This window comes from Erpetoichthys calabaricus, chromosome 4 (assembly GCF_900747795.2).
Source record: "Erpetoichthys calabaricus chromosome 4, fErpCal1.3, whole genome shotgun sequence".
NCBI lineage: Eukaryota > Metazoa > Chordata > Cladistia > Polypteriformes > Polypteridae > Erpetoichthys > Erpetoichthys calabaricus.
This window is the reverse complement of record NC_041397.2, coordinates 122,091,390-122,152,337: the sequence shown is the minus strand read 5'-3', so window position 1 is coordinate 122,152,337 and position 60,948 is coordinate 122,091,390. Positions and strand designations below refer to the sequence as shown.

At 38.9% G+C, this 60,948-nt stretch overlaps 1 protein-coding gene across 1 annotated transcript; it reads left to right on the top strand.

Moving 5' to 3' along the window:
• Window positions 1-18,368: 18,368 nt before the first annotated feature.
• On the top strand, window positions 18,369-46,793 carry slc19a2 (solute carrier family 19 member 2). Its single transcript, XM_028799741.2, has 6 exons — window positions 18,369-18,555; window positions 27,906-28,499; window positions 33,426-33,666; window positions 35,668-35,860; window positions 42,693-42,834; window positions 43,208-46,793. Exons 1-6 carry the CDS (start codon window positions 18,415-18,417, stop codon window positions 43,319-43,321), a joined length of 1,425 nt encoding a protein of 474 aa, XP_028655574.1. The 5' UTR covers window positions 18,369-18,414; the 3' UTR covers window positions 43,322-46,793.
• The last annotated feature ends 14,155 nt before the right edge of the window (window positions 46,794-60,948 follow it).

Sequence of the window (60,948 nt, the reverse complement as noted above, 5' to 3'; positions counted from 1 at the left end):
TCTCGGATTTGCGCAAATAAATCGGTACCGCAAGCAAACTATGATACTTAGCATGATGAGAGAAGTCGCAAAATCAACCGGAACATTCAAGCAAATTATAGAAACCTGATCTAAATCCGTTAAGTAGTTCTCCCATGAAAAGCGGACAGACAGACAGAAGGACGTTGTATTTTATATATATAGAGATGAGTTTGTTTCCTATTTTAGTTGCTTCACTCAGCTATTTCATTAGCACTTGCTGTGTCTCCTTAAGAGATTCTGCTTTACCAGATTTGAATCCTCCCTTGTTCCCATTCAGGAGACTTTTTAGCTTCTTATTAATCCAAGGCTTGTTGAAGAATAATCAAAGGAAAAAATAACTACATTTTAATCAACTGGCCAACAAAGGAGTATGTTAATCGTTGTAAGTCTGCTATAAGGCAATAGTCCTTGCTTTTTATCCATTTTCCAAATAATTCTCCAATTGTCTTAAAATTGCACATCACACATCTGAGCACATTCTGGATTGACACAGTGGTTAACACTGCCACATCTATGTTGTGTGTGAGTTTTTGTGGATTTCATAGGTTGCCAAAGGTTCCTTCCACATGATTTAATGTAGGAGTGTTTGTAATTGCACCATGTTGTGGACGGGTATTCATTACTGTTGTGCACCCAGTGCTGTCAAGATAGACTGTGACTTGTCATGTGATGGAGTGGAGCCCTACACTTGCTGGGTTTGGATCCAGCCCCAACAACACTGCTCAGGATTAGGAAAATGGTATGAAATGGTATAAACTTGTATTCAAAATAAATGGACTTAGAAGATTAGAGGATGGTTGCTTTCCTTTGCAATTATATCATAGAAATATATATCATATTTTTACAACAGCCAATTTTTTTGCGTTGCTGCATAGTCACTGAATAATCTGTTCAATACAAGCAAATACAACTTGTCACCTGGTTTTCATTTTCTTCCTTGTACACACAGCTGTAATGACCATTGCACACTGAGTAATGGTTAAGGTATGAGTGATTATTATGTTGGAAACCATAAATGATTCCTAAATGATTACAGGGCAGATGAGCTATTGCAATGCTATAATGCTTCAGCGCTTTGAAACAGTATTTGACATTTAAACATTTTTCATATTTAAGAGTCTTATTGCCTGGGAATTTGGATGTGCAGTATGAGATTAGAAACTTTTGTTAGTTACACATTCATCTTCACATAATTCTAAGTGAACAATAGAATAAAAATGTATAAACTGAAATATTATCCTGAAGTGTTCATCCCCGTGGTCAGTATATTATTCAAACATGTTAGGCAACCTTGACAGCAGGTCTCTGTTAACGTGGCACAATGTGGTGGAGTAATATATGTATTTTGAATTCCAGATGTTACAATTTTTTTTCCTGGCTTCATAAATTTTTCTCAATGCTTTCTGGACTATTTTCTAACATTTAAAAAGATGATGATTCTGAATATTTCATTTTTAAATATGAAATGGCATTATGGGCACAATAAAAATTGTGCAATGCCACTTTGTTTTTGTTACAGCTGCCATTATTTCATGCATGGACCCAATCATGGGTTGCTTGGTAACAGCCCTTGGAAATCATGTTGAGTGACATCGTTGGGGTGACAGTTTATAAATCAGCGACACAGTTCATTAATAATCTAAGTTTGACAAAGTCTCCGTTGTGATTTAATGTGTTTCAGGTTACACATTCTAGGCAACAAATTCACACCAGTGTACCGTCTTCTGACTCAGCAGAAGTGAGTGAAAACTTTTTAATAAACGGAGTCAAGAGATGAAACAAGGTCATAAATATGGGTAGGGCTGATATCAGAGACCTAACCTGATCTTTTGACAAGCCAGACATTTTGGACAAATATCAAAAATCATTAGCCATAAATGAAATTGGAGAAATATTAGGGAAATTTACACATCAAATGAAAATCAATGCAAACTCGGTTAAGTAAGAAATTTATGATCACAATGATGACAAGCAATGCTAGGAAAATTACCTAGGCAATGGCCAATGTGAATGTCAGAAAATGGAGATGCCCATAATAATCCTAAATGGTGTCGTGGGGAGGTCAAAAAAAATTGCATGTTTTGCTGGAATAATATTAGAAAAAAAAACAAACACCAAAATCAAATCCTTAAGCTCAAAAATCCCAGTTTAGTGATACAAAGGTCCAAAATACTCCCTAGAGTAGGCAGAGAATATTAATAAAATATACCAGTCATAACATACTGAGTGAATGAGAGAGGTTGGGAGCAACTTCAGTTTTAATTACATTATAGGGTTTTGATGGTTTTGGCAATGCTCATTTTCACCTCATGCCTTGTCATTTTCGACCTCATGGCAGAACAATTTGTCCATTGCTCTATGAAAAATGGCCTAAGATGTATCAGTTTAGTTGGAAAACAGGGTGAGATAATTATTTAGACTAGATTAGATAAACTTTATTAATCCCATTAGTAAATTCAGATGCATACAAACAGCAGAACCATAAAAAACAAGGATACATATTCACAGGACAAATAAAAGAGGCAATCTATAAATCAATAAATACATAATAAATAGAAATAAACAATTAAATAAATTTATAATGTGCCTATATTTCAAAATAGTATTTCAAAGTGAACTTAACCAGTGCCCTGGGAGGAAGGTTAAATTGCCTTATATTGTGCTGTGTTGAGAGTAAACGGGAAGGTAAACCTCAGCTCCCTGAGGTGCTCCAGTATTACACACCACCATTACTGACACACAGTCCCTCATCCTCACAAACTGCTGTCTGTTGGTCAGGTAGTCTGTAATCCAGGAGACTGTAGGAGATTCAAAGTCTTGAGCTTTTACCTCAGTTGATGAAGCAGGATGGTGTTAAAAGCACCAGTCACTGAGAGTGTAGCAACATCCAGGAGCTTCTCCAGCCCTCTGTCCTTCTCTCCACATACCATTCAGCAGCCTAGTGCTGCTTAATCCATCCTCCACTGTCTACTTTTCCCTTGATTTGGCTCTGTTTCCTTTCTTCATTCCGCTCTGTGTCTCATTTCCTTGTACTGACCTCGCTCCCATCATGCTTACCTGGAGCCTGCCTAATTGCTGCGCTGCTTTCAGCCGGCAACTGCTAATCATTCCTCCTGCCAGCACGTGCACGTCCCACACCAACCCAACCCAAAAAATAGGATGTGCATACACTAAAAAGGATTAAATAATTAAAACTAATTCATACCTCCCTTTGCCTCACAACAGGGTCCAAAACATATTCATGGATTTTTGCATTTGCAGGGGTTCTGCATCCTTAATCCTCGGCAAATCGCAAAGAATACTTGTATTTCTCTGCATTTAGCTTTCCCTGTTGCTCAAAGAGAGAGAGAGAGAGAGAGGGGTTAAGAACACATGCTGATACAGCACATTGCTGCACCCACCACATGATAAACCACCTCAAGATGCCAGATTAGGACCTAAGGGCAGCCATGCAATGGGTGACACCTCAGCACCACACTAGTTCAGATGTAGTTGAACCATGTGAGGTTTTTTATGGTGGCTGGAGTGCCGATTCTGCAGGTTGGAGGGCCTATATGCAGGACTGGGTGAAGATTAACATCATACCCAAGATGGAACAATTGCAGGTTAAGGGCCTTGCTCAAGGGACCAACAAAGTAGAGTCATTTTTGGCGTTTACGGGATTCGAACCAACAACCTTCCAATTGCCAGTGCAAATCATTAGCCTCAGAGCCACCTCTCCACCCAGCAGCCCTGCTGCTCAAAGGCACCCCAATAAGCAGAGATTATCATCTATATGCTGGACAATGGTGATCCTGTGACTGAACATTTTAGTCCAGAAATTTCCATTTTAGTCTCCTCAGACCTCATGCCTTTCTACCACATATGTGAATTACTCTTTAGGTGTTGTTTTGCAAATACTTGTACGAGCAACAATATGGATTTTAGTCAGCCAAATCCAAAAAATGCCCTTTTGGTTGAACATGTTAGAGGCTGTTGATTTTTAACTGCAGCCCCTGATCTCCATAACTAATTCTGAGCCTCAGTTGGTTTCTCTGGGAAAGGACCTTGTTGTCTGATAATGAAATTTAGAAATATATTTTTTCCACTTCTGTTCCACTGTGCACCAGTATGGATGACTTTGAAATAGTTTTGTATCCTTCTTCAGTTACATGTTTCTCTATAATCAGGTTTAGAAAGCTCCTTTGTCTACTTTGAGGCTTATTTTGAGAGTCTATACCTTACTGAGACAGACACATAGAACGATGTTGTTTACACTTAAAGATTCAATAAAAGTAAGTGATAGACTCCATTTCTACTGGAAATTAGTGTATCAACATGTTATTCAGCTTCTTGAAGTAATATTTGCACCTTTGAAAACTTAGGCCTGAAATTACAAAATGGATGACTCATTTTTTACAAGGTAATTTCCATTTTCGAACCACTGCAAATTGTTAAACATTTTTTGACAGTTTCAGTTTCATTCATCATAGTGTGATCAATTAATAAAGACAACAGTCTATTTAAAAAACATTTCAAATTCAGGACAAAAAAATATAGAAAAAATTCTTGTGAGTTTAATACTTTTTCAAGGTCCTCTAAACTGGCTAGTCGAGTCGGAAGCCCATTTTCAGGATGCCCATGTCACTGTGAAATGTATACAACTGCAACCCAAAAGGGCTGCTATCTCCAGTTCGCCTATACCAGTGCATTTAAAACCTTTAGTATTGTTCATTTTTCCTTTGAATTATACTGAAAGGGAATCATTTTGTAGCTGTCAAGACGGTTTAAATGGCACTCTCATGTGATGCCATCACTGACTTATGTGGGATTGGCAGGTGTGACAATAAATGTGGTCATGCATAATTAAACTATCCACTTAACTCAAAGTGACAAGAGTATAACATAAGGTTATGTAAAACTGAATAAAACTACAATTTAGTTTAGAATTCACTTAAACTTGCTTTCGTGATGGACTTTGAATCTGCAATTACTCACTTACCAAAAATTCAGTTTCCTCATCTATGGTTTTTGAAGCCTAAAAGCAGAGTAAAGAATTAACAGTTTATTTAAACTATCTGCAAAAATCAAATTACTCCAAAAATGTTTTGATGACCCTAAATTGGCACTGTTCTTCAGGAAAGTGGGGAGGTGATTAACCACAAAAAGAAAAAAAATCAGGAAGGGTGGGGAGAAAGGAAGAAGGGAGGAAGAGGCAAACTTAATAATTCAAGAAGTCACGCTAAACATTGACTAATTCAGGCTGCCCAGTTATACATGTGGCTGGGATATGGTCACCTAAAGCAGGGTGGACTCATTTGCCCTCAAGTAATACCCGGTTTTGGCAGGCCAATATTGTGCTCGCTGACTGGAAACCTCTTTTTCTAATCTATCCATTTATACTGTTACATCTGAGGTTACACCAGAGATCAGAGTCAAATGGCTTGGAGATGAAATAGACTAACAGGGATCATAACTGGGAAACCAAAATAAGAACCAAACATCAAAGTTGAAAACGAATTCCATAAATCAAAGGTAGCTCATATACAATTCCCTGTAACTCATATTCCTTACGCCTTTGCTATGCTAAACACAAGAAATTGTTGCAAAAGAGGGGCCTAACCATAATGAAATGATACTTTCCAAGGATAATTATTTTATTGTTTATTTTTGGATTATCTAAAATGGTGTATGAAATATAATGTGCATCACCTGTAGCAGAAACTTGAAAATTTGGCTTTTTTAAAATTATGAACTGATTAGCCTAGGTATGCCATCAGGGAATGCGTAATGAATAGTAAGGGACTAGAAGAGGCAACAAGCCAGTGTTTCTTACTGATTGAGAAAACTGAAATGAAAATAAAAAATAAATAAATAAAATAAAACCAGAAAATAGTTACTGTTTCCTTTCTGTAACTACAATTAATTTTGTATGAACACTCATTAGATTTATTTGGTTTATCCCCAATTTTGGATGCTAGACTATGTGTGCTGCCAACTTAAACAAGCTTTGCACAATAACACCAGTCTCAACCCTGACATTGTTTCATGTGCTGAATGTGGTTACCATAAACAACATGTTCCTGATTAAGGAAAAGACCACCACAAAATTGAATCACAGCAGGAAAATAAAACGAGACCAAATAAAAATGTAATTATGTATCATAATGTTATCAGATGCATCTAACACAAAAGTTACCAACTATTCTCTTAAGCTTCTGTTCTTCTTGGGACATAGGAAGAAATGTCGAAACCAGTTACATAACTGTTACTTGTCTCACTGTCCATATGTAATAACATTAGGAATAACAGAACCATCTCTAAATAATGGAGAAGGGCATGAAAATAACATACTGTAGACAAGTACACATTATGTTAGTATGACAGGCAGAACCAAAAAGGTGGGAGTGTGGCCATGCATGTAAAACAGGATTGGAATGCAAATCTTCTTCAATTAGATGGTGAGCCACAGCTTAGTGAGGATGTTTGGATTTGACTAGATAGCATTAGGAATCGAGGCCTCATGTTAGGAGTTGGTTATAGTCCTCCAATACAAAAAATAGTTTCAATTTACATCATTTTAAAAAGGCAAGTTAATAGGAGGATATTAATTAATTACCCAGATATTAACAGGGCTAGCCTTACAAGTATCAGAGCAGAAGAATGGACGTTTTTGGAAGTAATCAATAACTATTTTTAAAGCAGTATGTTAACATTAGGGAGAAGGCTCTTTAGATTAAGTATTTTGTAATAATTATCATTGGATTCAGAAGATAGATGTAATAGAACCACTAAGTGCTACTGACCATAATATAATAGATGTCTCAGTGTTTTAGCAGAATGCACATTCAAACCTAAACAGTTAAGTTTAACTTTAGCAGGGCAGCTTTTGAAAAGATGCAGGCAAAGCTAAAGAAGATAAACTGGGATGGGCTTTTAGGTGTAGAATAGTTGAGGCAATGAGGAGCAGGTTTAAAACTGTTTTAAATGTAATGAAAGAATAGTGTATCCCAGGATTTAGAAGTAGTAGGCAATTAAAGAAAACTCTGTGCGGATAAATAAGGAGCTGAAATAGAAGTTATGAAGGAAAGCACAGGTGTATAAGGTGTACAAGATGAATAACGGCAGCACAAACCATAAGGCGTATGACAGCAGTTAAAAATAATACTTGGAGAGTTAAAAGGCAGTTGAAGAGAAGTATTGTAGAAAAAAACAAAAGATGACACAAAGAGGTTCTTTTACTGTTTTAGTAGCAAAAGAAAGGTCAATGAGGAGGTAAAAGTATTAGGAATGGCAAAGGTGAGCTACAGTACACAGAGAGTGAAATAGTAAATACTGTGAATTTTTCTGAAGTTTATATGCGGGAAGAAGTTGATAAACTCCCACAAGGAAAACAGACTATTAAGGGAGGTACTTAGTGATCTGGAAATCAAATTTTTAATTAGAACCCATTTATTTACTATTAAAGATTTATGTTTCTTTGGGCTTAGTTTTAGTTAACTCATTTGTTATGATTCAGACCCTTTAATTGACTATTTTAATTTTAACACATTGACTGTTGGCATATTTACTACCAGGATGTTGCTGTATAGGTCTACGCATATAAGATAAATACTGAACTAATGTATTAGACAGCAACATTTTATTATTAACAGTAACTCTGTCAAACATGTAAAGAAACTGTGAATTACTTTATTTTCACCAGCAACATGACTAATAATCCATATTTGAATGACAGCCCTTGAAGCATAGCTCCACGCAGAGTGCAGGCTTAGAAGATCAGGTGCCGCAAATATAACATGTTTCTTTGAACTGTCCACACTTGTTGCACACATTTGGCAGTTGGTGTCTTTTTGTACTAAGTGGGCAGAAGAATGTCCATTTAGTGCAGTCATGATAAATCAAATGCCTTATCCATATTACTAACCGAGAATGGTAAACCGGAAGGCATGGACGCAGGTACACGGCGATGGGACCAGGAGACATAGTGCACATGCGCCTACAGCGCGCGTCTCATAAACCGCAAGTGAAGTCTGATCCACCACGAACGAAGGAGTCACGGCCCAAAAACGAAAGAGCTCAACTGACGTGAATAAGACATGAAGCAACAACGCACCCATAGCTAACGACTAACGACACAGCCACACAAAAAAGAAGATTCTGCGCTGCACCCCAGAGTCAAACGGAAGAGGCTACGGAGGCCCCACAGGTCCACACAGATAGTACGGAAGGCACGAGACAGTACGAAAGGCGCAGGCGCCTACAATGCGCTTCTGAACTAAACATCCACACTACACAGCATGGTCCATGCGCTTCTAACACACCGCAAGCATAAACACGAGATAGTACAGAAACCCCACAGATCCGGACTCCACAGCATATGTGAATCACATTACAGTAATACAATACTATAAGTACTCACAGAAAACACAAACAGAAGAGGCAGGGGTAGGCAACGTCGGTCCTGGAGTGCCACAGTATGTGCAGGTTTTTGTTCCAACCCAGTTCCTTAACGAGAACTCAATTATTGCTGATGAAGCACATATTGCTTAAGTGACATTTTAATGCTTCATTTTAGTGGTCTCGCTTGTTAAGGTTCTCCAACCTTAATTGCTTATTTCAATCTTAAACTGCTGCATTCAGTGTTTTAATTGCTCCTTATTAGCAATAAGATGTAAAAGACAAAGCAGCCAGCAGTTCTCCAGCTAGCTTTTTTCCAATTACATCTGTGTGTGTTCATCATGCACGGTTTGATTTAATAATACACTTAATAGAAAAATGTGACAGACTGAAAATGATCTGTTTTAGGCTTCAAATCATTTGGATGATATCCTTGGAAAGGAAAAAAATCTACGATATAAAAGCCTTACATTGCACAGACTAACAAGCCATAAAATTAAATAAGGTCTGAGATTGGCAATGATTGGTTTCTAATTAAGCAATTGGGTTGAATGAAAACCTGTAGCCACTGCGGCTCACCAGGACCGACGTTGCCTACCCCTGTTTTACATCTTATTGCTAATAAGGAGCAATTAAAACACTGAATGCAGCAGTTTAAGATTGAAATAAGCAATTAAGGTTGGAGAACCTTAACAAGCGAGACCACTAAAATGAAGCATTAAAATGTCACTTAAGCAATATGTGCTTCATCAGCAATAATTGAGTTCTCGTTAAGGAACTGGGTTGGAACAAAAACCTGCACATACTGTGGCACTCCAGGACCGACGTTGCCTACCCCTGGAAGAGGCTTCGTACAGTCTTCCACGTCCCACCCCACAGTCAAACCAGAGAAGGTACGGAGTCCCTAAACGTCCACAAAACACAGCGTAGTCAAACACGAGATAGTACGGAAGGCGCATGCGCCTATGCACCGCAGGCGCTTACAGCGCGCTTCTCATAAACCGCACGCGAAGTCTGATCCACCGCGAACGAAGGAGTCATGGCCCAAAAACGAAAGAGCTCAACTGACGTGAATAAGACATGAAGCAACAACGCGCCCATAGCTAACGACTAACGACACAGCCACAGAAAAAAGAGGATTCTGCGCTGCACCCCAGAGTCAAACGGAAGAGTCTACAGAGGCCCCACAGGTCCACAAAGATCGTACGGAAGGCGCGGGAAAGTACGAAAGGCTTAGGCGCCTACAATGCGCTTCTGAACTAAATGTCCACAGTACACAGCATGGTCCACGCGCTTCTAACACACCGCAGGCATAAACACAAGATAGTACAGAAACCCCACAGATCCGGACTCCACAACATATGTGAATCACATTACAGTAATACAATATTAAGCACTTTACACATGGACAACTGTATGTAGCCCTCTCAAGAGAGTACAGAACCCTACATGTCCACACTACACAGCATAGTCAAACCCGACTTAGTACGGAAGGTGCAGGCGCCTACAACGCGCTTCGAAAGCACCGCAGGCAAAAACCCGAGATAGTACAGAAGCCTCAAAGATCCAGACTCCACAGCATATGTGAATCACATTACAGTAATACAATACTATAAGTACTCACAGAAAACACAAACAGAAGAGGCTTCGTACAGGCTTCCGCGTTCCGCCCCACAGTCAAACCAGAGAACATACGGAGTCCCCAAACGTCCACAAAACACAGCATGGTCAAACACCAGATAGTACGGAAGGCGCATGCACCTATGCACCGCAAGCGAAGGAGCCACGGCCCAGAAACGAAAGAGTTCAACTAACGGAAATAGGTAATTTTAACAGTGAGTGCAATTATCCATATTACTAACAGTAAACAACATATACCTAATCAACAAATCCCAAGGACAGACCATGGACAGAGTCGGCCTTTACCTCTCTGAGCCTGTATTTAGACATGGACAACTTTATGTAGCCTTCTCAGGAGTTCAGCATGCATGTGACGTTAACGTCAAGATTATAATAACTCCATACCAAGGAAAACTCATTCAAGGACAACACGCCGTCTTTACTACAAATGTGGTGTATGAAGATATCCTTTGTATGTCATCTACACCTTTACACTCCAATATATCTCATACATAGATCTGCGCAAACTCAAAGACATTCTATACTTACATAACATAACAATTAAACTGCTATTGTCATTTACATATATTACATAGACTTACAGATGTCGTAACGGTGAACATGATACATATGTGACAATTACCAGGACAGACAATAATCTCTTTCAAATCTATTTCGGGTTACCCAAGACCAGGGGGTTGGCGAGCGAAGCGAGCAGGGGGGCGGAGCCCCCTAGTGATGGAGAAACGCCTTTGTGGCAACTATCCGCTTAACTGCCAGAACCTACAGGTTCCACATTATTCAATTGCTTGTTATTACCTTGATTACTGTCATTATCATCAAAATATTCAGTCAGTCAGGCATTGTCCAACCTGCTATATCCTAACACAGGGTCTCAGGGGTCTGCTGGAGCCAATCACAGCCAGTAGAGGGCGCAAGGCAGGTACAAACCCCGGGCAGGGCACCAGCCCACCACAGGGCACACAGTCGGATATGTGATACAGTACCTGCTAAATAATACAAATAGATTGAGATTCAGACCTATGAATATAAAAACTCCAATCTTCACCCTCTCAAGTAAGCAAACCAGCCACCGTGATGCAACATCTGAGGCTTCACCTCAGGCACTGATGTCCGAGGTTTGATCCCAATAAAGGGAAGCAAAGGTGCCTCAGTTATGGAGAAACACAGGTTGTGTACTATTTGAGAGGTAGTGTATAATATATATATATATATATATATATATATATATATATATATATATATATATATATATATGGTTGAAAAAGTTTACTGTCAAATAATGCAAAGAGTACGCGACACGTGTTTCGCCCTAATTCTGGGCTCATCAGGCGTACACACCCTACTGCACTCCCTCTCGGGAATCGAACCTCGGACGTCAGCGCCAGAGGCGAAGCCCCTAACGTTGCACCACGGCGTGTGGTTCATTTATTTGACTGCATGTAGATCGGGGTAATTACATTCACGTCATTCGTATTCTGTGTCACAATCTGATTGTATGGGTGGTTACCTACCAGGTTACGCTTGTGGTTGGCCAGCAAGTCTGCTAACATCCGCCACGGTGCCCTCAGTTGTGAGAAGCAGATCATAGAATGGTTGAAATAGTTTACTGTCAAATAATGCAAAGAGTATGCAACACGTGTTTCGCCCTAATTCCGGGGTCATCAGGCGTACACACTCTACTGCACTCCCTCTCGGGAATCGAACCTCGGACGTCAGCGCCAGACTACGAATGACGTGAATGTAATTACCCCAATCTACATGCTGTCAAATAAACGAACGTGTGTATGCCTGATGAGCCCAGAATTAGGGCGAAACACATGTCGCGTACTCTCTGCATTATTTGACAGTAAACTATTTCAACCATTCTATAATCTGCTTCTCACAACTGAGGGCACCGTGGCGGATGTTAGCAGACTTGCTGGCCAACCACAAGCGTTACCTGGTAGGTAACCACCCATACAATCAGATTGTGACACAGAATACGAATGACGTGAATATATATATATATATATACACACACTAGGGGGCTTCACCCTCTGCTTGCTTTGCTTGCCAACCCCTTTCCTCCCCTGCCAGCGGCCGATTCTCTGAAACCCCTCTTAAAATGGTGATACAATGGGAAACAAATACATTTTTTTTTAAATCCTCTTTGCTCGAGCAGCTGCTGGCGTGCTGCTGCTGCTGTCCTCATGTGTGGTCTGCAATTCGCTCACCTACCCCTTCCCCCTCCCGCCAGCAGTAGGTGCCATTGTGAAGAGGGGGGCTGAGCGCACCCCAAGGAGGTGCGGCCGCCCCTTCGAAACCCCTCTTAAACAGTGATACATTGGGAAACAAGTAACAGGTGTTTTTTCACCTCTTCTTTGCTCAAGAAGTTCTTGGCTACCTGCTGCTGAGTGCCATGTGATCTGCATTTCTTGCGGAGCTTCGAACATTTAAAAGCCTGTACAGCATCTGAATATTCGATCTCTTTTTGCTGCTCCATTATTTCCCTGAGTAATACTTTCAGATTGTTTGCGCTAATGTGATCTTTACTCTCATTTTTTTAGACTTTAGAATTTTCTTGCTTCCATTATCGCTAACCTGCTCTGCATGTGTATTATGGGACTTGTGTCTGAAGGCTGTAAGTATGACGTGACTTGTCCGTCTTGTGGGAAGTGAAAGTGTCTCTCTATCTCTCTTCAAAAGATCACGTCTCGACCCCGGGAAAAAGTCTCGTTGCAAGTTTTATATATACTCACTGTCCTCCATAATATTTGGGACAAAGATGCATTTTTCCTTCATTTACCCCTGTGCTCCACAAGTCAAATAATTCAGATTAAAATGCACATTGTAGATTTTAATTTAAGGGTATTTGCATATATGTCTTTCACACCATATAGAAATTATAACACTGCCCATTTCAGGGCACCATAATGTTTAGAACATAGCAATGGTGCGTATATTAAAGCAGTCATATTTAGTACTTTGTTGCTTATCCCTTGCATGAAGTGATTGCTTGATTTTAGCTTGTTTTGGAAGAACATCTATTTTCTTAATAGTTTATAGTTTCTTGCAGCATTTGCAGTTCTGTTTTAATTCTGGCAACACTACATTTACATTTATTTATTTGACTGACACCTTTATCTAATGGGACTTACAATTGGTTAAATTTTGTTTGGTTTTCTAATTGAAGCACAGGCAGATCAAGTGACTTGCTCGTGGTCACACAGTATCAGTAGTAGGATTTGAACCAACATCCTCAAGGTTTGGAATCTAAAGTCTTAACCAATACACCACCACACTACCTCACCACTCCACAATAAGTATAATAATCAATACTAGCCAACCCGCGGCGTAGCATACGCTGCATAATTATGTATTGATAGGTGAACACTTCCTGAAAGACACAGTTGTCCAAATGGGGTTGGTTTTGAGGATACGACTGTAGGTGAATGAAAAGATGTAACTCTGGAGAGGGCAACATACAATACAGCGTTTTACACGCTGCATACATCGATTCACATCGAAGTACAGACACTGCTAAAACCATGGAATATCCCTCGCAAACTGTTTTACACGCTGCATACAGCGATTCACATCCACAACAAATATGATTCTTCTTAGATGGTGCTGTCGCGTCCACCTTCGCTCTCAAAGCATACACACTGCCTGGTCATGTGCCTGCTCACAAAAGCAACTAACAGAGACCCGCCCACCAACTGTAACTATATACATCGGACTTCCAATACAACTCGGAGTCCTGCCACGTGCAAAAGTTTGCTGATGACACTGCTATCGCGGGCTGCATCAGGAGTGGGCAGGAGGAGGAGTATAGGGACCTAATCAAGGACTTTGTTAAATGGTGCGACTCAAACCACCTACACCTGAACACCAGCAAAACCAAGGAACTGGTGATGGATTTTAGGAGGCCCAGACCCCTCATGGACCCCGTGATCATCAGAGATGACTGTGTGCAGATGGTGCAGACCTATAAATATCTGGGAGTGCAGCTGGATGATAAATTGGACTGGACTGCCAATACTGATGTTCTGTGCAAGAAAGGACAGAGCAGGTTATACTTCCTTAGAAGGCTGGCGTCCTTCAACATCTGCAATAAGATGCTGCAGATGTTCTATCAGACGGTTGTGGCGAGTGCCCTCTTCTACGCGGTGGTGTGCTGGGGAGGCAGCATTAAGAAGAAAGACGCCTCACGCCTGGACAAACTGGTGAGGAAGGCAGGCTCTGTTGTTGGCATGGAGTTAGACAGTTTAACATCTGTGGCAGAGCGACGGGCACTCAGCAGGGTCCTCTCAATTATGGAGAATCCACTGCATCCACTGAACAGGATCATCTCCAGACAGAAGAGCAGCTTCAGCGACAGACTGCTGTCACTGTTCAGCTCCACTGACAGATTGAGGAGATCGTTCCTCCCCCAAACTATGAGACTCTTCAATTCCACCAATAGAATAAACGTTAACATTATACAAAGTTATTGTCTGTTTTTTTTACCTGCATTATTATCAATCTTTAATTTAATATTGTTTATTGTATCAGTATGCTGCTGCTGGAGAATGTGAATTTCCCCTTGGGATTAATAAAGTATCTATCTATCTATCTATCTATCTATCTATCTATCTATCTATCTATCTATCTATCTATCTATCTATCTATCTATCTATCTATCTATCTATCTATCTATCTATCTATCTATCTATCTATCTATCTATCTATCTATCTGTGTGTGTGCCTCTGTCTCTCTCTGGCTCTGCCTGTGTGTGCGCGGCTCTCTCTCTCACTGCCTGCCTGTGTGCCTCTGTCTCTTTGCGTCTGTCTCTCTCTGGTGCTGCCTGTGTGCGTGTGCGCGGCTCTCTCTCTCCCGCTGCCTGTGTGCCTCTGTCTCTCTCTGGCTCTGTCTGTATGTGTGCGCGGCTCTCTCTCTCACTGCCTGCCTGTGTGCCTCTGTCTCTCTCTGGCTCTGCCCGTGTGTGTGCGCGGCTCTCTCTCACTGCCTGCCTGTGTGCCTCTGTCTTTCTCTGGCTCTGCCCGTGTGTGTGCGTGGCTCTCTCTCCCGCTGTCTGTGTGCCTCTGTCTCTCTCTGGCTCTGCCCGTGTGTGTGCGCGGCTCTCTCTCTCACTGCCTGCCTGTGTGCCTCTGTCTCTCTCTGGCTCTGCCCTTGTGTGTGCGCGGCTGTGTGCCTGTGTCTCTCTCACTCTGCCTCTGTGTGAACCGAGGTTCGACTGAGGTTGACTAATGAAAAGTCAACGTGGCTCAGAGATGCATGTGGCCTCTAGCCCAGACGAACATAAATGACGGCGTTTTTTCCCAGTCGTCGCGTCCGAGTTGGTGGGCGTGGCTCTGCGAGTTGTCGTCGTATCCAATGGTCTTAGAGTTGGTGGGCGTGGCTCCTTCCTGCGTGCGCCATGGGCGGCTTACTTGTCGGCGGCTTAGTGAATCCACGCCCCTTCCGGCGTGCTTTCCATGGGTGGCTACTTGTCTCCCGGCTTAGTGAATTATATATATAGATCTTTGCCTTGTTTTCTAGAGCATTTGCAGTTTTAGATTAGATTAGATAAACTTTATTGATCCCATGGGGAAATTTTCTACAATGTATTTAGGAGTTTATTAAATTCACTAAATCTTTAAAGTTTATGTTAAAAATATGATAAATGCTGCCACCTCATTTAATTTAACAAGAAAATGGAATAAATATTTCTGAATGTCCGTCAACGTTCTATGGTGCTCATCTCACAGAATTGTCATCCCCCCCCCCCCCCCCAAAAACACAAATTAATCAAAACTCAAGGCAGAAAAATGTGACAGATATATGTTAAACTTATCAAAGTCTTCCACCTCATTTTCTATAATCCAACAGTTTTGTAACCTGCTTTATTCTGTTTAAGACCACTAGGTGGTAAAGGCTCACCAAGCAGCATTGGGAGCAAGGCAGGAATTAAGCCAGAATTGGGCACAGATCCAAAACCAAGCACAGCCAGACTTGGCTATCACAAATTATTCTAACAACAGGCATACACAAAAAAAAACCCAGATAGACAGGAAAGAATGTGCAAAATCCACAGAGACAGTAAGCATTGTGCTTTGAAGCCATCCCATTTGCTATAATATCTTGGCTAATATTATTACATCGTACAGTTGCTTAGTTGCTCAGTAGTAACAATATGCAAGTATTTATTAACCACATGAGTTAACCAATCTGTATTAACTACATCTTACCAGTATTTGGTAAACAAATAAATAAGTATTAATTGGCACCCTGCCCGGGATTAGTTCCTGCCTTGTGCCCTGTGTTGGCTGGGATTGGTTCCAGCAGACCCCCGTGACCCTGTGTTCGGATTCAGCGGGTTGGATAATGGATGGATGGATGTTTTCACTTCTCTTTCTTTTACATCATCCACACTAATTAATTAATACCATTCTGTTAGTGAGTTGAAAACTAATTGTCTTTAAATGTACTGTATATTTTCCATAGGAGGATACTGCAATTTCCTGTTGCTATTTTAAATTTTTCTAATCTTCAACGTGGGGTCTGAAATAGTCCCAGCACTGAGTCTGGCTCCTACTTTGAATGCTTCATTTTCCTCCCTTTTTTAATCCAATTATCGTATACTCGAAGTTCTAACATTTATCAGCGTATTATAAAGATTCACAGTATAACAGTATGAGTTTTCTGCACACAAATGTCAACAACGTTTCATTAACTTTTTTGGTTTAGTGTCATATCCATCCACCCATCTACCAAACCCACTTATTCAGTGCAGGGTGGTTCGAGCCTGTCCCAGCAAGCATCGGGTGCAAGACCAGAACAGGCCCTGAACAGAGTGCCAATTCATCACATTTCTCCAAAATAATTATTATTGTAGAGCCGGGAGGGCACTCCCAGCTACTGTGTGCCAATGCATTATTGCTCTTTACATCACTCTTTCAGGTAAGTTCTCTGTCCTGAGAAGGACAGCTTGCTGCTATTGCAGAAGTTGTAATTTCCATGAGACTTTGCAGGTTTGCCATTTTTCTAGGCTCCCCTAGGCCCTGAAAATACTTATTTGCATGATGTAATGCCTACTCATACTGGTGGTGACTTATCCCAGGGCTGATGTAACTTGTCAGCACTTTTGCATTATTAGATTTTATTATTACTTTTACATATTCCACCACAACATATTAATGGAAACTTATTTTGCCTACTATAAAACAGAATTCTGACCATGTTTATGTGTGTAAAATGGACAGAGAGTGTTTTAGTTTTACCTTTTTTCCCCATTAACAGTTTTACTTCAAAATGTTAACATGCTGTCTATATACTGGATAGCATGCAGAATCCCGCAGAGGATGGACGTAGTAAAGGTTTTCAGTTTTATTTTCCATTTCCTTTTTAGTTCTGTAGGAGCTAAAAACAAGCGGCGTTGCCGTCTCTACTGTGTATTTCCGTGTGTTACGGTTGCTGTGATCGTTTCCTTATCTCTTCTTCCAGCAATGTTGACCTAACAAACCTGCACATGTCAAATTGCCGCGTAGCTGAGTTTACCTTTTAAGACGGTGGATGTGCCAACCTGCGCTTCTCCTTTACCGGAGTCATTGAGGCGTTGCAAAGTCAATGTCACCTGATGACATACCTGCATATTTATCTTAGCCATCAAGAAAACTGAGAAGAGAAATTTATGATTACTTAATGGGTAGGCAAATGCATCGAGACGACAGTGATGTAAGTTAACAACCTATTTTTAACTCATCTATTTATCTGCACAATTGGGTTTGAAACAATCCCAAATATGCGGTACTGTTTTCATTCGACAAAACCGTCCACTCACTTTCTAACCATCCATCCATCATCCAACCCGCTACATCCTAACACAGGGTCACGGGGGTGAATCACGGGGGTCTGCTGGAGCCAATCCCAGCCAACACATGGCGCAAGGCAGGAAACAAACCCGCAAACAACAACCCCCCCCCCCAACAAGCACACACTAGGGACAATTTAGAATCGCCAATGCACCTAACCTGCATGTCTTTGGACTGTGGGAGGAAACCGGAGTACCCGGAAGAAACCCACGCGCACACGGAGAGAACATGAAATCTCCACGTAGGGAGGACCCAGGAAGTAACCCAGGCCTCCTTACCACGAGGCAGCAGCGCTGCCCCCAAGTAACAGAATGTTTTTTTTCCATTTTCCTAGAATACATACTTTCCAAGAATACAGCGCTACCCGCTGCGCCGCCCCACTTTCTAACCTTTTTCTATAGTCACACTCAACTAGAGCGTCACATGTACATGTTCGGCTTCCGTAGAATCCCAGCCCCCTTGTGTGTGTAATGTGATTGGTTCAGACGTCATCGTCTAGGCAGTAAAAGTTTGACATTTGCTCAGATAGAGGTTAGAATGGTTTTTGCAATGGCAGAAGCGTGGGTCTGTCCTACTGTGTTGCTGTGTTTTTACGGTTTTTTCTCCAATGTGAGACCGTCAGAGCCTTTCTTGACTCCGTACCTGCTTGGGCCCGATAAAAACCTCAGTCGTACGCAGGTCAGTATATATAACATCACGGTAAAAGTAGTAGTAGCACGTAGATCTGTCAGGAAATAAATGCTACCGATTTCTTTTAATACCTGCCTTAATGTTTCCAGCGTATATGTTTTTATGTATGTACTTAGCTTTAACGGTAGCGTCTGTACGGGATGCTCATTTAGCTGCATTTCACCATGCGAGTGTGTAATGTACTCCGACAATGAAGCGCGTGGTCTTTTAACCCGATGATCCATCAACGGTGCTTTACCTCGGTCAGTTCTTCTTTGATGCGGAAAGCACTATGTGTGCTTACTTGCTTTATCCATATCCATGGAAACTTCTGCCCCAACGTTTTACTTATTTTAGTACGGATTAACAGTGTAAATCGCCTCTGGAATGTAATAATGTTGAACAATTAGGCCAAGAAACTCCTCGTGATACTCCTTGTACTTTAAAATAGTGTATCGCATTACAGAAACGGTTCCTTTTAAAATTAGCTATCTTACATTTGACTTGATATAGGCTACATAGAAAAGGAAGGGCTAATAGATGGGATTGATAGCAGATGAATGAAAATCCCAGTGGCTGCGCGCTTTCTTAAACGTAAGGCAATTTTGTTTTTAAACGAACCTTCAAAGACAAATGAACGTTCGTTCGCACGACTTTGTCGATGTTACTTTTATTCCGGTGCAGCGCTCTTACCAGTTGTCAAGTTAGAACACAAAAAGTCGAGCCACCACATTTAAACAACATTCGTGCTATAAAATAAACATCGTACACATATTTTGAAAACGTGAATCGGCGTTCTTTGTTTGCAGTCTACCGGTGTTTTTAAAGACATTATTTCATGGCGCAATAGGAGCTGCAGAACAATAGCAAATATAAAGTGGATGAGGTAGTAGAAATAGTGGTAGCATTACCACTTCTACCGACTGTAGTGAACTGCTTACGTTTGTGTCCAACAAATATACAACACGTGGTTTGATGGGCAGTGTGGCGTATTTGTTAAGGACTTAACAACCAGTCCTGGCTCAAGACCGAAATGCTATGGGGAGCATGATGGAAGAAAGTCCTAAAAAATCGAACATATAACAAATACACGAAAGCGTGGTTGTCACGTTTAGTAAGAAGAGTGTGAAGCCAGCGACAGAAAAACAGTGCATCCGCCGGTAAGCCTGTCGATCGCAGTGCTTTTCATAATGCAGCGGGAGGTAAAAGTATATTTGCTGCTGATTCAAACCAACTCCAGTAATATCCTTGTTGTATCTTCTTTGCACGGGATGATACACTTAATTCACATAAAATAAGTAATGTTTCACTATACTGTGCATTCTGTGATTATCGAACTATATATTATATATTTTTGGGGGGAAATTGTAAAACAATAAAATTGATCAGCTTTAAAACAATACAAATCAAGAAATTGTTATTGAAAACAATAACTTATACAAAACTGATGGCAAAACGAATTTCGGCCCCATGAATCATGGCTGTACAGTACGCTTTTCTGGACACTTTAAAACTCTCCGCCAAGCTAAATGACGCCTTCCCTAATTAACTAAATACGCGACAGTCTGTTGCCTACAACTTTAAACAGATTCCAGAAATTAATGAATGTTTACAGAATGACATAATCGGTGTTTATACAGCCGTGCTTCTTGGTCCTGACCTGAGGAGCGTGTCTATATGGGTCGTTACAATTACAACGCGATGTGCATGGGCGCCGACCCGTTATCCATATTATTATCCATATTACTAACCGAGAATGCTAAACCGGATGATGGACGGAGGCACATCCCGCCATGGGTCGTAGCTGCAAAAAGAGGTGCTGCGCAGGCGCAAGAAAGGGCCGCGAGAGGCGGATGAGGGGCCGCGAGAGGCGGACAAGACCACAGAAAAAACCAGTGAGCAAAGAAAAAAGAGGACAAAGAAATGAGACGCCGAAAGGAAAAGGCAAAGAAAAAAGTAGTCAAAGGCAGGCACCGCACGAAACCCATTGCACACGAAACTAGCACACAAAAAACAAGAAGACGCTCGCGCACAACAGCAAGGCTCCCCCCCCCTACAGGCACCGGACGGGACACACACAAAGAGGGGGATTCAACAAGCCCCTGGAACACAAAACGAAAGAAGACGCTCGCGCAACAACAATCCTCACCCACACACCCCCCCCCCCCCCCCCCCAAATCAATAAGAAGTGACACCCAAAGCCACATATCTAAAGGAAACGTCCATATTAAACATACGTCATCTCAAAACCTTCACACTAGGCAGCATAGGTGGATCTCATTAAAATAAAGCACTATTAACCGTTCAACTGGAGAAAAGGCTCCATATTAACAGTGAGTGCGATCCTCCTTATTACTTATACATATTTCGCACGCTGAGGAACAAACAAGTCATGCATACACGGTCACGGGTACAAAACGATTCGGATCGGATAACGGGACCAAACACACGAGCACGAATGAAACCAAACAAATACACGGCGGCGCATACAACGTGCTTCGGAAAATACGTGAGAAAAAATGTCTCGGATCAAAAAACACAAAGCTCAAGTAACCCCGTTACAGAGACGTGCCCAAATGAACAGACACATTGAACGTAGATGCATACAGCGCGCGTCTCAAAGTGCTGCATCGAAACAAGCACGATTTCAAAAGAAAGAGCTCGCGTCTCAGACATACAAAAAAGGGAGCAAAGCAACGCGCATATGACCGGCCAGAAAACAAGCAAGCAGGACTCAAAAAGCAGAAAACTCAACTGACCGACATACAAAAACGGACAAGGCTCAATACAAACAGTGCACGACGTAGAGTGAAACGGACTTTGCGCAAAGCGGAGGCGAATCAATTAAAAATCAAAAATAGCGCGTCACAAATAATGGACATGCAACAACGCGGCACTCAAACACCACAAGCAAAACATGCCCGTCACAGACATCAACGCCAGACGTCTGCTAAACGCTTACGCCAGTTGGCTGACAACGCTTTCAATAATGAGTCCACTATTGAGGAAAATTCATTGCGATTAATGAATGTCATTTGCAATCATTGTCATTCACTTAACTTCACAGAAGAAACAACTGGCAATACAAATAATGAATTTACACGTTGTTATCAAAAGGGGCAGATTAGACTGCCTCCTTTACATTCATATCCTGAATATCTACAGAAGCTTCTAACTAACGATGTGCCTGAAAGTAACAACTTTATGAACTGCATTAGATCCTACAATAGTTCATTTGCTTTTGCATCTACCGGAGTACATATCAGGCCACCAAAAGGCAATGGCCCATACTACTTTCGCATATGTGGTTAACACAACGCACTATATTATGTCCAAAAAATATTAATGTTAATCACATTATTAACCAGGTCATTTCATTACTTCCTGGAGAGACACGGCTCTTTCTAAGCTCTGACAAAGTTGACTCTGATGACGACAATGAACATCTGAATTTCCCCTTAGAATATTTGAACACGGCGGCACGGTGGCGCAGTGGTAACGCTGCTGCCTCGCAGTTAGGAGACCCGGGTTCGCTTCCCGGGTCCACCCTGCGTGGAGTTTGCATGTTCTCCCCGTGTCTGCGTGGGTTTCCTCCGGGTGCTCCGGTTTCCTCCCACAGTCCAAAGACATGCAGGTTAGGTGGATTGGCGATTCTAAATTGGCCCTAGTGTGTGCTTGGTGTGTGGGTGTGTTTGTGTGTGCCCTGCGGTGGGTTGGCACCCTGCCCGGGATTGGTTCCCTGCCTTGTGCCCTGTGTTGGCTGGGATTGGCTCCAGCAGACCCCCGTGACCCTGTGTTCGGATTCAGCGGGTTGGAAAATGGATGGATGGATGGATATTTGAACACTATGAACCCGGACGGATGACCACAACACAACCTTACCCTTAAAAACGGAACAATAATCATGCTATTAAGAAACCTTAACACTAAACAGGGTTTATGCAATGGCACACGGTTAGTCGTCAACACCATAACACACGATGTTATTCAAGCAACAGTTCTTTCAGATTCACATGCTAACAATACTGTTCTCATTCTTGGAATTGACCTTACGAGTTCTGACCTAGAATTACCTTTTACATTGAAACACCGACAGTTCCCCATTAAAGCTGCATTTGCCATGACCATCAACAAATCACAAGAACAAACCATGGACAAAGTTGGCATCTACCTCTCTGAACCCGTTTTTGGACATGGACAACTTTATGTTGCCTTCTCATGTGTTCGACGTTCATCTCACATTAAAGTTAAACTTAAAAATGATCCATGCCAAGGAAGACTCATTCAAAGACAAGACACCATCTTTACTACTAATGTTCTATACAGAGAAATATTCCAATAAAACATTACTCTATGCCAAACACTCTATTTTGTATTTATATAGGCATCATCCAAACCTGCACACTATTCTATATCTAATTCATACATCTCAGGAAGAGAGCGTAGGTTAGAAGGCGCGCAGATGTGGCAAAGTAAAATTAAGCATGCTATCAGCATGCTGTCTGGACTGCAATGTTAGTTTGATCATAGTACTAAAAATGTAGCTCCAAGTATAATCATTCGTCATATTAAATTTTGCTTTAAAATTGGTTAAATCTCGTTCTGTGTTGTTAACTACACCATCAATGACCTGATAAATATTCTCTTCACATTCATTATTACGATCGTAGCTTTTCTGTAGCAAAGCCCACTATTTCCTAAATTTTTTAGAGGTAGTATATAAATAAGGCATGGGGTTTGTATGTAATTATTAGAGTTCACATTTTAGTTTTTTGTTGTTTCTTAATGTTAAAAAATCCATGACAGTGCTGCCAGAGACTGGCCTCCTTGCCTCATGCACTGGACGTGTCCAACAGCATTTGCAGGGGCTTAGTCAGGCTCAGTTACCCACTGGAGCTGGAACTGGTATTGTTACTTGTTGGTTTTTGTGTGTTGAACATGATGGCGAACGGGTTGAAACAACCCTGTAAAATATCTTGCACATATGAAGTATGTATAGTGAATAAATTGTTTCCGTAATTCAAATGTTAAAATAATTTTGACTCGTCCTGTATTTCTTTGTAAGGTGATACACTCAAGGTAATTTGGTTTTATTGATTTTTCCACCATTGTAGAGGATTCCACTCAGTGTCGGCATCAGGAATCTACAGACAGCTTTTCACCTCTTTATCTGTTGCATGTCTGTAGGCAACACCAATTTCTGAGCTTTTTGAGCTCTGAAACCTGCTATACATGGAACTTTCATGAAACACTAATATATGCCACAAATAACCATAGCTGTACAAATGTTTTAAATGCCTCTTCCCTGAACACTATGCATATTTTGAACTGATTTTTAATATTTCCTAAAAACCAGGAATAATAACAAATTACGCAGTCGTATTCTACCCAGCACAATAAGCACAGACCATAGTTACATTTTTGTGATCACTGAAACAACGTCTTCTTGCACATAGAGCAGCAGTCAGTTTTTATAGAGCAGCAGTCAGTTTTTATGCAGTTCAGTGATAATAAACATGCATGGCACCTTCTTTGTTTTTGCCCACATTTGCTTCCGTAAGGAGCTTTTTTTCTCCATGATTGACAGGAGCCTGCTCAGCGCCTGTCACTCCGCCACAGATGTCAAACTGTCCAGTTCCATGCCTACAATAGAGCCTGCCTTCCTCCCCAGGCGTGAGGCGTCCCTCTTCTTTATGCTGCCTCCCCAGCACACCACCGCGTAGAAGAGGGTGCTCGCCACAACCGTTTGATAGAACATCTGCAGCATCTTATTGCAGATGTTGAAAGACCCCAGCCTTCTAAGGAAGTATAAAATAAGTATAATCGAAACAGAGGTAACATTTGTTTTGCAAGCGCACTTGAAAACCTGACAACAAGAGTGTGTTGTAAGCTGTTGAGTTTGTGTTGTCTGATTACAGTTAGTCGACTTACGATTTATGCATTTAATGACCATTCGACTTATGACTGCTACCACATCTCATGGGCAAACAACAGTTTTTGCCAATCCAGCTTCATATGCTGTGACTCATTCATCTTGGTCTTAGTTGAAACTGCTGCATGTAAAAAACTATGTTCAGTTACATTTGTGTTACAATTACAGGAAAAAAAGGCAATTGATCTTTGCACAAAAATAAAGGTGATCAAGCAGTATGAAGGAGGAAATAATAGTGAATGTGATCGCATGTCACCTTAATTTATCGCATTGTATTCGGTTTCTGCCACACTCACTGTACTTCACTTTGGCTTTGAATCCAGTTAACCTCTGAAGCTTCAGCGTTGTGACTCCCGATGTGCCTCTTCATGTGCACCGCCATGAAGGGTTAATGAAACCACGCTGAACTCCTTTATCTATAATGTTTATTATTAACAGGCTGAACTGTTAAAACAGAAAACATAATGACTGCTCAAACTCTGCTGATACAACGAATCCTCTCATAGTTAAAAGTGAATATTGGGAGAGTCTCACACTGATGTCATAACACAGACAAAGAAAGGATACGTGAAGCTGTTGAAGGTTTGGCACCCATGTGAGCAACAGCAATAACAAAACAAAATAATAAAAAAGAATTTACAAAAAATGATAGTCTGCAAAATGTGCTAAGAATGAGGAGATAAAAAAAGGATATTAAACAGTACTATACATATGGTCAGGTTTGAATACATATACTGGTCTGTCTTACGTCCAGATCGACTTGGACTGGTCCATCGGAACTGAATGTTGTTGCATGTCAACAACTACCTTTATTACTAATAATAATAATAATATTAATCTTATTTAAAGAGGTAGACTATCCTTAATGTAGCCATACTATTTCTATCAGTTGAGCAGCTGAAACACCAATATTTTATTAATAGAATTATGATTCATGCACAAGTATAAATGTTGTAAAGTATCATTAAATACCATTAATGCTAAAAATCCTTATCATTGTGTGAAATCAACACAGGGTAAACCGGCATCGGCAATATATCACACAGCACTACTTTCTAGGATGAATTATTAGTTGTTTTTTGCAGTGTATGTTTTGTCAGGTAGATTGCAAGGGTTACAAACTGTGGAAAGGCAATTTACTTGCTTTATTAAACAGAATAAAATGATTCAGCTGTGTTAACAAAATTACAACTGTTTGTCTAATAACCAATTAGAATTTTAGCACGATTAATGAAGGATGAGCCAAAAGTTTTTCATTAGGACACTGGAGCAGTTACTTCTGAAAATGGGTCTTTGTGATTATATGTGAATAATAAATTACAAATCAGTCATTTCAAGTAGTAATAACCATTAGCAATGTGCTGGGTAGATCTAAAATCAATTTAGTGGTTGTTTGGTTAAAAAGTATCTGTTTCTATAAAAACTGTTAAAAGTGTGTAACTCTAAACTTTTGAACGTTAATGTTTATGAACACAGGAGAATGAACAAACTTAGATGGTGGCAGGGCTGTAAATTGAACCTACGAACCTGCGATTGTGACAGAACAGTGCTTACAAATGCATGACTATGTTACCACCTGATTAAGGTATAGTCCCACAACTCCGCAGTTTATTAAAGATTATAGAATCTCACTTCAATATAAATAAAAACCATTGAAACTATTCCGTACATTTTCATTCCTACATAATTCAGTTAATACTTGCTAGTGCAAGTTTCGAAGCATGGCACCAGTCCATTGATGGGCACACTTGTGTAAATAAGCATACTTGCTCATACCTGGAACAATGTACACGTAGATTCACCAGTTAACGTGTACATTTTTTGGACATGGGGCAGATTGTGCAAACTCTGCAATGGGTGGTGGTTCAGACCTTATCTTCCTGGAGAGGTCAGACTGTAGTGCTAACTGCAGTGCCACTATGTCAACCTCAGGGGATACCGATAGATGGCAAGAAAACGCATTGTAAAAGTTGATTTAAAGAAGAAAAGGTAAATCCCAGTTGAAGATAATTTTTTATTTGGTTTAGAGTTCAGTAAAGCATTAAGTCAGTTTGTTTCATATTTGCATTCTTTACTATTGATAGGCACATATTGAATATCTTTAATTGACTATACATATATTTTAAAGACTTAAGTGAGAAGTTTAAAAAATTACTTCACATGGGGTGTTTTTTATTTTTATTTATTTTTAAATACTGTGTTGGCTTTGCAGTTGGTGCACAGTCGTAAATCGTTTTCAGGTATGAGTTTATGACTGCCTCTTTGCCCTGCCCTTTTAAGGATGTTGCAGGAAAATTGTGCATTGTAGTGTTGTTTGTGTGCTTTAAATTCAGTGTATTTTTGTATTGAGAACTTCACTAAGTACAGGTGCAGAATGCCTTGAAGCTCACAAGTATTGTAGATACAAACACAAACTTTTTTCAAATTGCATAATGAATAAACATAAAGAAAGTGATTTGAAACTGATTATTATAAGTGGAGCCCACCAATATCTGTTCACTAAGTAACTGTTGAACTATGGCCAGTTGAAAATAGACGAGAGGAAAACAAAAACTTGGCAGTAAATTGGGGTGCAAGAGTGACATTCAAGAGAATTGTTTTAAAATCTGTTAATATAACTGCATGGGCAGCACGGTGGCGCAGTGGGTAGCGCTGCTGCCTCGCAGTTGGGAGACCTGAGGACCTGGATTCGCTTCCCGGGTCCTCCCTGCGTGGAGTTTGCATGTTCTCCCCGTGTCTGCATGGGTTTCCTCCGGGCGCTCCGGTTTCCTCCCACAGTCCAAAGACATGCAGGGTAGGTGGATTGGCGATTCTAAATTGGCCCTAGTGTGTGCTTGGTGTGTGGGTGTGTTTGTGTGTGTCCTGCGGTGGGTTGGCACCTTGCCCGGGATTGGTTCCTGCCTTGTGCCCTGTGTTGGCTGGGATTGGCTCCAGCAGACCCCCGTGACCCTGTGTTCGGATTCAGCGGGTTGGATAATGGATGGATGGATCGATAATATAACTGCAGATGCAAAAGGCAAGAGTAGGAAATTCTGTCTCAAAAATACTGTGAATGGGGCATATTTGAGAATGGAAGCTGACAGTTTTACTAATGACAATACAATATAACATTCAGTAATGAAAATAGTGATCTGGGAAGTGATGTGCAAAATTTGTAACACATTGCAGTACCACTTACTGGTGCCTCTGGAGTATTGTTGTCGAAATTATTGCAAGGACAAACAACCATTTTTTTTTTTACATTCAGATTTTAGTTTTTACATAAGATGTTTTTGTAATACATTCAAGGTATATTTGAATAGGGACATTAAATCTGACATCTCCAGTTTACAGTAATATTTAATTGTATACCTTCCCCAGAAAGAATGTTTTTCTTTGTTCATTTTTAAAATCCTTTACTAATTCTATGTTATTTCTGTTTTTGCAGGTGTTTAATGAAATCTATCCAGTATGGACTTACTCCTACCTTGCACTACTGTTTCCTGTATTTCTGGCCACAGACTATCTACGTTACAAACCTGTCATCATTTTGCAGGGAGCTGCCTTCATTATAACCTACATAATGCTTTTGTGTGCACAGGGAGTGTTGGCTATACAGTTTTTGGAGTTTTCTTACGGAGTTGCCACAGCAGCTGAGGTTGCATACTTTTCCTATATATACAGTGTAGTGGAAACTGTCCAGTATAAGAAAGTGACAGCTTATTGTCGTAGTGTCACACTGGTGGCGTATACTGTTGGCTCCATCTCTGGCCAAGTTCTTGTGTCTGTATTCAAAGTGCATTTGTATTATCTTAATGTGTTTACTTTAGTATCTGTGTCATTGGCTTTTATCAGCTCATGGTTTCTTCCAATGGCAAAAAAGAGCTTATTTTTTCACCCAAGGCTGGAACATTCAAATAACCATAGTTCTGAGAAGACTACATGTTTAAACAGCAAAGAATGTTTGGAACAAGTACCTCAGGCAGAGGATGTAGAATCAAAGCTGCCACTAAATGACCGCTGCCGTCAGTCTTCACGTCTGGTATGTATATTTTATAAGGACATGATGTGCAAGTATATGCCAACAGTACAGTGATCCCTCGCTATATCGCGCTTCGCCTTTCGCGGCTTCACTCCATCGCGGATTTTATATGTAAGCATATTTAAATATATATCGCGGATTTTTCGCTGCTTCGCGGGTTTCTGCGGACAATGGGTCTTTTAATTTCTGGTACATGCTTCCTCAGTTGGTTTGCCCAGTTGATTTCATACAAGGGACGCTATTGGCAGATGGCTGAGAAACTACCCAACTTACTTTCTCTCTCTCTCTCTCTCTTGCGCTGACGTAGGGGGGTGTGAGCAAGGGGGGCTGTGTGCAGCTGCTTCCTGAAGGACATGCTGCACAGTGCTTCGCATACTTAAAAGCTCAAAGGGCACGTATTGATTTTTGACTTTGTTTTTCTGTGGCTCTCTCTCTGTCTCTTCCTGCTCCTGACAGAGGGGGTGTGAGCTGCCGCCTTCAACAGCTTTGTACCGGCGGTGCTTCGCATACTTAAAAGCCAAAAAGCCCTATTGATTTTTTTTTTGACTGCTTGCTTTGCACTCCTTTGAAAAGGAAGATATGTTTGCATTCTTTTAATTGTGAGACAGAACTGTCATCTCTGTCTTGTCATGGAGCACAGTTTAAAGTTTTGAAAAAGAGACAAATGTTTGTTTGCAGTGTTTGAATAACGTTCCTGTCTCTCTACAACCTCCTGTGTTTCTGCGCAAATCTGTGACCCAAGCATGACATTCTAAAAATAACCATATAAACATATGGTTTCTACTTCGCGGATTTTCCTATTTCGCGGGTGGCTCTGGAACGCAACCCCCGCGATGGAGGAGGGATTACTGTATATTTATTTAGATATAGTTACAGGTCACTTAAGTATTCCATGTCAATAAGATGGCGCAGTAGTAGTTCTGCTGCCTGGCAGTAAGGAAACCAGGGTTTGCACTCAGGGTCCTCCCTTCATGGAATGTGTATGTTCTCCCCGTGTCTGTGTGGGTTTCCTTTGGGTGCTTCACCAAGCAAGTTGGGGCAGGTTAGGTGGATTGAGATTGGCCCTATTGTGTGCATGGTATGTGCATGTGTGAGAGTGTGGAGCCCTGTTCAGGAGATTGTTCCTGAATTGTGCTCTCTGCATGCTGGGATAGGTTTCAGCCACTTGTAGCCCTGCTCAGTATTAAGAAGGCTTAGAAAATGGTGTGGTTTATACCAATATTTAATGTGTTCGTTAATTTCCATGTATAGAGTTATTTGTTGTGGTAGTTCAACATTTGAACTATGTCACTGGTATACTGTCATTAAACTTTTGTTTAAATACAAACGGTAACCTGCCCCTTAAACAGGAATTGCGGAATTGATTTTTTTTTTTTTTTTTAGAGGTTTAATTTAGATGGACATACTTTCAACTGTGCAAACACAAATAGTAGATACATTTTTACAAAGATGAAAAAAAAATGTTTTAAGAGTGATCCTATAATTTTTCCATTTGATTCGGATCTATGATTGGTTGTATCAGCTAATATTTTCTTGTACTTTTAAATGACTTGGGTGGCCATTAAGGTATCCTTCTTCCCAGTTTTATGCAACACTTTAAGAAGCTTTTAATAGTCTGAAACATGGTATCCCTTACTAGTCAGATATTGGAAAACGTTTAACACCATGTCCTTCTAACAAGTCCAGACAGCAAGTGTATGCCTCTTTGAGGAGTGTACTGTACTGATGAGGTTTTCCTAATTTTATTTTCTAAGAAAAAAAAAAAATACAGCATTATTTTGGCTGTATCAGTTCAGCTGTATTTAGTGCTGCTGCTCCATAACTCCTGCAACCTGGATTCAGTTCCTAAACCCTGATGGTACTTTCAGGTTAGAGCAAACATGCTGTCTTTCAGTGTAACATTGTTTTTCTCAAATATGCTAGAAATGTGCAAAATAGTTTGATAACTCTAATTTGGCACTGTGTGTGTGTGTGTGTGTGTGTGTGTGTGTGTGTGTGTCTTGCACTGGACAGGCATCCTCCCACAGAGTTTGTTTGTGCCATGCAATCACTTATTCTTGGACAAACATCAGTCTTCTGTGACTTTGTAATGGGAAAACATTGTTCAGAAAATGGATGCAAGACTCCTCTTGGTTTTCTTCTCTTCTTAAAGAGTACATTTGTTACAAAGAACAATTGAGACAAACTACATAGATTTACTTAGTTTAATCTTAAAAGCGTGTATTTCTTCTTCTTTAGCTAAAATATTTTTGCTTGGGCAGGTTATGTTAATGTGAAGACATACAACTAATTAAATTATATAAAGTACATGTTCATTTTGATTTTACCTCTTTCAAAATGTGCAATAGGTGTTCTCGGTTAATTCAAAACTGTTAAGGAATCAGCCATTTATTCAGGGTATACAGTAATTATCTTTTCAATAGTATGCCTTTATCACATCCTTCTTTGTAGATTTTTACTTAGCATCAATGAGAGGAATGAACACTTCAGTTTTCAGTGAATATGTAAGAGAAGAAAAATGTTATGCTACAAATGGCATTGCTCCTAAGTGACTGACAGAAAGGGAAATTTATATAAATATGTTTTTGGAAATGCTATTTTTCTTTTCTTAAAAAAAATTATGAATGGTACAAAAAGTTTGACCAAGCTTGTGTTGTATTCACACAGTTTGGAATTGTTATTCTTCAAGGTACTTAATATTAGATACTTTATTAGGTTCACCATGTGGCATTTATGTTAGTAGGGTTGTATAGTTTTAAGTGTCTAAATTCATAATCTATATTATTATATATATATATATATATATATATATATATATATATATAATTTACTTACAACTTTGCATATAATTATGTGTTTACTTTGGTTTTATTACTATTTTGTTTTGTGTAGTTTTACAGTTTCTATAGTCCAAACTTTACATGCATGTGTGTGTGTGTGTGTGTGTGTGTGTGTGTGTGTGTGTGTGTGTGTGTGAGTGAGTGAGTGAGTGAGCTTGCAGCCTGAAAGGTTGTTCACAGCAGCATGCAATATCATAATCCCCAGCCATTCTTCCCAAAGCCCAGATATGGTAGATTCTATATAACTGCTTGTGTTCAAAGAACAGGCTAAGTTTTGTGTCCTGCCCATTGTAACGTGGGTGAGTCTTGCTATGCTTTATAGCAGTGCTCCGCAACCGGTGTGCCACGGCACACTGGTGTGCCTTGAGCCGATCCAGGTGTGACGCGGTCAAATAAGACAATTTTCTAACTAAATAATATTTCAACGGTCCTCCTTAGAAACACAATAACGAGAATACTTGCAATGAAATATTCGCGTAAATAGCCTTTTAAAGGTTTCATAATTTTATGTGTCATTTCTCTGAAATAATAAATCCCATCGCCTGGCGCCTACGACATAGGCCCTACGTAGTCGCCAGACAACTCCGTAGTATGCTTTGATAGGCAGAGCGCTCCGTGCCCTCACCTAGATTCAATTCAAGCCGACGTATTAGTCGTGCTACATCGCATTCACTCGTCTTGCGACAGTAGTTATCATTCATTACTATTAGTTGTGCTGCTGAATTGTGTATGGTTAACTTTCTTCGTGTGATTCATATTTAGTTTTATACCCCTTTAAATATGGATAAATTTTTACGTGGAAAAGATTCGCCTTCACGTACAGATGATGAAGAACCCAGCACAAGTGTTGCAAAAAAAAAACAAAGAAGATTGTGAAAAGGAAGTACAACGAAGACTACATTCGATATGGATTCTCGTGGTGTGGTGACGAAACGGCTCCAAAGCCACAATGCATCATTTGTGGCGATCAGCTATCAAACGAGGCAATGGCACCCAGGTAAACTAAATCGCCATCTAAATTCAAACCATCTCAGTTACGCCAAAAAAGACAAATAACTCTTGTGTTAATTAAAAATGATAAGCAGTCATACTTAAAAGATCTTGACCAAGAACTTCGAGTTGCGCTGTCAAATATTGAGCCGAATATAAAACTTTTGTGTTCATTGAAACAAGCGCAGGTATCACATTAATCAGTCATTATGTTATAATAATTATTAAGATTGCATAAAAGTAAATATAGTATAGTTTTTATGTATGTATACTTATAACAAATGTATACTTATAATAAAAAATGAAAAATTATTGTAAAATTTGTGTATTAAATTAATATCTATATATCAGTGGTGTAGCTGGAGATCATGTTGCCCAGGCAGTGAAAAATTTGACGCCCTAATGCTGAATTAAATTTTTTTTGCGCCTCCTCAAGGAACAAAAAAAAATGGAAACTACCGTAGTTTGGACGCCCCTAAAGAGCTGGCGCTCGGAACGGATAACCCCGCCCCCCCCCCCCACCCAAACTACGGCACTGCTATATATTTTAGCTTTTGACGTGCCGCGGAATTCTAGGAAGAACTTTGGTGTGTCGTAGGTGAGAAAAGGTTGCGGAGCACTGCTTTATAGGGTGAGGTGAGGTGGCTGTGTATAAGGACAAAGCAAATCTTTCTCTCTCTCTCTCCTCCCAGCATTTACATTGTGTTTATTGTAGATTTTTATTTATTTTCCCTTCTTCTTCAGGACATTTAAAATCATTTTTTTTTTCTCACAAGAACAGTAGTTGATGCTATAAATATCCAAGTCCTTTGACTGGAGAAATAAAAGGTGATTTTTGTTATATAGATTTTTATTAAAATGTGTTCATTTTTGTGGTACAATTTCCATTTAGTAATTGATAATATATCATTCTAATATAGATTGCGAGTTGATTTTAATCTTAATAGTTTTAAACTGACCAGTGTTCAAAATACTTTATTGACAAAAAATTGAAGTGCCTATGCAGTATTTTAGTTTTATTTGTAATTTTTGAAAACTCAAATAGACATCTTTCAATGTGTGAAAGTTGTGATTTTTGCTTTAATTATGCTTACAGGATGCGAAGGACATTAATAGAAAATCTGAGCTGCTTGGAGTCCTGAGAATGCTATGGTTGGACTTTCTTGATTGCTACTCCTCTTGGCCTCTGGTACGGTGGTCTTTGTGGTGGGCATTGTCCACCTGTGGGTATTTTCAGGTGGTTAATTATATCCAAGGACTGTGGGAAGTGGTCCTGCCATCATCACAGAACTCGACAATCTACAATGGTAGTGTGGAGGCTGTTTCCACACTGTTAGGTATGACTTTTTTGTTTGTTTCAATAGTCTTAAAAACATTTTTTGGTTTCAATTTTGATTGTTTGGGATATGTGTTCTACAAATTTCTATCCGTATTACGGTATTTCTCAAACTCTGCATTTCACTTCAAGAATAAAAATGGTTCACTTTCTGGGAATGCCATTCTGCATGACAAGTTTAAAGAATTTTAATTGGTTGCTTTAACAGTGCAAAACTATTTAGTTTGTAGATTTTTAATTATTTTTGCAATTATAGTTCCTTTAAATGTTGTATTAAGAGTGTTCAGAACTTGTAGGTAAATGTACGAGGGGGGACCCAAAAATAACTGGAATTTTGTTGTTGTTAGGTTGGTACTTGTAGTACGTGGTTGGGCCGCTAGGGCGATCTAGTTACACTCCTCACAAGTCTGTCTGCCAAGTACCATCAATCTGGAAGGTTGTGCTTGTGTTCAGTGAATTTTTTTGTAAAAGTAGTTTTGTGCAAGCGTCGTTTTTGTACGATGGCCGATTATCGTGAGCAACGCGCGGCAGTGAAATTTTGTTTTCTTCTTGAAAAAAGTGTTGCAGAAACTATTGTTAGAAACGGTATGACAACCCTGAACCACCCACCCTACTCACCGGATTTAGCTTTGTGTGATTTCTTTTTGTTCCCTCGGATGAAAAAAGACTTGAAAGGAAGCCGTTTTGCTGATGTCGAAGAGGTAAAACAAGAAACAACCAGAGCATTAATGGGCATTACTTCAGACGAATTTAAAAAATGTTTTGAACAATGGAACAAACGGTTAGATAAGTGTATTTCCGCCAATGGAGAGTACTTTGAGGGAGACTAATTGTAGTTTGTACAGAAAATTAAATTAAACATGTTTTAAAAATATTTCCGGTTATTTTTGGGTCCCCCCTCGTATGTTCAATAAATTTTATACATAAAGGTTTGATTGTTTTTGAAAAAGGGGGGGAATTGTAAACTTAATTGAGCTTCCATGGTTTTTGCATCTGTGAATTTTTTTGTTTGTGTTAGATTAATTAGACAAGTTTGCATTTAGCTGGAGTAGTTTCTTTGTGCAATTGGATTTGGTGAATAATAATGGATAGAATGTGCAAAGACTAAAATCTGTTAGGGATGATTGGAGTCTTAAAATTGAATGCACAGTGTGAGGGTGTACTACAATATTAGAAACAGTCCACAATGGGTTCCTACCTTTCACTGTGGTATTGGTTTCAGCAGTTATGATCTTGCAGGTTTACCTTTTTTTTTTTTTTTTTTTTTCTTCCTCCTAGATTTTCCAAGAGTAGACCATAACAGTTGTGGCTGGCATGTATATATGAGAGATTCGTGCTGTAACAGAGTAGAGATAGAAAGCAGTTAATGAGGCTACCTGTTTCTTTGCTATTCTAAACTATTTAAAACTTGTCCAACCCAACTGAACATATGCTTAAATTTTTTTTTTTGACTTTGAAACGATGTACATAGAAATGATTTGGGAGCTAAACAGTTGTTTGAGAAAAGGGGACCTTCATACTTGGCTCGGTATGTGGTTGGAGCATGAGGCAGTTGCTTAACTCTCAACAAAGTTTATATTCCCCTTGCTGTAGATTGCAATTGGACGGCCAAAGAATGGAGTGCTTCTATCTTTCTGGTTTGTCCCTGGGAGTAGTAAAAGATGATATTCCCTGACTACTTTGCTATTTAGGAGGGAAGGCTAAGAGTGCAGGTTGCACTGCATTTATCAACAAGCAGAAATAATAGGTGACGTCACATATTTTGGGAAAATTGACCACCTGAGAGTAAAAATGAGTTGCTTGTCTAAAGGATAAGCAGTAGTTAAACAATGATAAAAATTGTAAAAGTTTAGAGAGTATTTGGTTCTTGATAAGTGTTAAGGCTTCTTGACTCATTTTCATATACTTAATATTCAGTCAGTTCCACATGTTTGGTGGTTTTTTTGTGTGTGTGGTGGTTTTTTTTTTTTTTATATAAACATTGCATTTTTTATTTCTTTAGGTGCTGCTGTTGCATTTGCCATTGGATTTGTGAAGGTGTCGTGGGATGTTTGGGGTGAACTGGCTTTGTGTACTTCCTCTGTGCTAATAGCTGCATCTGTCTACATCATGGATTCTGTCAGGAACATCTGGGTGTGTTATGCTTCCTATGTTGCTTTTAGAAGCATTTATATGCTTCTCATAACAATTGCAACGTGAGTACCTAAGTTATTTTTTTGTGTAGTTTTTCAGTGCTGTTCTTTACTTTTACAGCTTTAGACATAATAAGGTGTATATGCTGCTTACCACATCAACATAAAGTGCACATGTGTACTGTATATAGAATGCTACTTTGTAACCTTCAACATGAACCTTCTTTGTGAGCTGAATTAGATGGATGGTCTTGTATTTGTACTGAATTTTTCTTTTCTCTATGATATGAAAATACACGCAAAAATTAGATTGTCAGAAGTTTACATACACTTAAGGTGAATTCTTTAAAACTTGCTTTATAACCCCTCCGCAGATTTTATACTAACAACTATAGATTTGCAATATTGTTTAAGACATCTACTTTGTGCAGGGCAAAAGTATTTTTTTTTTTATCAATGTTCACAGACAATATTGTGCTTTTTATTGACTTTTTATTTGACTTTTTATTGAGTCATACATACTTTGTTAATATTTGGTAGAATTGCCTTTAAATTGTTTAACTTGAGCCACACATTTTGGGTAGCCCTCCATAAGCGTCGTACAATAAGTTGCTGGAATCTTGGCCCATTCCTTCAGACATAAGTGGTGTAACTGGGATGGGTTTTTAGGCCTCCTTGCATGCACACGCTTTTTCAGTTCTGCCCACAACTTTTCAATTGGATTGCAGTCAAGGCCTTGTGGTGGCCACTCCAATACCTTGACCTTGTTGTCATAAAGCCATTTTGCCACAACCTTGGAGGTATGCTTAGGGTCATTGTCCATTTGGGAGATCATTTGCGAATGAACCTTGACTTCCTTGCTGAGCTCTTGAGATGTTGCTGCTACATATCTACATAATTTTCCTTCCTAATGATGCAGTCTATTCTATTAAGTGAACCAGTCCCTCCTGTAGCAAAACACCCCCACAACATGATGCTTAGATGGTGTTCTTTTGCTTGCAAGTCTCAAGCTTTTTCTTCAAAACAGTGATTGCCATTATGGCCAAACAGTACGATCTTAGATTCATCAGACCAGAGGACATTTCTCCAGAAGGCAAGATCTTTGTCCCCATGTGCCATTGCAAACTGCAGTTTGGCTTTGGAACAGTGGCTTCTTCCTTGCTGAGCCACCTTTTAGGCTATGTCGATATAGGACTTGTTTTACGGTGGATATAGAAACTTGTCTACCTGTTTCCTCCAGCATCTTCACAAGGTCCTGTTGTTCTGGGGTTGTTCTGCACTTTTCATGCCAAATAATGTTCTTCTCTAGGAGACAGAATATGGTGTAACAGTTGTGTGGTCCCACTGTGTTTATACTCGCATATTGTTGTTTGTACAGATGAACTTGGAATCTTCAGGTGTTTGGAAATTGTTCCCAAGGATGAACCAGATTTGTGGAGGTCCAGTTTTTTTTTTTTGTTTTTTTTTTCTTTCTTCTTCTTCTTCTGTCTGAGGTCTAAGCAAAGAGGCGGCGAGTTTGATGGTAGGCCTTAATATGCATCCACAGGTTGACTCCAGTTAGGCTTATTGGCTATCGAGGGCTAATTGGCTAATGTGTATGTAAACTTGTGACCCATTAGAACTGTGATGTACAGTGGGGCAAAAAAGTATTTAGTCAGCCACCAATTGTGCAAGTTCTCCCACTTAAAAAGATGAGAGGGGCCTGTAATTTTCATCATAGGTATACCTCAACTATGAGACACAAAATGAGAAAAAAAAATCCAGAAAATCACATTGTCTGATTTTTTTAAGAATTTATTTGCAAATTATGGTGGGAAAAAAAAGTATTTGGTCAATAACAAAAGTTCATCTCAATACTTTGTTATATACCCTTTGTTGGCAATGACAGAGGTCAAACATTTTCTATAAGTCTTCACAAGGTTTTCACATACTGTTGCTGGTATTTTGGCCCATTCCTCCATGCAGATCTCCTCTAGAGCAGTGATGTTTTGGGGCTGTCGCTGGGCAACACGGACTTTCAATTCCCTCCAAAGATTTTCTATGGGGTTGAGATCTGGAGACTGGCTAGGCCACTCCAGGACCTTGAAATGCTTCTTACGAAGCTACTCCTTCATTACCCAGGCAGTGTGTTTGGGGATCATTGTCATGCTGAAAGACCCAGCCACGTTTCATCTTCAATGCCCTTGCTGATGGAAGGAGGTTTTCACTCAAAATCTGACGATACATGGCCCCATTCATTCTTTCCTTTACACGGATCAGTCGTCCTGGTCCATTTGCAGAAAAACAGCCCCAAAGCATGACGTTTCCACCCCCATGCTTTACAGTATGTATGGTGTTCTTTGGATGCAACTCAGCATTCTTTTTCCTCCAAACACGACAAGTAGAGTTTTTACCAAAAAGTTCTATTTTGGTTTCATCTGACCATATGACATTCTCCCAATCCTCTTTTGGATCATCCAAATGCTCTCTAGCAAACTTCAGACGGGCCTGCACATGTACTGGCTTAAGCAGGGGGACACGTCTGGCACTACAGGATTTGAGTCTCTGGCGGCGTAGTGTGTTACTGATGGTAGCCTTTGTTACTTTGGTCCCAGCTCTCTGCAGGTCATTCACTAGGTCCCCCCGTGTGGTTCTGGGATTTTTGCTCACCATTCTTGTGATCATTTTGACCCCACGGGGTGAGATCTTGCGTGGAGCCCCAGATCGAGGGAGATTATCAGTGGTCTTGTATGTCTTCCATTTTCTAATAATTGCTCCCACAGTTGATTTCTTCACACCAAGCTGCTTACCTATTGCAGATTCAGTCTTCCCAGCCTGGTGCAGGTCTACAATTTTGTTTCTGGTGTCCTTTGACAGCTCTTTGGTCTTGGCCATAGTGGAGTTTGGAGTGTGACTGTTTGAGGTTGTGGACAGGTGTCTTTTATATTGATAACGAGTTCAAACAGGTGCCATTAATACAGGTAATAAGTGGAGGACAGAGGAGCCTCTTACAGAAGTTACAGGTCTGTGAGACCCAGAAATCTTGCTTGTTTGTAGGTGACCAAATACTTATTTTCCACTATAATTTGCAAATAAATTCTTTAAAATCAGACAATGTGATTTTTCTGGATTTTTTTTTCTCATTTTGTCTCTCATAGTTGAGGTATACCTATGATGAAAATTACAGGCCTCTCTCATCTTTTTAAGTGGGAGAACTTGCACAATTGGTGGCTGACTAAATACTTTTTTGCCCCACTGTAGTCAATAAAAAGTAAAATACTCTCAACATTGTGGAAAAAAATTTAATTTTGCACTGCACAAAGTAGATATCTTAAATGATATTCCAAATTTATAGTTTATTGGTATAAAATCTGTGGAGGGGTTCTAAAGTGAGTTTTAAAGAAATCACCCTAAGTGTATGTAAATTTGTGACTTCAACTATATCAGGGGTGGGCAAAGTCATTTGTGACTTCAATCACATGGAGTTCTTAAAATTAGCTGCAGCTTCTCTGATGTACTTAAATTAAATGATGTCTGGTTAGAATCTTTTCTTTTGATACTTTGGTTTTTTAACAAAAATTAATAAAGGGTTTTTTATTTTTTATAAAATTTAACATTCACACTAGATCTTATGTGTGTTGGAACTTGCCCCCACTATTGTGGGTATACACCTCTGTATAACTCAAAAGTGTTTCCAGAATTAAAAATATCCCGGAACAAATATTTGAGGAATGCTTGGTATAGAGGTCAGCGGGGTGGAAAGTGCTGATAAATAAATCCCACATTTTGGCCTTGTCTTAAAACAGTTGCCAGACTTTTTCAGTGCATTCACATGAGGTAATTTGTGGAAGTTTTACTGAGACTGTTCGCTTCCATATTGTTGTTAATACATAGAGCTGGTTACACAGCCATGCGCAGATTAAGTGAGGTTGATTGGGGATACAAGTAGCTCAACCACAACAAGGTTCTCCAAAGAGCTATAAAGGCAGTTATTTTGTTTCTAAAGCAGCCTCACAGTAATTTCTCAGCTAAAGAGTAGTGCATATCTTGCTGTTCTAATTTGTTTTTAAAAATGTTCAAGTTTTATTCCCCAACACTAACAAAGCATGTTTAGGAAGGAGATAAAAACACATCTGAGTTATTTAACTGTTTACACAGCCTACTGGAATAAAATGCTTAGATTTTCAGATTATCCACAAGATAGTCTAACATGTTATACAGATTTGCAGATTCTGTTTGAAAAATTTGAGTAAAGGACATTGTCTTTGTTTTGTACTTAAAATACTGTAGACAATATCTACTTCTTTTTTCCTCTAAACCAGTGGTTCTTAACCTTGTTGGAGGTACTGAACCCTACCAGTTTCATATGCACATTCACCGAACCCTTCTTTATTGAAAAATAAAATATGACTTTTTTCAAATTCAAAACATAGGTATATGTTTTACTAGTTTACAAAATGAATCGTGTATTAATATCACTGAGTTCAAAGAACAAAACCAATATAATGCATGAATTCACAACAAATTACATACCTTTTCACAAGGACATAACCTTTTTTAATACTACCACACTGAAATGATTTTAATTTTTAAATATATGTATTCCAATAATAAACTTATTGTATTATGCTATTTTTATCATTTTAACACACACCCATCACCTAATTTTCACCAGGCCACAATAATAATGAATATTTACTGCAAATCAGTGTGACTTCTGCTGTTGCCTTTGAGAGACCAGTTCAGAAATGCGTGGCTTCACCTTGGCAATTGCCACTCTCATGTTATTTTCGCAGCAAAGTCTGTTCCTTTTCTTCGTTTTTATGTCCAGCATCCTCAAAAAAGATTGCTCGCAAAGATATGTTGTAACAAATGGTATAAAAATTTCCAGGGCTTTCCTAGCAATAGTAGGATAACTTACCATTTGTCGACACCAAAACGATGAGAGCGTTGTTGTTCTGAAGAGTTGCTGTTGAATCTGGCTCTGCTGAATTTCAATGATTTTGTCGAGGTATTCATCATTGACATCTGCTGTCTCAATGTCAAACGTAAACGGCTGTCTCACCCATGCTGGATATGACTCTCTTGTAGGGAAGTATCAGTCAAGAGACTTTGCAAGCTCATCTAAGTGCATGGCAACTGCTTGCTTCAGTTCCGTAGGTACAGAAATATCTCCGATTCCAGACACATCTTCGATCTTACTTACACAGTCGTCCAGCAGGGGAAAGTTTGCGAAGTTATCATTCTTTGTTCGTCGTTTCCATAGCAGCAGCTTTTTTTGAAAAGCCTTCAGGTTTTCTTCCGCTTCAATGATGTTGACTCCCCCACCCTGCATCTGCTGATTGAGATGATTAAGAGCTGCATATATATCGGCCATGTACGCTAAAATGAGAATGAACCTAGAATTTTTAAAACAATCTGCATGACGATGTTGGTGCTCTTGTAAAAACTGAGTTAATTCCACACGCATAGCAAAAACACGATTCAGCACCCATCCCCTGGATAACCACCGAACGTTAGAATGGTACAGAAGTACCTCGAATTCAGAACCCATTTCTTTACACAGCTCACTGAAAATGTGGTGCCTTATCGCACAATTTTGCACATAGTTCACACATTCAGCTACAATTTTTAATACTTCCGTCATTTCTGGAGGCAAGGTTTTTGTTGCCAGCGCATGCCTGTGCAGAATACAATGCGTAACAATGATGTGTGGTGTGTCAGCTTTCACTAGCGCACCAAAATCAGACTTTCTTCCCAACATGACTGGAGCTCCGTCTGTAAAAACTGCAGAAACAATATCCCACGAAAGATTGTTGCCTCTGAAGAAGTCATCCACAAGTTTCTTCACATCGGCTGCCTTAGTTGTTGTTGTAAGAGGCTTACAAAATAAAAAATCTTCCTTTATCATGTCATCTTTCACATAGCGCACAAATACAGCAAGTTGACTTAGATTAGAAACGTCTGCGGTCTCGCCGAGTTGGAGGCTGAATTTTGTCGGGCTTGAAATTAGATCTGCAATTACTTGAGCTAAGATGTCTTTGCTCATATCCTCTATTCTGTCATTGATGGTGTCATTTGAAAGAGGAATTTGTGATAATTTAACTTCGGTTGCTTTTCCCAGCATCAGATTCGCCATCTTCAACACAGCTGGTTTTATGAGTGTTTCACCAATGGTGTGTGGTTTGCCCTGCTTTGCGATCAGGTAAGCAACTTCGTACGATGCTGTTAGGATCGGTTTGTTGATGGGTACAAAACCGAGAGCAGGCAGAGTGGCCTTTTCATCAAATCTGGCTCTCTTTATCTTGAATTCAGCAAGCGTTGTGTTCTTGTATTTCCCATCTCCATGTAGGTTAAGGAAGTGTTCTTTTAGTTTTACCGGTACTAGACTAGAATTGCTTAACTTGGCATTACAAATCATGCAGATAGGATGCTGACTCCCATCACGTTCTGTTATATATGTGAATCCATGTTGTACATATTCGTCCAACCACTTTCTTTTTTTGTTCGACATAGTTAGTATGGATTAAAATATTAAGAAAGAAATCTCACGACATACTATCACGACAGTCACAAGTCGACTACTGAGTGCACCAAATTCCCTGCAGCACCGATTGGCCGAACAATGTAGCGTAATTACCTACAGCTAATGATGACCAAGCGGGGTGTGTCATACGAATCATATGAGTCGGGTGCATGTCTTGACCTCCCGGCGCCGAACCCCTGAGACTGACTCACCGAACCCCTAAGGTTCGATCGAACCCAGGTTAAGAACCACTACTCTAAACTATCCATGAGTACTTATTTCAATGTACTGTATTTTACCATTGACTACGTATGTTAACAGTTGCAGGTTAACTGTTATTTTGTCATTAATTCATACAGGATGCCCTTTTCTGTCTTGATTTATTAACAGGTATCAGATTGCTGTGAATTTAAGCATGGAGAGGTATGCATTAGTTTTTGGTGTGAACACCTTTGTTGCCCTGGCTTTGCAAACGGTACTCACAATAGTGGTTGTTGACAACAGTGGACTGGGACTGGATATTTTCACTCAGGTAAAAAAAGTGTTTGGTTAGGTCATTTTTTTTTTTTTTCTTCTTTTGACATCCTCAAGACAAAAATGCCAGATATTTAGATAGATATAACTGTCTCCTGGAGGAAATTTGCACCTTTGGGCCGCATTTTTACATATAAAATTGGTGTAAGTAGCTTTTGTAAAGCATCTTAATTTTTGCCTTTCCATTTGTATGGATTATTGGAAAATGCACAATTTTATTAGTTTTTAGGAATGTTGTGAATGTTATTTTAGGAAAGTTGAGAAATTTGAGACTGGTTAGATGCTTTGGGTTTTATTGTCATCACTGTAGATATGTATATGCTAATGTGAAAAAACTTGTACTTATGTCTGCCTTTCTCCTTTCTCTCTAGTTTCTTATATATGCAGTCTATTTTTGTGTGATTGCACTTATATTTCTGGGAACTACAGTGTACAGATTTGTGAAAAAACGGAGAATTTGTCACCTGCACTCAGTTAAACAATAAATTTGAACTGGAAACTGCAGAAGAGTGGAGATATAAAGAGAAGATGAACTGTAGTACTAAAACTAGCAATATAGCATTAGAGTGAACAAACAGCTCTTAGAAGGTGACTGCTGTTTTTTTTTTTTTGTTTGGTTTTTTTTTTTCCATGTCACAAATGATTCTTTATTTTTGAAATTTGAAGTTTATTTTTTAAACACATTCCTGGAGTGATTCCAACAGTACATTCTTTACCACAGATTACTTAGTTTGAATTTAGTCTACGTATTGTTCTTGGTAGAGCACAGAGTTCTCCTACCAGTACTACTAGGATTCTGCACAAGTCAGCAGTTAATATTGCATTGTGGTTTACGTTTTTTGTGATTTCCTGCTGCTAAATGAATGTATGATAAGGTAAACTGATTTAAGCTGATCTGAAATTATTTGGAAGGTGTAGTCGTACAGAATTCATATTGGGCAATATAACTAAGCTGTGGAAAGTTCTCTAACTTATTTTGCACTGACCTTTAGCCTTAAATTAGAATGTTACCATTTTGATTCCAGTTAACGGTTTGTTGCTAGAGAAAAAAACAAAACAAATATATTAGTTTTTTTGTGGTAGCTAAATACAGGTAAAATGTCAGCTTCTGTATTCTGTTACTTAATGTGTGTAGTTTACACTTCAATGGCACTTAAGTATAATTGCACATAGTGTAATGTGTAGCTTTAAATTTGATTTAATAGCTGCATATTCTCTAAAAGCTGCGGTGGGTTGGCACCCTGCCCGGGATTGGTCCCTGCCTTGTGCCCTGTGTTGGCTGGGATTGGCTCTAGCGGACCCCCGTGACCCTGTGTTCGGATTCAACGGGTTGGAAAATGGATGGATGGATGAATATTCTCTAAAAGAAACTGGCAGCAATGTTGCACAGAAAGGCTTTCTGACCATATTTATCTATGTATAAGAAGAACTTTCTAAGAATCTTTTTTCCTTAAAAAGATGATAAAATTACTGATTAACGGTATTCAAATAATATTACAATAAACTTCAGGTACGGAGTCATTTCTGACTTAGTTCATTGCTCTTTAGTGTTGATAATTAACTTTATTTTTTGCTACTAGTTTTAAATGTTTTAACATTCAGGATCTAGTGTGATCTTTACTTGATGTCTGTATTTCAGCATTGATCTGTTTGATGATCATATATATATAGATATATATATATATATATATATATATATCTAAGTCCCTCTTCACGTGTGAGTGAATAAACGCTTCCTTGTGATTCACTGAATCAATATGCAACTCCTGCTTTTTTTTTTTTCTTTCTTTCTTTAAATATGACTGACTCTCTTTATTAACCCTCGAATTCTATGAGGAAGCAAACAATAAAAGCATTTGAGGTATATATCTTGATAAGGTTCCACATGTGGAAGCTAGTGATAAAACTACATGATGTGGCACGACAGCCCATGCTAAAAGTTACCACACCTTATCAAATATCTGGAATACATTTCACCATTTAAGATGCACTGTGAACATGGGGGCAAAATTGGCTTTAATGAAAATAACAAAGGATTATGGTGAAAGAAATTTTTTTTTTTTTTTTAACATAGTGATGTTAAAGTTGTGTTCCTCTGGGATTAGTGTTGTAACCAATATTGGGGAAAGTTGCTTTTACAAGTGACTTTGTTAAATTCCAAGTTATTAAACAAAAAATGTTATGTAGCTACTTGTTATCAAGTGTGTTTATAAACCGTGTGTTACTTTTTGTTACTTTTTCATTTGTGATGTTACTGGCCAGCATTTGTTATTAAACCCAGTGACAGAAGTAGGTGTGCAGCAAGTACCAGCTTTATTTCGTTTTCCATATTTGCATATCTATAGTAAATAATTGTGTACTGGCACCTTCAAGTAGGACATCAAACAACCCATAAATCCTGACAAATCCAGAATTAAATGTATACTAATTAAACCTTTGTTCAAATCTTCCCTAGTAATGTATTAATGCGCATATGCATAACACCAATTCCAAAAATGTTTGGATGCTGTGTAAAATGTAAATAAAAACAATACAATTTGTAAATTTCATAAATGCATACTTTATTCACAATAGAACATAGAAAATGTGTCAAACATTTAAACTGACAAAATGTACCATTTTAAGAAAAGAATAAGGTCGTTTTGAATTTGATGGCAGGAACGCGTCTCAAAAAGGTTGGGAGAGGGCCATGTTTACCACTGTGTAGCATCCCCTCTTGTTTTAACAATGGTCCATAAACATCAGGGAACTGAGGAGACCAGTTTCTGGACGTTTGGGAGAGAAATGTTGTCCCATTCTTGTCTGAAATAGGATTCTAGCTGCTCAACACTCCTGGGTCTTATTTGTCATATTTTTCATTTTGTTATGCGGTAAATGTTTCATTTGGTGAAAGCTGTGGACTGCAGGCCGGTCAGGTCAGCACCCAGACTCTTATACTATGAAGCCATGCTGTTGTGACAGATGCAGTGTGTGGTTTAGCATTGTCTTGCTGAAATATGCAAGGCCTTCCCTGAAAAAGATGATGTCTGGAGGGGAGCATAGATTGCTCGCTCCAAAACCTGTATATACCTTTCGACATTTCCAGATGTGCAAGCTGCCAATTCCATAGCCACTAATGCCCCCCCAAACCATCAGAGAACTGAGTGCTGATAACATGCTGGACGGTCCTTCCCTCTTGTCTGGAGGATGTGGTGTTCATGTTTTCCAAAAAGAATTTCAATTTGTCTGACCACTAAACAGTTTTCCATTTTTCCTCAGTCCATTTTAAATGAGCTTTAGCCCAGAGAGGGCTTCTTCTTTGCATGATAGAGCTTTAAGCTGCATTTATGGGTGGCACAGCAAATTGTGTTTATTGACGATTACTTTTGGAAGTGTTCTTGAGCTCATGCAGTGATTTCCATGACAGAGTCAGGCCTGTTTTTAATGCAGTGCCATCTGAGGGCCCAAAGATCACAGCCATCCAATACTAATTTTCAGTCTTGTCCCTTGGGCACAGAAATTTCACCAGTTTCTCAGAATGTTTTCATTATATTTTTTGTAATGTAGATGATGAGATATTTAACGTTTTGTGAATAAAATATGGGTTTATGAGATTTGCAGATCATTGCATTCTTTTTATTTACATTTTACACAGCATATATATATATATAAATAATATGGTTTTCTTTAATGTAGGCATTTTTACTTCAATAAAATAAGTACTGTGGTGTTACTTATTACTTTAAAAGGTAATCTGAATATTTTTGTGTTACTTTTAACACATTTTCAAACAACATTTGCAATCACTAGTCTTTTATTGTGTATAAATGTCTTTAATTACATATGTATACCAAAATGAAAAGCACTTAGGAGTCATAGTGAACTCATCACTGTGGACCCAATCAGTACTGTACACTGTCTGGATAAGAAGCTTCTAGGGAGGTTATTCTCAAGTGTAAGTAAAAATGTACAGTTAGCTCCATAAATATTTGGACAGAGACAACTTTTTTCTAATTTTGGTTCTGTACATTACCACAATGAACTTTAAATGAAACAACTCCGATGCAGTTGAAGTGCAGACTTTCAGCTTTAATTCAGTGGGGTGAACAAAACGATTGCATAAAAATGTGAGGCAACTAAAGCATTTTTTAACACAATCCCTTCATTTCAGGGGCTCAAAAGTAATTGGACAAATTAAATAACTGGAAATAAAATGTTCATTTCTAATACTTGGTTGAAACCCCTTTGCTGGCAATGACAGCCTGAAGTCTTGAACTCATGGACATCACCAGATGCTGGGTTTCCTCTTTTTTAATGCTCTGCCAGGCCTTTACTGCAGCGGCTTTCAGTTGCTGTTTGTTTGTGGGCCTTTCTGTCTGAAGTTTAGTCTTCAACAAGTGAAATGCATGCTCAATTGGGTTAAGATCAGGTGACTGATTTGGCCATTCAAGAATTTTCCACTCATTTTCTTTAATAAACTCCTGGGTTGCTTTGGCTGTATGTTTTGGGTCATTGTCCATCTGTATCGTGAAACGCCGCCCAATCAATTTGACTACATTTAGCTGGATTTGAGCAGACAGTATGTCTCTGAACACCTCAGAATTCATTCGGCTGCTTCTGTCCTGTGTCACATCATCAATAAACACTAGTGTCCCAGTGCCACTGGCAGCCATGCACGCCCAAGCCATCGCACTGCCTCCACTGTGTTTTACAGATGATGCGATATGCTTTAGATAATGAGCTGTTCCACGTCTTCTCCATACTTTTTTCTTTCCATCATTCTGGTAGAGGTTGATCTTGGTGTCATCTGTCCAAAGAATGTTTTTCCAGAACTGTGCTGGCTTTTTTAGATGTTCTTTAGCAAAGTCCAATCTAGCCTTTCTATTCTTGAGGCTTATGAGTGGCTTGCACCTTGCAGTACACCTTCTGTATTTACTTTCATGCAGTCTTCTCTTTATGGCTTGGATATCGATACGCCTACCCCCTGGAGAGTGTTGTTCACTTGGTTGGCTGTTGTGAAGGGGTTTCTCTTCACCATGGAAATCGATTCTGCCATCATCCACCACTGTTGTCTTTCGTGGACGTCCAGGTCTTTTTGCGTTGCTGGGTTCACCAGTGCTTGCTTTCTTTCTCAGGATGTACCAAACTGTAGATTTTGCCACTCGTAATATTGTTGCAATTTCTCGGATGGGTTTTTTCTGTTTTCGCAGCTTAAGGATGGCTTCTTTCACCTGCATGGAGAGCTCCTTTTGACTGCATGTTGTCTGTTCACAGCAAAATCTTCCGCATGCAAGCACCACACCTCAAATCAACTCCAGGCCTTTTATCTGCTTAATTGATAATGACATAATGACGGACTTTCCCACACCTGCCCATGAAATAGCCTTTAAGTCAATTGTCCAATTACTTTTGAGTCCCTGAAATGAAGGGATTGTGCATTTTGCCAAAAAAAAAAAAAAGATTTGCTATCATAATCTGAGTGAGACAGTTTGCTGTTTTTGTAAAGCAAAAAGACAATCTTAAGCCTGCTTTGAAAAATGTAGGTAGCTTCTCCTCTGACACATCTCTGTGCATTCATACTTGGGATAGCCTTATTTCCTTAAATATACTGATAAGGCATAGATAAACTTGCATCTTTAAGTGAATACCATACCATCAGAGGTAACATTTTTACTTCTTCTGGTTTGATAGAAATACCCTAGGGTAAAATGTATTTTATTTACCTTAGAGGTTTGTTTTTTCTATGTTAAAATTTGGTGGTGATTTTGAGTAAATTACCAAAAGATGCAACATTTAATGTTCTTTGATTTATTCTATTTAAACATTAAATTACAGAACTGTCATTTAATTTACAGTGAGTAAAACTGTCATTAGCATCTCTACTTTTTACATTTTTTCAGCAGTAAAGATTGATGTAATAGGGGGGAAACGTAGTATAGTTTTCAGAAACAGTAGAAGCTTTATATATGCTGTTTAAACTGTAATTGTTGGGTGTGCTACTGAATGTGTTGGATTATGAATTGCCTGCTTAAAATATATTGGCAAATGTTTTCTGTAATTGGCAAGTATGAATAGTTGAAATTACCTTTGCATTTTGTTTTTTTTTTTCCTCTTCCCACTGTCTGCATATCAAACACAGCTTAGATTGGTGTTACAAGCTTTGCACTAGAGAAAAATTGGATATATTAAAATGCATTATTATAGACATATTTAAAATTGCCAAACTTTTTTTTATTTTCACCAACGGTGGCCTAATGCTACACTACAGGAACAAATATTAAAACAAAAAGCTTTATATGTGTACAGTGTATAATATTGTGTGTGTGTGTGGGGGATTAATACTATTTATTGAAGAAGATTTGAGGCATAATAGTGTTGCAGATGTAATATCTTGAACTTAATGGTATTGTACTTGCTATTTTACAGAGGTTAATTACTGTGTCCATGCAAACAAACTGTCTTATGGGGACATTTGTTTATACAGGAGTGTCCCTTCTCTAAATAAAAACATCATTTGAGGCAGATGACACTAAAGACTGCTGTGTGTGTGTGTGTGTGTGAGAGAGAGTTCATCCTGTCCATGGCGTGGAGTCTGTCTTTGACACCTTGTTCTTTACATTGTCTATGCCAACCTTTTTACTGTTTGAACATCAATTATGTGCAATCTTGTCCCATGTGAGCATCAAATCTCATGTTTGTTTGATTTATACATTTTTAGAGCAAATGACAGACAGATGTGACAATGTAGGTTTGCGTATTTAGAGATTGGTGGACATCTGTAAATGTATGTGGGTGATTTTGTGTTATATATTTACTTTTTAATGAAGTTATTCCCTTGCATGGTGCTTTTTTTTCTTTTCTTTTTAGACCATGTAAAATAAAGGCCAAAAGTTTAGTGTGTGCCAAAGTTTTTTAAATTAAATGTCCATTGTTGACTGATTCTGTTGGTTTCAGCTTTACTTTCTTGTGGGCATATCCAGTGATGGTGTATACCATGATGCAACTGGGTGTTCTGCCCCATGTTGCTAGTCATTAGTAGACCTGAAAAGCATGTACACTTCCAGAGCAGCTAAACATAATCTAGAAATTCAAGTGGTGTTGTTGGTGTGTGGTTTTTTTTTTTTTTTTATTAAAACTGTTCATGCTCACCTATAACTATAACTAGATCAATACATTTCAGCTGTTATAGATTTAAAAACTTCAATAAATTGTTACTCTGAATAGGAGGTTTAAAACTCCATGTCTAAGGGCACGGTGTCTTGGTCAGATAAAGAGGAAGAATGTGTGTCTGTGTGTTGTCATTTAGGTCCATTTGTGGCTCTGTGTGTGTGTGTGTGTGTTGGTTTTGTGATGCACATCTGACTTAACATTACCTCATACTTTACCTTGTTTTCTAAAAGTGCACAAAATTTTAATGAACGGGGCATAAATTGTTGGTTTTTAAAGTGAAACTTGCATATTTTCAGATAGTCCATGTCATTATGGCAAAGCTAAATAAAAGGAATGACTGAAAAAAGTACTATGCATAGATTGGAATACATGTAGTGACAAATATGTAGCTGTATGCAGATGTGTATATGGTGTGCTAAAATGAAGCTGTAATTTCCCACTTGCGGACCTAACATAATTAGTACAAAACTCATATGAAGTGTACTGTTCCAGAAAATGTTCCATATAACAGATTTCTTCAATCAGGTTCACTTCCAGTGTCTTCTTTCCTAAATTAAGGTTGGCATAACAAAATGCATGACACCGTTTTAATTTTTCATGTATAAATTGATATGACTGTATGTACAGGTAGAATTTACAAAAGAAGTATTGGCTTAAATTGTGTAAAACAGCTTGTTTTTTTTACTGTAACATGATTTTGGTTATAAATAACCCAACATTTACTGAAAAATGCCTGTGGCATTTAGGGGGCCTGTATGTCAATGTTGTGTTTTTTTTTTTTTGTTTTTTTTTTTTTATTATATGCAGGTCTAATTTTATTTGGAAACCATATAATTGAGTGCCTTGTCCTGTAAGTCTGATCATAGATTGATGTGCTATTTATTGTGTGGGGTTTTTTGTTTAATAACAATACTATAAAATTGCTGATTGCATTTTGTTTGAAAGAAAAACGGCTGAATGTTTGTCTTAAAAAATAAATACTATACAAAAACATGTGTACTTTTCTTCTTTTGGGTCAGATTGGTGAAAGGTACAGAATTAGACCTTTTAGGATTAAGTACTATAAAAACACCTGCTTGTGGACAATTAGAAAACACCTAAACGTAGAAGTGTACTAAAATATACTGAAGACTGATACTGCTTACTGTATTCAAATTCCTCAGTGGTGGAACGAACTTCCTCTTGCTGTACGAACAGCGGAGACCCTCACTGTCTTCAAACGTCGTCTGAAGACACACTTCTTTAAACAGCACTTGGGGGACTAAAGTCCCCATACTTTTTTTCTACCCTTTCTCTTTACATATAAAAAAAAAAATTGTACTAAACTTACTCTTTTCTTCTAGCATGGTTTTGTGTACAACTTGGTCAGCGGTAATTTGTTTAATGACAGTAGATTTAATCCTAGCCTAAAAAGACTGAAGAACAGTCGTAGACTACTAAGCACTGTTGTAAGTCGCTCTGGATAAGAGCGTCTGCTAAATGTTGTAAATGTAAATGTCAAATACTCTGTATGCACAGGGCAACATTTTCTAGAAGAAAGCTAATTGCAACTTGTTAATTTCACAAAATGTCAAGTTGTGCTATTGTACTGATGAATGATACAGCTTATGCAGCATGGCATTACAAGTTACTAAACACATGAATGCTCCATAGGGTGTACTTTACCTTGGAAGATTCACATGGAACAACAAATAATCAGGCCTTAATCCAAATCATGGGTTACTGTCAATTTTCATTTCATTTCATAATGCATGGAATGTCAGCAGAAGCAAGGGAGTTCCAATGGTATGTTGTGTTTTAAGAATTGCTAGACACTATGGATTAAGCCACACCACTGTCCTAGCTGCAGGCAAAGCTTCAACAGACAGGCAGCACCGCCCAGCCAACAGAGCATGACTGATGCATCAGATTGGTTCACTTCAAAGACCATTTCCGATCTGACATGCACTGCTGTTGAAATTTCTGGTAGGCACAATGCTGTGAAAAAACCAGGACAGACTTGGTATTGCTGACCTTTGAGCAAGATGACCTGTTACAGGATGTCTGCTCACAGATGAATGACTTCACAGCATTACGGTGCCAGGCCACAGTATATTTTAAGTCTTACCTGTTCATTTGTGTGTATCGGATCCTTAGTTGGTTTTAAACAATGAGTCTTATCGCCGTCGTTCCGTTGTCATCTTCCTAGTGATGATAATGATAGCAACAAAGCGGAGTTATTCTCCTAGTCTTTCTTAGGAAACGCACAGACACCACAAACGAGAGAGAGAGAGAATATATCCAGCATACACAGTGTCTGTCATTCATCCTTTTCCCACTGGGCTCTGCATTGTACATTTCCCAAGTGAAGCGTTCAGGAGGCAATCGGACCACCTTAAATGGCTCCTCCTGATCCAGTACTGCTTAAACGTCTTACTCTGTCTCCTAGAGTAAATCCAGCAGCATTTTCCAGGCACCCTAATTTGGTTGTTTAGACCCATGGTAAACATTGGAATCGCCAAACTTGGAGAATGTTCACACAGCATGTATATTTCATAGCAAATAAATCACAGGTATAACAAAACAACTCTTGTTTAAGGGATAGACACTCTGGCTTTAAGTATTATACCTCATCAAGTTATTTTAGTTAATGGCATATTTTTTCCAGATCAAGTAGAATCACCTTGTAATTTGCATTTCCTAAAACAAGTACCGGCACAAGTCTAAAAATGAAAATTAGTCTGCAGTTAAGAGTGCTAACCTACTTTACTGAACTGTTGGACTTAGGTAACTGAAAGAAACCTGGCCCCACTTAAAACAATGGAAAGGACTATAAAACTCCTTCAAGAAGGAAATCCAGCACAGTGTGGCAAAATATGTTGGTTGTACCCAGTCTGAGTCTGGTGTGTCTGAAATTTGGTGCTGTGTAAATGGGAAGTTTATAAAAGGAAAGCATCAGGATAAAAATTAAAAGCAATATACCTTCAAAATGTAAAATACACAACAAAACAAAAGGGTGGAAACGGAAGTCAATGGTTGTGACAGACCTGCAAGAAATCCAGTGCATGAAATGAGATTTACATATAGAAAAGCCAAAAGAAAACCAGGATTAACACCTTAATGGAACAAAACAAGATTACACTGGGATAAGAGAAATGTGGATGATTGGGTGAAAAAGATCCAGATTTGAACCCAACCCAACCAATGCTTTTGGCACTGACCCCTCCCAAAGGAGGAGTATACTCCCGTTTTAAGAGTTCCTTAAAAAGTACTCCTTCCTCCTCTCAACCATATCCTCAGTTAAGATCAATATTTCCCGACTCATGCTGAAAATAGCCTGGGCAACATCCCACCTACCCTTCCTGAGCTAGAATTGTTTGACCATGTCAAAGTCATTCTCCATAGCCTTCCCAAACTTCAGCTACACATGGGTCTTTGGTATTACCATTTCCAGTTGCTGACTTTGTGGCACTCTGACATCTCACATTAAAAACTAGAGACGCTCCTGCTAGCAATGCTCAGAAGGCCTGACATGCACCAACAATCTTTTTCTCTACAGCTTTACTACCGTTCAGACTCTGTGTACCTTCCCTCTCCAAGATCCAGAAGATGCTTTGTTGGTGGTGCTTGATGGTACTACCAGAAACTTTATCCAGAGTAGTCAGCTGGACCACTGCATAGGTAAAAGCTACCTGTTTTTTAAATTCAAGCTGACTCTCAATAAATTATTTACAGACTAGCTAGAAAGCTGACACCCACAGGTGGGGTAGTTGTACCAGGAGATACAAATTTATTCGGGAAACTGTAAAGACAGTTGATAATGAAAATCAGAGAAACCACTGTCAGAACAGAAGTACAAAACTGTGAACATAGCAATAGTGAACAGCCAGAAGTCAATTACAAAAATGTACAGTAACTAAACAACACCGACAATGGAGTCAAATGTTGAACCTCCAAGAGTTATATAAAAAAAATAAAAAGACAGTGCTGGCATCAAAATTGCTGAGTCAGAAACCAAATGACATCCAATACTAGAAGTACATAAACTGAAATTGTCCGAGGGTTGAATTCTTAAACCAGTTGAAGCCAGTTACACCAAAGCGTAAAACTGTAATTTATGCTGAAACAAGAATTGTTAGAAGGCAAAATCTATACTCAACACAGCACTGTAACCTGATGATAAGCTGTCATCAAAATCTAGACACAAGCCTGATACTGAAGCCAAGGGAAGAATTGCTATGAATCAAAAGAATCTTGGGCAATGCACTAAATGACACACAGGTTTATAAAGTGGCAAGTCTATGATGTGGCCCTAGCAACAGTGTAGTGCATCCTAGCAACGCAGTCACAAATGCAGAAATGTCTTTATAGTCACATGGCACACTTAAAAATGCTAAAAGAAATTTCAGCTGGTTTATAACTACATTATACATACAAATTGCTCAGTTATTAATATTGCCTGACTTATGAAGTGTCTCAGAATGCACAACAAAGCAGCAAAAAAAAATTCCTACAGCATAAAAAAAATTAACAACATGGTCCACATTGTAACAGGTATAAGCTAAACTCACTCTGAACAGAGGTAGGTATCTGCTAGCTGTTTCCAGCACACCCTCACCATCATTTAGATCTTACGGGTTTGTCCATTTGAAGCAGTTTGTAATCAACTGACAGCATGGCACCTCTTTTTATCCAAACGCCCAGAAAATATGGCCTCAAATCAGATGACATTACTGCAAAGTTGAGCACTCATCTTTGACCCAAGGCACTCTAGTAGTAGATATACTAATGACCATCCTTGTGTTCAAATATTACATTACTCTATGGACAATTCATGAATATCACATGATAACTATTTACTGTTTGGATTCAGATTAGGGAAGGTCCTCTTCCCAGTCACATCCCTGCAGGTATCTCCATCATTTCCCAGATAAGCAGTGAAATCTCCCAGTAGCACTTACAAGTCAGTAAATGATACCCTTTTAAGACAACATTCAGTGTCTCTAAAAAGATAGAATACTCTGAATAGTTGTTTGGTGCATACATGTTAACAACAGTTATGGCTTTCCTCTCTGATTGAGATGGTACTGTCGTCCACAGGAATGAATGTCAGTCATATGGCATCCAGCTACAGGTTTTTAAGTATCTTTACCCCCAATAGGGGTCTGTCTTAAGGGACAACTCTAGTTCAGTGAGGAGAGAGGGAGACCACCTTTGACTAAGAAGTTTGGTTTGATCCAGAGGCAATGCTGTGCATAGCGGAAAGGCTGACTATACAGAGCAGGTATTTTTCAACCTCACTGGTGAATCCCAATCCTACGTCTGGATCCAGGACTGAGTCGTGGTATTCCTAATATTGACAAAATTCTTTGAGATTTAATTAGAACATTTATTGGGGACAATTATGGATAATTCTTTGCTAGGTCCTCCCCCCAACTACTCTGATGTGGATAACACAACCAGAACAGTTGTCTTAAGAATCATTGAAACACACGCTTCCACACACCATGTCAAGGTCACAATCCTTGAAGTTATCAAGCCAACTATTTTCTTTATAAACAGACAGAGCAATATAGTTTATTTGATAATAAAAAGTATATTAAAAATAAAATAAAAAAACATAAAACATTAAAAAATTCAGACTCCAGGACTCAAGGCCCAAACTTGGTTATCGGCTTTGCTTTCGAAAATAACATTATTTCTATAGCACATTTTCGTGCAAATGATGTAGCTCAAAGTGCTTTACAACATGTCAAAGAAATAGTTACACGCAAAGAAAGACAAATTCAATTTAGATTAGGATAATAATGAATAAATAGTATACATCAGGTTGAAAGCTGCAGAGCCCAAGCTCTATTTCTGAAGAACAGCAGTTACAGAAGGCATATAAATGACCAAAAACTGACCATCACAGAACTAATTTTTTAAAGCAACATATAACTAGAAATAATAATAATGGAGACTGTTGTTAGCTGCACAATTAGCTTTAAGCCTGTGATAGTTATAGATAGATAGATAGATAGATAGATAGATAGATAGATAGATAGATAGATAGATAGATAGATAGATAGATAGATAGATAGATAGATAGATAGATAGGTGGCTGTCCACTTTCTGTCATCTAATAGTACAGAAGGCATTCTCTCTAATTTCAGCTCTCAGCACCAGGTCCCATTAATACATTCAGTTAAAGAATTAAAGACTCGTATTTAATTTAAACCTAGTTTACGGACTATCTCTTCCATAATATGTTCATTTGAAAAATCATTTGAAAAATCTGCGTTTCAACCATTAGATGGCATTGTTTGCACTGTTAGACAAATCTACTAGTATTTCTTATTGTGTCTTTAAACTATAGCCTGGAAACGTACAGTAGATGCTAGACATTTCTTTCAGTGTTATATCCAAACATATAACAAATGTAAAAATAAATTATCAGCATGATATGCAATATATAACAGCAGCACAACATTATATACAATAATAATGAATAATAATGTATTGTACAAAAATCCAAATATGTGGAACAATTTGACAGTGCGGAATTGTACTCTTGCCCAGTAATGTATACAGTAAGTCTTTATAAAGTAAACATACCTTATATTAGATGAGGGTGTTTGGAAATCATTACAAGACAAAGATATACCTCTTTTTTTTTTTTTTTTTTTACTAGGGGGCTCTGCCCCCTGCTCGCTTCGCTCATCAACCCCCCTGCCTGTGCTACGCGCCAGCAACTTCATGTCTCTGCTGCTCACATATGTTGATTTCACTTTCACCAAACAAAAAAAATCTTTCAATTCTCGTGGATAGGCCTCTTCATTGGGAAGAAACACTATATTTCCCTGATGGCAACATGAATTAGACGATCTACAAGTCTCTGACTTAATGTTTAAAGCCAAACAATATCTACATACATCTGTCATATCACTTATGTCCATATATTCAATCTCTTTTTGCTTTTACCTTTTTGTCAATATCGCATTGAATTTTGATTCCGTGTTTGGAATTACATCGTGACAACGCAACATATAACTGCCCGTGAGTGAATATCGTTTCTTTCTCTCTACATGAACTGTGTCTGACAATAGTATTCACACAAATGAGAAATGATTGAACAGTGTGCATGGCTGTAAATGCTTTAGATGTGGGCAGGACTTTTCCAAATCTCTTTGCATAAAGTCTTGTCTCGCGGGGTTTGAAATTTTCTCTCGCAGGATTTCATTTTCACCAAACAACAAATCTTTTAATTCTCGTGGATTAGCCTCTTCATTGGAAAGAAACACTACTTTTCCCTGATGGCAACATGAATTAGAATCTACAAGTCTCCAACTTAAAATTTAAATCCAAACAATATATTCGATCTCTTTTCACTGTTCTATTATTTCACAGAGTAATAATTTCCATTTGTTTGCGCTAATGTGATCTTTACTATCATTTTTTTCAGACTATCAAATTTTCGTACTTCCATTATCTCTAACCTGCTCTGCATGTGTATTGCGCCAATGTTTTTGCATTCTTTACGACATTCTACTTTGTCATCTACTCTTTGTCTTTTATTTCTGGCCCCAGGCGTGGTTAAATCTCTTGGCACAAAGTCTCGTCTCGCAGGATGTGAAAGTGTCTCTCTGAGAAAATCACATCTCGTCTCTCTTCTCAAGATTTTTTTTTACTATAATAGAGAGACAAATGTCACTGCACTACAAAAATTGCAATATGTACAGTATGTGCTGAGTAGTTATTGCTTTTAGTGTATGGTAATGTTTCTGAAAAGGATAATAAGCCAGAAGAGTGTGATTTTTATTTATATTTCCTGCACATATCTTAACCCATGATGCATACTGGTCCTCAACATATTACAGCGTTAAGGTCAATAATGTTTTCTGCTATCTGAATGACTCGCACCATCTATTGTTTTGAATGATCAGATGCATTGCCATAACTAACAGTTATGCAGAAAGTGAGGATGCTTTCATTGCCTATAATATCACACCAGCAGTGATTCAGACAGGTTACACATTTTTAATATGGTGGAGCATAAACATATGCCGCTGAGTTTTTTTGATAACAGATTCCAACACAAACTTTGAGTGATAATGGTCCCAAGAAGATAGAAAAATTCCTCCCTTTTGTTAGTGATACTGTTTATAACCAGGTAAGTGTAAGGTGTGAAGTGACTCCTAAAATTCCAAAACATTTTCCATTTATTCAGGTTGAAATTGTTGAGGGTGCTCAAACTGGACAGCCGAACCACTACTAACATGGCACATCATCCCCATCTGTGATCAAGTCGATCAGAGTCGAAACATCAGCAAATTTCAGCAGCTTCTTTTTTATTTTGATGGGTCGCTGAAGGTGTAATCATTGCTGCAGAACTCAGTACTCAGGATCAGGGAGGCTGACTGATATTTGCTCAGCTTCACTGTCTATCAAAGCTAGAGATGCAGAGACTAATGGCATAGTCAAAATTCAGATTAAGACATTTGCCTTAGACCTGCTCTGGTATGACTGTTAAATGATGAACTAAAATCCACAAATAACATCCTGCGCTACACATTTTTAAGGTTAGGTTTGACTAAAATGTCTTCACAGTGCAATATCCACTACTTTTTTTCCCCCTATTCAAGGTCCTATTAATGACAATACTGCATTATTCTTTTCCAGTCTGATGCCACAGGTGTACTTGATCTGTAAAATGCTTTGTAATGTTACATATTTTCAGTGGTCCATCCATGCATTCTCTGACAGCCAGGGCTCCAAATACACTTCATTGTGCCTTTAAAATGCATCAAGTTGGTTTTCACTATAGGTACTATTTATGTAGCTATGTTTCTACTGCTCCCTAATTTTTATTTCCTTTGGCAAAATATAAAGCAAACATGGGGGATAATGTAAAGCAGGGGTGTCAAACTCATTTTGGTTCAGGGGCCACATACAGCCTAATTAGATGTCAAGTGGGCCGGAGCAGTATTTATAACATAATTACCTATAAATAATAGTAAGTCCATGTTTTTTCCCTTTGTTTTCGTGCAAAGAAGTACAAGTACATTAGAAAATCTTCATATTTAATGAAATGTTTTACAAAACATATCAACATATCAAAACATATAAACAACCTCAGATTTCTTAAAACAAGTGTTTGCACAAATACAAACAAAACTTTAAGTCAGAGGTATTTGGAACTGAAAAATATAGTACTGCGCCTTAAAATTTATGGCATTACATGAACAATAGGATTCCACCAAACCAAACTCTTTTGTAGTGAAGCTGTTAACTTACATTAAATTTAACATTTTTTAACTATTTCTACAGCAAGAATTCATTTTCACAGAACTGAATTCTTTAAGTGCAATCGGTGTCTGAAGCAATATTGTAAAGGAGTTAGTCACATCTAGACTACTTTGTTTTTGCTCCTGAAACTTGGCATCTTTTGGTCTGCACAAGTGCATCAATATCAGGTGTCATGTCCTGACTAGTAGCCAATCTCAGAATGTCATCTAAGTGCTTGTTTGTGAGCCTTGAGCGCAATTTTGTTTTATTGATGTTCATTACTGAGAAAACTTGTTCACAAAGGTAGGTTGTCCCAAAAATGCACAAAATTTTTGCAGCCAGGGCTGTTAATTTGGGGTACCCTGGCAAGAGATATTGATAATATGTGTCCAAGCCCACTGAGGCAAACTTGCCCTTCAAATCTGCATCACATTGCAAATCAATTATCTCTAGTTGGATGTCAACAGGGACATCAGAAGCTTTGACTGTGAAGGGTGAGCGAAAAACTGCAAATTCTTTCTCGAGTTCACCAAAGATCTGAAACCGTTTCTCAAACTCACACAGCAATCCTGCAATCTTGTCTTTATACTGTTTCATGTCAGCATTAATGCCTGCTGCACATACCTCTCTTAGGCAAGGGAAATGTGCAGGGTCACCACTTGACAGCTGTGTCTCCCACAAAGTCAGCTTCAACTTGAATGCACATATGCTGTCATAAAACTGTGTGACAACTTTTTTGCGGCCTTGCAACATTTTGTTCAGAATATTCAAGTGCTCTGTAATATCCACCAGAAATGCAAGGTCCTGCAGCCATTCCTGACATTGTAATTCCATCACTGGATTTCCTTTTTTCTCCATGAACTGTCCGATTTCCTCGCGTAGATCAAAGAAACGCCTCAGCACAGCACCTCTGCTTAACCACCTTACTTCAGTGTAGTATGGCAGGGTATTAGTAACGTGATTGTCACTGAGAAGGCAGTCAAACTGACGATGATTCAGGCCTCTGGCTCGGATGAAATTAACAGTTCGGACAACCACCTCCATGACGTGATCCATTTTTAACGACTTGCAACACAATGCCTCCTGGTGCAAAATACAGTGAGATGTCCAGAAACCATCTCCTCCATTAGCGGCTTGTACTTTCTCTCTGAATTTTGTCACAACACCTGCTTTTCTTCCGATCATTGATGGCGCGCCATCTGTAGCCAGGCTGACGGCGCGGGACCAGTCCACCCCGACTCTGTCCAGCGCGCCAACCACAGAGCCGAAAATGTCCTCAGCTGTTGTGGTGTCACTCATAGGCACCAACTCAAGGAACTCCTCAGTGACGGTCAATGTGTCATCAACTCCATGAATAAATATGGCCAGTTGAGCAACGTCTGTAATGTCAGTGCTCTCATCAATTGCAACAGAAAATGCAAGAAATGACTTGACCTTGTGTTTCAACTGCCTGTCTAAATCAGCCGATAGTTCCGATATCTTCTCTGCCATAGTGTTTCTCGTCAGACTAATGTTGGCAAATGCTTGTCGCTTCTCAGGACACACGAGTTCTGCAGCCTTCATCATGCATCTTTTAACGAACTCACCGTCGGAATACGGCTTTGATGCTAATGCTATTTCGTTAGCAATTACGTAGGTGGCTTTTACTGCTGCTTCACTGACCTCTCGGCTCCGAGTGAAAATTGACTGCTGTTTTCTCAGACCCACCAGCAATTCA

Excerpts from the sequence above, each read along its gene's own strand:
- slc19a2 (XM_028799741.2), top strand. The coding sequence starts at position 18,415 with ATGGTTTTTGCAATGGCAGAAGCGTGGGTCTGTCCTACTGTGTTGCTG. Across the intron at positions 33,667-35,667 it reads GGCTGTTTCCACACTGTTAG|GTGCTGCTGTTGCATTTGCC; the intron begins GTATGACTTTTT and ends TTATTTCTTTAG. Across the intron at positions 42,835-43,207 it reads GACTGGATATTTTCACTCAG|TTTCTTATATATGCAGTCTA; the intron begins GTAAAAAAAGTG and ends CTTTCTCTCTAG.